Source organism: Phoca vitulina, unplaced genomic scaffold, assembly GCF_004348235.1.
Source record: "Phoca vitulina isolate PV1807 unplaced genomic scaffold, GSC_HSeal_1.0 scaffold8, whole genome shotgun sequence".
NCBI lineage: Eukaryota > Metazoa > Chordata > Mammalia > Carnivora > Phocidae > Phoca > Phoca vitulina.
Genome location: NW_022589711.1, coordinates 56709641 through 56780360, shown reverse-complemented (window position 1 = coordinate 56780360; position 70720 = coordinate 56709641). Strand labels below are relative to the sequence as shown.

The window sequence follows — 70720 nt, the reverse complement described above, 5'->3', positions numbered from 1 at the left end:
TTATAAAATAAAAAATAGAGATTGGCAAATTGACATTTCACCAACAATTTGTAGTTATAAAAAGGGAATGAAAAGACAAATGCCGGAGAGCCCTTTCATTTGTAAAATGTTTAATTATAAAGACACAGCTTCCTATTGAAAAGACTCTAAGAAATCCTTTTAGGGGCACCTGTCACACAGTAGTTTAAGCATCAGACTCTTGGTTTCGGCTCAGACTGTGGTCTCGGGGTCCTGAGATTGAGCCCCTGTTGGGCTCTGTTCTCAGGCACTCAGTGGGGAGTCTGCTTAAGATTCTCTCTTCCTCCCCCTCTAAAATAAATAGATCTTTAAGAAAAAGAAACCCTTTAACCACAATTTATAGGGTTTTCATGCTACTTTTAAAATATACGAATAAAAAGTAAATATAAGTCAAGTTTACGTGATACTGCTCAAATACTTTGATAAATCATTTTATATATTCTGGCTGTGAAAGGTAGCTATATATTTTGTCCTGGTTTTGCCATTTGAGAAATGAAAATTCAAACACATAATATGTAATTTCATGTGAGAAGTTTAGCATTTTACAAAATGCTAAATTAAAAGCAAGTTTCAAGATTCTAAACACTTGGCTTATAAAGTATTATTGATTTACACTAATATTTTAATGTATATAAACATAAATATGGGCATGCAACTGGATTTAGTTTTTACTTGAATAACAGGTGTCATTGGAAACCAGTCTCATAAACCTCAGACAACATTGCAACTTAGGAGAACCTGCAGAGTTCGTCCATTTACCCTGATGTGTAAACTTAGAAGAGGTGAGATCTCTGTGATAAAAGTTGAAACCCGGTATTATATTGAACTTTAATGCCAACTTAATATTTTTTAATCCATAATTGTCTTTGGAAACTTGAACTAATAGATGATTGAGATACTTAGTTAATAATCAACATTTACCTAGGGACTTTTAAAACTGTTAAATTTCAGAGTGCCAAGAACTGTGAATAATCTAACATTTTACTCTAGTTTCAAGCTAACAAGTTAGCCGCTCCCCGCCCCCCCAGTTTCATGATCCTGGCAGAAGATACAAGACACCTGAGTCCAAGACAACATTACACATGGCAATCCCAGCATTTCACAGGGTGACACAAAGGGGGTCAGCTCAGACCTGCACTGCGCACACAGTGGACTGCATAGCAGGAGAGGAACCCCAAGTTTTAAGAAAACAAATATTTTATAATGAGCAGTAAGCCTGCCTGAACTTTGGGCTGGAAGGAGACATTATCTTTTTTATAATGGACAGTAAATAAAATTGCCCTTTACTCAGGAAGGAGACACAATCTCTACTGCGAGGGCTGTTCATTGTACAAACATCCTTGAAAGATAGTCCAGAACAAAGTTAGCCATTACCTCTGCTCTTAAGATGTGCAGAATTATGAGAAACCCATGGAAGCTTGTCTCCCAATACAAAGAGAAATAAAAAATAAAATGTATAGTTCCTACACAACGCCGAAGCATGTTCTCATATATGTATTCTTATTTATGCATGAATACTTTTTTCCTTCAGAATACTCAATTGAGACAAAATAAATATAAACATCAAATTATGATAGACTTGATAAAGCTGTTTTAAAACCTAGAGTTTTAAAGCTTTAAGTATTGTCATTTAAATTTATATGACTATATAAGTATATATGGATGCATGTGTACATATCAGAGCTATATCAAGCTTAATGAAATTTTTTAAATTATATATAAAAGAGGAGAGATGGCTTGCAGTTTGGGAAAAGAAAATTAGTCTCTGGATATGTCCTCTGTTGTCAACGTAAAGCAGGTAAAAGTTCTTTGCCTAAATTATGTTCCGACATGGTGGGAAAAATTGTCACAGCTCTGGATGTATACTCGCACTTTTCACAAGTGTGCCAATATTTATCCTGATCCCTGTGATGTTTTTGAGTACTTCATGATTCTACACAAGTATAAAAACAGCAGAGGTTCTTCACTGCTAAAGGAATTTTTTTTTCCCACTGTTAACCTCTGTCTGGCTGTTATAAAATATCCATTTAAAATTTTTGGTCACCTTTTCTATTATTTTTATCAACTGTGCAGTCTCTTCAGGCTACTTTTTCCTATATTATCCATTTCTACAATTTGACACCAAATTCAGAAGCTTTGGGCACTTATAGGACATCCCACTCACTGGCCAAGGATCTTGGAAAAACTGGATTCAAATGGCCAGAAATACTCTTCTAGCAAAGAAGCAAGTAGGAGTGGTTACCTCTGGGGAGAGCAGCTGGAGGGGAAAGGGGTATGAGAAAGACTTCTTTTTAACCACTTACCCTTTTCCTTTACATTTTGTACAGTGTGTATTATTGCTTATCCAAAAGTGCATATAATAAAATAACCCTCTTCTAAATTACAATTTCACATACCTGACCCTTGAACTGCGCTTCTTATGGATATATCTGCACATGTGCAAATGATGATGGTACAAAGCTGTTTATGGCAATGTTGTGTGTAATAGCGAAAGATGGGAAATGTCTAAATGTCCATTGAAGGGGATCGGTGAAATGAACTGTGTAACCGTACTGTAGAATGCAATGCAGACCTAAGGATGGATCGAGATTATGTACTCATATGGAAATGATATCTCCAAATATATTAAGCAAAAAAAAAAAAAGGGAGAGAGAGAGAGATTCAGAAAAGTAAAGTATCTCTCATTTTCTGTAAATTAGACATGATTTCTTTGCTTATGCGTTAAAATATATATCTAAAGGATACAGAAGAAATTAATATCATTGGTTGAATCTGAAGAGAATAATTAGGTGACAGTGAGACAAGAGTGAGAAGGTGACTCTTCACTATATATACTCTTGTACCTTTTAAACTTTAAATCTTTTTTTAAAAGATTTTATTTATTTATTTAGAGACAGTGCACATGTGAGCAGGGGGAGGGGCAGAGGGAGAGAGAGAATTTCAAGTAGATTCCACGCTCAGCGTGGAACCCCACACAGGGCTCGATCTCATGACCCTGAGACCATGACCTGAGCCAAAATCAAGAGTCAGACGCTTAAGCAACTGAACCACCCAGGCACCCCTAAACTTTAAATCTTATAGATATGTTACCTATTTACAAAATAAAAATAAAAATTTTTAGAAGAGGAGGATAATCGTGAGATGTTACCGATTTCAAAAAACTTCAGCAGTATGCGTTTTCTACACCTCCCCCAAAGTTCAGTTGGCGTCCCAATAAAGTCCATTCATACTCTCAGAAAGTAGCCTAAGATTGTGTAAAGTAGAAAGAACGTGGCAACTGAACTATTCTGTAGAGACAAGTGAGGAAACCCAGGTAGTTTTTCATAGATACAAACTTTTTTTAATGTGTAAGTATCCATACATCAGAGTTCTCTTCTTCCAATGAGCTTTTCCAAACTTTTAAAATTGTGATCTGATTTTAGACTGACAGAAGAGTTACAAAAATAAAATGGTTCTTGTATACCACCTATCACTCAGCTTCCCCTAAGGTTAACATCTTATCTAATCACAGTACAATTATCGAAACTAAGAAGTTAACATTGTAAAGTATAATACAATAGTAGACATAATATACTCTAATACATAATATAATACTATTAACTACACTATCATATTAGTCTGATTTCCTGTGGGCTTTTAAATGATGTTTCAAAATCTACTTGATTCAAAAAGCAAGCCATTAGTAGGAACATGAACATATTGTTTCTTTCTGTTTACAGCAAAAGTTTGGTTTTTTTGTTTTTGTTTTTGTTTTTGTCTTCAGGTCTTAACTTTTTGTCACATATATTTTTGCAAATGTTCAAAATAGCTAGATTGTATCCTGAAGATTTTTAAATTTTCATATGTATGAAAAGGCACATTTGTATTTGTAATGGAAAAAGCAGGATGCTAGAGAATTGAGGATTTGTCTTAACGGGCTGCCTAAATTATGGCCTGAGGGAGCTGTTTATCTGTTTCATCACTTGACCACAATGTTTTACTAGTCAAATATTTTGTTAATTTTCCAGTTAATTGAAAAAATTTCAATTCCATTCCTGAGTCTACCATCAAAAGCAGTAGTTCTCGAAGTGTGGTCCTCAGACCAGCAAGTCAGCATTACCTGGGAACGTGTTAGAAAGGCAAATATCCAGCAATCCGTGTTTGAGCAAGCCGTGGGTGATGCTGAAGGTGAAACTTTAAGAATCTGGTTAAAAGAATTATTTTGATGACTAAAGGGAGAGAAGGGAGAGGAGGGAGGGAAAGAAGGAACTAATAGAGAAAATCCCAGTGGGACATTCAGCCTGACAGTTAACAGAAAGGTCTTGCCTCAAACGTGTTTCTCAGGAATTCGATTGTATGTACTTTGTTTCTTTCTCTCTCTCCCCCTCTTTTTAAGTCAAACTCTATTCTATTTTTTTAAGTAATCTCCATCCCCAGTGGAGGCTCGAGCTCATGACCCCGAGATCAAGAGTCCCATGCTCTACAGACTGAGCCAGCCAGGTGCCCTTGTACTTTGTCTTTCGTAAGTACTGACTCACCTTCCTGTGCACCAAGGTTGGACCTTAGCCACCTTTTGACCTGAGCGAACTGATTCCAAAGACTACAAAGTAATTAATGTAGAACTTCTATCTTGATAACCTCTTCTGCCAGAAACCGCTTTGATCATTTTCTGGACCCAAAATGAATACTGGCAATCCTTATGTGGCACGGTTCTGATATCCACAGATTTCGGTAGTTAAATGAAGACCAGTCCCCCAACAATGCAGTGCAAATTTCAGTTACCACAGTATATTACCTGTGAGTAATTACATAGTGCAAATTTCACGGTCCTGGAAACACTAGGGAGATAACAGATGTGCATCCTGATTAGTGGCCAATCACATCTCTTCTTACAAAGTGTGTTGATGAGTCGTCAGTGTGCGTCTGTTATTCAGTTCACACAGTCCGCCAGGCATGTAGATGCTATAGAGGATGTTTTTAGCCAACTAACTTGAACAATGGAAACCTGACTAAGGTAGAAGGGCCCACAGTGACCCCCAGCCCCCTGGCAGAATACAAACAGGCTGGCTAGGTGACCCACCGCAAAATAGCCATAAACCCTAGCTGACCAATGGGTTACTTACACCCAGACCAAAAAAGGAAAATTCCACACATTCCGACACCTCCTCGCCCTCCCCACTTAACTACATCACCCCCACCCCACCCTCACCTCTTCACAGACAGTCTCTCCTTTGCTCCCCAACCCCCCTCCGTTGCAGTGTATTCAAGAAATTTCTATCTCCTTTGTTCTGCCTTGGGTGAATCCTTTCACTGCCCCGCTGCTGACTTCCACCCGATCGGGTCGCCCCATCTTTGGTGGTCCCCATCCGATCTGGACACACCACAGTAGACACTGTGTCTCCCAGTAATAAACCCACAGGACATTTTACAAAAATGCGTGATGGAAAGAGAACTGTCCAAAAAGGTGACAGTGCAGCAACGAAAGGAGAAGTGATACCGCTAGAAGATAAATTGGATGTGTTTAGAAGTTTTTTGACAGGGAATGTCGATAAAGCTGCCAGACTCTAGACTCCAGGTACGCAGCCAAAGTAATTTGTGACAGCGACTTCACTGACACAAACCCAGACCTCAGTGGGACACAAAGGATGGAGATGTCCCAGTGGAAGTGACACCTGCAAGCCCTTCACTTCGGAGCACCTTCAGAGGTGCTTCAGAACACCGAATGCACGAGGGATCGAATTTGTAAGCAGACGGAAGTTGTCGAATTATATAGTCCCCTGAGACCTGGGACCTGTACAGATGCCCGGCGTGACTCCCGGGGAATTAGGGGCTGAACAACTGGATAGTGAGTTGGAACTACAGTAGTTCACAGAGAGACTATTGCCATGTCTTGTATAAGCTACTTTTAGCCTCTACGGTTTGATTTCTCGCTGGCTGTCATTCTTAGCAAGTTACCAGTCTGATAATAATATCTAAATGATTGTCCCTTTTTTTCTGAAAGATATAAATACCTGTGAATTTTCTTTATTAAGCTAGAAAAGGATTTTGGGCTCTTCTCCCGTTTTGATGGTGGTTAAAAGAAAGAAGGAGGGGAGGGGCACGAAGGGGAGACAAAGAACAAACACTAGAGAAAGGAAGAGGAGCTCTTGTCTCCTCCCACCTGGCCCCTTCTGAATTGCTCTCCTTCCCCGCCCAACCCCCCCGTCTCATTCTTTTCTTAGGGATTCAAGTCTTGTAGATCTTAGTCATTTCAAATGTTCTTATTTCAGGTTCTCATTTAAATAGCCTTTCTGTCATCTGGCATTCATGGCCACTGAATCCCACCGCTTGGTGTAAGGACTGACTCTCATGCGTGGTGCCTTGTTTCCATATGTGTCCATGTTTTGACTAGGAGCTCCTCTGGAGCCGTGCTTGCTTCTTGCCCAGAGAACCCATTGTGCCCTGGGTGAAAAAGAGTCCTGGCAGATCCATTCTCTGCTGATTCTGCCAGGAGTCTTGAGATGTCACCACACTGGGACACATTCTTATGTTAAGTTCTCACTTTGGGGTTTGGCAGACTTCATTAGTAAAAGAGATTCAAACTCCAAACCCCTCTGAGGAGCTGGACTCCAAGATGTTAACAATGAGGGAAACAGGGTGAGGGGCACGTACAGGAACTCTGTGTACTATCTTTGCAACTTCTCTGCAAACCCTAAATTATTCCAAAATAAAAAGGTAATGTTTTAAAAATGAACCCCCTGGTTCCTAAACAAGTTAAACCCTTAGGTAGCTGTGGAGTCAGCTTGTATGCTTACTGGTCCCATTTTCACCTCCTTCTTCATTGTGGGTATCTGCAATATCCCTTCTTCCTTGCAAGTTCATCTATGAGTTTAAAATAGTCTTTGTTATAATTTATCTAGCATTTCTGGGAGTTATCGTAGGGAGATTTTGAGATCCTGTCAGCTCACTACCTGTGGAATCTTAATTCCCCATCATCTCTTTAATCTATACAACTCAAACTCCTATCCCCACCGCTGAAACTTGCCCGGTCAACCTTACCAGTAGCACTCATCTTGCTAACCAGTGGTCAGTTCTGAATCATGGACTCGATCTTTCATTAGCGTTTGAACAGTTGCACATGACTTCCTTGAAACCCTGTATTCCCTTGGCTTGTCACTTACTTCACTGGCCTTTCCTCAGACTTCTTTGTGGACTCTGGCTCTTTTGCTGACCTTTCAATGTTGAGTGCCTCTGGACTCAGTCTGCCACCCAGTCTCTTATAATTTGACATCACTCCTTCACTGATTCTATTCAGTCCAGGGATTTTAAATGTCATATACATGCTAATGATTGTCAACTTGAGATCTTATGACCTGATTTCTTCTGCACCCACCCCTGGGTCCCCAGACTCATGTATACTATGTAACTGCCTAGTCAACATCCCTACTTGAATATCAAACTTAATATGACCCAAACTGAACTCTGGATTTGGCTCCAACAGTAACAGAATAGGTTGTCCTCCATATGCCTGTGGTAGACCTGGGCCAGGTCTGGTGATGTGGCAGCAAAGAGAACAGAGAAATAAATCCCGATGGCATAGCAAAACCCTCTCTGTGGGGTAATAGGTAGACTTTTCAGTATGAACTTGGCCCTTCCCCAAGTCTAACAGTACGAGACAGTAACACCACAGTTCTCTGCATTAACCACCAAATTTCTAGTGTACCTGCATGAGGACCCTCAATCCAGAAACACTACTTCAGTATATTTGGAGAATAAACGTCTAGACTAGTCAGCATGAAGGAGGGAAAGTTGCCTAACTATATGGGGTAGGGGAGGAATTCTTGAAGTCTTTTTCTTTTTTCTTTTGTCCTCATTTAATGTCACATTTATTCTCATTGCATTGGGCTAGGAAAGGAAAGAGATGGGATCCAGGTTCTAATTTTCTTTAAGTTCAGGATCTGAATCAGTCAGAAGAGGCTGACACCTGTTGGGAGCTGGGGCCTGCTAGGAGACAGGCAGGAAAGAGGAATGTACTTGACTTTGGAGTTTGCATGTCCCAGGGCTCGCATTCGGGTACCTGAGGACCCTCCAGGTAGATCACATGTGGAATACGAATGGTGCAGGCCTGGGGTTGGGCTCAAGAGGTGGGAGGTCAGCCGCATGTGCATAAGAAGGACCTGGGAAGCTGTTGTCCTCTAGTTTGTACCCCAGGATCCTGCGAAGGGCCTCTTCATAAGGACGGGACCAGATTTGCTCCTCGGCCTCTGGTTGGCCTCATGAATAGCAGAAAGTAAATCCTGCAAATTGATGAGCATCTGGAGACATTGTTGCCATTTTTATTCAGGCCCTTGTGCTTGAGACCCTGGCCAGTTGCTGTTGACCAGACATGATTCTCCTTCCTCCCTTCTTCACGTTCCAGGAGTTCCCATTCTTGTAGGAAACTCTGGATTTCCTAGTCCCTCTAAGGTTTCATTAATAGGCCCATGGGCTTTTCTGATCCCTAGGTTTCTTTACTTCCTGGAGGTTTCTAGTAATTTCATCCTGATGGGTCACTTTGTCCATTTCTACTCCTGAGTTTTCTCTGCAGCCCCAGGTTTCTAATCCAGGGCGGGCAGAGAGCTGGTCCTTGCCGGACCCCACTGCAGTCCGACTGTCTGGAGGCACCCCAGCGCAGAAATGTGCTTGCTCCTCTCTACGCTGGTGGTTTCTAACCGCTTTTGCAAAGGATTTTTCAACCCGTGTTTGTGTTTTAGTTTCACATCCCATGTCCAAAGGAACCTGATGCTTCCAATTCCTGAGGCTTTCAGCTGTTCTGCAGCATAACTGGGTTGCTCTTGGCTTCCCCCACTCCCCATTTAGGACTAAGCTTTCTCCCATCTGTTAATTTTGTCATCATTTCCCCTTTTGCTTTCCAATTTAAGAAGCTTTGTGGGCTGTTGTCTCGTTTCCAATTTTCTTGAGTGTTTAAGTCTTTTTAACCAGACTTTTTACCCTTATGTTAGTTAGCTCTTGGCATCTTCCAACTTGAACCCAAAATCAAGACTGTAATATATAGAGACAAAAAGCCCCTCTCAAAGACAGGGGTCAGGATGGAGCAAAGGTGGGGCTGTTAATGCCTCTAGGGACCTAAAACATCTAGCCAGATCCATGAACTGAATTATTCAGCATTCCCTGGGAAGCTTTGAGACCTCAGCTCATACTTGTTAACCTAAGGAATTGCCTGGGTAGCTCTCCTCATCTCCCTCCACTGAGCAGAGCATTCCTATGCAATCATTCAAGATAAATCATTTAATCTCTCTGTACCATCCAACCCCCTCCACGGTTTTTACCTCCAGGAATCAGGGTCCCTGCAAAGAAGGAAGGCCACCAAAGTTGGAAAATAGGCTCCCCAAAAGAAAATTTAGTCATTATGCTTCAATCTGTACCCCACTGAGAGTCTATCCCTCAGTGATTCTCACTGTCCCACAAGCATACCTCTGTCTTATCAGAAGGCTTCTGATCTGATTAATCTAAGCTCATATACAAATGCACTCCCTGCCTCTACTTTTTAACCTGGGAACCACATTTAGTTCATTTGATAGATGCTCCATTCATTTTCTACTTCAGTGAGTCCAACAGATTCAGCAACTCACCCCAAACGAGAGACAGGCAGGGAAGACATGAAGATTCCCGCCGAAGGCACCCGAAGGATCAGCGGGTTGCCTTTCACTTCTTTTGGTTTGTCAGGGGGTCCATCCGGAGCATCTCCTTTGCCTCTGGAGGCAGTTTTGCCAGCTGAGGTTACCACAGCCTCACCTGGTCCAGGGTCCGGGTTTTAGGGTATGTTTAGACGTACATTTATTAGAATCACTATTTTCTTTCACTTGCACAGCCAGCAAGAAGACAGCTAGACACAGGGTCTGAGGTTTCCTAATTGACTAACAGAAGAGACATCAGGTTATGTAGAAAGACTGATTATGTTAAATCAAAGCTATCAAAGTTCAACTCCAATTTAAGTGAATAAATTCCATTTTCTACTGCAAACATATTCTGTATATTAAAGAAAGTTGTATTTGCTTTGCAATAGACAGGATATCAAACTATGAATGAATGAAGGAAACATATGTGAGCAGCACTGGACATCCAGGAAAATTTTGGTATTTCTTACTGACCTTCAGAGACAGAGCCTTATACATTACAATTAAATAAGTCCTTTTCTCCACCCATCTGGTCCCCTTATTCCTGAGATTACCGGATTGCTGGATTGTACATATATACACATATGTACAATCTGGCTATATATATATATATATATTTTGGAGGCTATATATACATACATAATTTTTTTTTGAAGGAGGGGAGGTGCAGAGGCAGAGGGAGAGAGGGAATCTTAAGCAAGCTCCATATCCAGCACGAATCCAACGTGGGGCTCGGTTTCACACACTGAGATCATGACCTGAGCCAAAATCAAGAGTCGGACACTTAACCGACTGAACCACCCAGGTGCCCCTGGACTGTACATATTCTTGATCCCTGATTTCTTAACTTATTGTGGAGGATAAAGACCAGCCTAGTACTCTGAAAATTTCAAGTACTTGACATAATAGATCAATGTCATAACAGGTCATAATAGGTTGCTTGCCCCAGAGCTGCTTATTATTATTATTATTATTACTATTAACGTTTTTTTTATTTGTTTCAGTAATCTCTATACCCCATGTTGGGCTGGAACTCACAACCCCAAGATCAAGAGTCACATGCATGGGGCGCCTGGGTGTCTCAGTCTGTTAAGTTTCTGCCTTCGGCTCAGGTCATGATCCCAGAGTCCTGGGATGGAGTCCCTCATCGGGCTCCCTGCTCAGTGGGGGGCCTGCTTCTCCCTCTCCTTCCCCCGCTTGTGCTCTCTCTTGCTATCTCTGTCTCTCTCTCTCAAATAAATAAATAAAATAAGATAAAATAAAGAGTCACATGCTTTTCCAACTGAGCCAGCCAGGTGCCCACTCCAAAGCTTATTAAATGACATTATAACCTATGTGATTTTTAAAACTGAGATCAAGTGTAAGTATAAAATTTTAAAGTTACTTTTCCAAAAAATGTTAAAGGAAAATAAAAATTAAAGCCTTCAGCAAGGGGGTACTACCCTTTGACTATCTTCTCTCTTCAGGGAAGACTAGAAGACCTTCCCAAGGGGCACCTGGCTGGCTCAGTTGGTGGAGTGTGCAACTCTTGATCTCAGGGTTGTGGGTTTGAGCCCCACGTAGGGTGTAGAGATTACTTTAAAAAAAAGGAAGACCTTCCCAAACAGAGATAGTCTCAGAGAGCGCCAGCTAGTTATGTTTTGCCTCAGCCTTTAAATGGGAGTCAGGAAGATAGCAGAATGGCAGTTCTAGAAGGTTTTTGTTTTGTTTTGCTTTTTTTGCCTAAGTTTTATTGATATAATCAAAAATAATTTTCACCAAAAACAACTGACAATTGATATTTATCTGGCTAGTCACAGACTTCAGCGGGCTTCTCATTCAGAATTCAACTCTGGAAACCAAGATCTAACTGGCCTCTGCCGTAGTCCGGCCGAGGACTACAGACTTTGGTGGGCCTGAAGTCTGTCCGTAGCAGTGTATCCCCAGTCAGAAACCTTCACATGGACCATATTGACATGCATTTATTTTGATAGTTATGTAATTATTTTAATCAGTATTAGGAAAATGCAACAAATTAAACCTATGATTTCACTCCAATGAAGTAAATGCAAGTCAACTTGTAAAAATATCAGATAAATAATGGTACTCAGGTGGTACTCAAATATGGCAAAAATCATGAAACCTGAATAATTGAATGGCTGGATTTATACCAAGGCAACGAGATCTGTAAACGCCTTCCTGCTTCACTTCTACGTCTAGTGCACCCCAGATGCAGAGGTAAGGACTGGATCTGAAGAGGACCCCCCCCCAGGCTGTGCTCCAGACCCAGCCTCCACTTTGGGCAGATTCCCCATACAAATAACATTGACAGAAGTGAACGGACCACAGCAACCAACGGGGCACCAAACAGCTGGAAATGTTCTGCTGCACTAAGCTTTGTCCCCTAATGTAGTAGGCTGAGGAGAAATTTTACTTTTTAAATGTCCTTTATTGTTTTTAAAGTGTTAGTTGTGCCATTAAAAAGTAAGATTATGAAATTGCAGAGTAGAACTGCAATTTGTTTTACAGTCTAGACAGTTTAAAACAGCTCCTTGTTGAAAGCTTGTATGTAAATGTATTTACATAAATTTACATTTATGTAAATTATCACCATTTCAACAAGTAAATGAATATCCAGGGGATAAAAATTGGCATAGAAGCTGGAGGGAGCATCGGGGTGTGTCCTTTTTGAATGTGGATAGGACTCATTTGACCCTCTAAAAGAAATCAGAGTATCAACATTAAAAATCACTGTAGGAAATACATAATAGTCCTCCATCTATGAGTCCTACTATTCATTCCTCTAGTTATTCACTCATTCATTAAAAAAATAGTTGAGCGCTTACTATATGTGTAAGGAATTACTGCTAGCAATGAAAAATTCTTCTTCTAATCAGTTTGACCTACGAATCAAAGAAGCAAAAAAATCATTTTGCCATTTTTGAATCAAAATTCACAACTTCTTAGAAGCTTTTTTGGATCAACTCTATTCTATTCTAATGATTTGTTTACTGTCTCCCCTCAGTACTTATTTTATACACTATTCCACAAGTTGATTGGCTATGGTAGCAGGCAAAATAATGCCCCCTCCCCTCAAAGATGTCCACGTCTTAATCCCCAAACCAGACTGATGTGGCCAGGAGCCAAGGAAGGTGGGCAGCCTCTAAAGGCTGGAAAACACAAGGAACAGATTCTTCCCAGGGCCTCCCAAAGGAGCACAGCTCTGCTGACCCCTGGATTTTAGCCTTGTGAGACTTATTTCAGTTTCCTGAGTTCTGGAACTAAAAGATAATAAATTTTTTGTTGGTTTAAGCCCTTAAGTTCATAGTAATGAGTTACAAGAGCAGTAGAAACTAATGCAAGCAGCAAAGCATTGGGCTTCCTGTTGTGGGAGATGCAAAGATGAATAAGACACAGTCCCTCCTCTCAGGACGCTTACTGACTGGTTAGAAGAGATGAGACACATACACTACCTATAAGTTGGAACATGATGGCTGTCCTAAGGGGGGGGTACCGCGTACTGACTATGGGAGTCCAAGGAAGGAAATCACTTCATTTTAAGGGTAATCAGGAAGAGGAGGCTTTTGAGCTGACCCTAAGAGGATAAGTAAATTTTAAGAGATAAAAGGGATGGAGAAAGTGGCCCAACTCTGATAAATTAAATCACATAACAAATTATTTCTAAGCAAGCCTATTATTAGTTCGTTGGTAAAGGAAATGCCCTTCTATATTTTTTTAAAAAAATCATGCCCTACACATCTTTTATATTAAGCAAGACATGGCTGGGTCTTCTTGAACCCGAAGAATGACGTGCATCAGTCCGCTAGAGCTCCCACGGTCACATGCTACAGACCGGGCAGCTTAAACAACACAAACTTATTTGCCCACAGTTCAAGAGGCTGGATGTACAAGATCAAGGTGTCTACAGGTCTGGTTTCTCAGAGGCCTCTCTCCTTGTCTTGCAGACAGATGCCTTCTCTGTGTGTGCACATGGCCTTCCGTCTGTGCATGCACGCCCTCAGTGGCTTCCTCTTCTCACAAAGACACCAGTTCTTTCAGACAGGAGCCCCCCTTTATGACCTCATTTAATGTAATTACCTCTTTAAAGGCCCCATCTCCTAATCTAGTCACACTAGGGGTTAGGGCTTCAACATATGAACTTGGGGAAGCACAGGTCAGTCCATATCATATTGTAATTATTGTTTTAAAAATTATAGATGTAATATATGCCAATGGTACAAAAAATAAAGTGAACAACAGCATGTCAAGTAAAAAATAAAAATTTTCTTCTCTCTAATTTATGTACTTCCTCTAGAGGGAATCAGTTTCCTTCTGAGAAAGTTTTATTGAAATAATTATAGATAAGATGCCAGAGAGCTTGTTTCCTCTTTCTCTGCCCAAATGCACCTAGGGAAGGCCAAGTGAGGACCCAGTGAGAAGGCTGCCATCTGCCACCCAAGGAGAGAGCTCTCATTAGACATGGACCCTGCCGGCACCTTGATCTTGGACATCTAGTCTCCAGAACTGTGAGAAATAAATTTTTGTTGTCTAAGCCCCCCAGGTTATGGTACTTTGTTATGGCAGCCCAAATAGACTAAGATAGCATGGTTCTCTGCATAAAACTATGCATATATCTATCCATTTTTAACACAAATAGGATCTTGCTAAATATAATGTTCTTCAACGAGCCTTTTCCACTTACAGTACATTTTGAACATCTTTCGAAACTGGTACACACAGATCTAGTGACCTCATTTTGTTCTTTTCCACTGTCATTTTATCATATCAGTATCCAACCCAGAATACCAGGATACATTTAGCAATTATTCTCTTTATTTTTTAATTAAACTTTTAATTTTATTTTGAGATCATTGTAGATTCACATGCAGTTGTAAGAAATAACACATGTACTCTTGCCCCAGTTTCCCCCAATGGTAAGGAACATCTTGGAAAACTACAGAACAGTATCGCAACCAGCATGCTGACAATGATGCAGTAAAGATATGAATACTTCTGTCACCACAAGGATCTCTCCTGTGGCCCTTTCATAGCCACATCCACTTCTCTCCTGCCCACTCTTTACCCCTCTGCAACTACTAACCTACTCTCCATTTCTGTAATTTTCTCTGTTCAAGAATGTGATCTAAATGGAATCACGCAGGATGTAACCTTTTGACATTGGGTTTTTTCACTCAGTCCAATAGTCTAGAGATTCATACAGGTTGTGTGTATCGATGAACAGATCCTTCCTTTTTACAACTGAATAGTATTCCATGGCTAGATGTAGTGCAACTTAACTGTTCCCCAATTGAAAGACATGTGAATTGTTTCCAGCTTTTGACTATTGTAAATAAAGCTGCTATGATCATTCATGCACAAGACTTTGTGTAAACATAAGTCTTCATTTCTCTCTGGTACATGTCTAGGAGTAACAGTTGCTGCGTCATATGATAGTTACACATTTAGTTTTGTAAGAAACTGCCAAACTGTTTTCCAGAGGAGCTGTACCATTTTACATTCCCATCAGCAATGTAGGAGAGGTGAAGTTTCTCTGCATCCTTGCCAGAATTTGGTATTGTCACTGTTTTTTATTTTAGCCAATTCTATTAGATGTGTGTGATATCTCATTGTAGTTTGGTTTCTTTCTTTTTTTTAGAGGGGGCAGGTGCATGGGAGAGGAAGAGACAGAATCTTAAGCAGGCTCCACGCCCAGCATGGAGCCCAACATGGGGCTCCATCTCACGACCCTGAGATCATGACCTGAGCCAAAACCAAGAGTTGGATGCTTAACCGACTGAGCCACCCAAGCTTCCCTAGTACAGTTGACCTTTGAATAACGCAGGAGTTAGGGGCACTGATCCCCCATGCAGTCAAAAATCCATACATAAATTTCGACTGCCCCCAAACCTTAACTACTAATAGCCTACTGTGGACCAGAAGCCTTACCAATGACATGAAGAGTCCATTAACAGGGTATCTGGCTGGCTCAGTGAGAAGAGCATGTGATTCTTGATCTCGGGGTCATGAGTGTGAGGCCCACATTGGGTGTAGAGATTACTAAAAAAGAAATAATAATAAACTTTAAGAAATAGTCAACTTTAAAAACTTTAAAAAATAATAAACTTAAAAAAATAGTCAAAATAGTCAATTTTGTATGTTATATATATTATATACTGTGTTCTTATAAAGTAAGCTAGAAAAAAGAAAATGTTATTCAGAAAGTCATAAGGAGGGCGCCTGGGTGGCTCAGTCGGTTAAGCATCTGACTTCGGCTCAGGTCATGATCTTAGGGTCCTGGGTTAGAGCCCCATGGTGGACTCTGCACTCAGCATCTCCCTCTTCTTCTCCCTCTGCTCTTCCCCCTCTTCTTCTCCCTCTGCTCCTCCCTCTTCTTCTCCCTTTGTTCCTCCCCCCACTCATGCTCTCTCTCTCCCTCCCTCTCTCTCTCTCCCCCTCTCAAATAAATAAAATCTTAAAAAAAAAAAGAAAGTCATAGGGAAGTGAAAATACATTTTACAGTACTGTACTATATTTATTGAAAAAAATCTGCATATAAGTGGACTCATACAATTCAAACCCGTGTTGTTCAAGGGACAACTGTACTTTGTCAGATAGGTGGTTTGCAAATATTTTCTCCCATGCTGTAGCTTGTCTTTTCATCCCTTTAACAGAGTATTTCGGAGAGCCAAGGTTTTTCCTTGCATGAGGTTGAGCCTTGGCTGCTAGAGGGCTGTCCACGACGCCCTGGGGGCCAGTAGTCAGGGGGCTGGGCTTCCACCTGGGCCGGGGACCGTCCTCCCTGAACGCCTGCCCCGCTGCAGCCCCATCCCAAGTCTGGCGCTCAGTGAGAAAGCTGGGTGCCCAGCACCACGGCCACGTCCCGGAGTGCCCCCAGCTCTCCACTGCCACGGTCAGGGGGCTGCCCTATCCCATCCTGTAGTGGGGGAGCACACATGGCAGGAGATGGACAGGATGCTAGGACAGAAGACGAGGGAAGAGCAGGAGGAAAGGAAGAAAAAGGAGCTGCAGGAGAGAATGTTACCAGAGAAAACCAAGGAACGAATTCGAACGTTGCCAGAGAAGTGTTTGGCCTGCCAGGAAGAGAAGCACCAGCTTTTACTGCAGCTCAAGAAAAAGGAATTTTTCCATGAGGAAGGAAAATGGAGGCCAGAGGAGCAGAGCACACTGACGTCAGCTTTGTACCAGCAGAGCTTGACTGGTACACGACCACTCACCTCCTCAGCCTGGGAAGACACAATGACCCCGGCACCCTCAAGGTAGCCGACAGCCAAACAGGTGTTTGGACCCTAAGTACCTGTTTGCTGCCCAGAACCACGTGGGCCCAGCGGCTGCTTTTGTAGGGACCCCAGAGCTCAGGCAATTCCAGGGCCCAGGCAGTGCCTCGGGGACTGCTCAGCCCCCACCTGACTCAGGGCCCCGCAACCCGCCTAGGGTCCCGTGGGCAGCTCAGCACGTGTGCAGCATTTTGTGCGGTGCGGTGCAGTCCGGGTCTCAGCCACAGCCTCAGCCACAGCCTGAGGCCACGCGCGGCCACGTTCAAACCACCCAGACAAGGTAGTCAGAGCTTTTTTTGGTCTGTGTCTATTAGCTTTCCTGGGTTGCTGACTTCTTCAGTTCCATTCCGGGACATATGAGGCAAGAGCAAAACCCAAAGAACTCATAGGTCCATCTCACGGTTTCTAGCCAGCCTGCCTTCTCCTCTACCTCTCAGTCTTCTTGTGTCTACTTTATACATAATGTCCAGGGGTTTTAGTTGTACTTTGCAGGAGAAATAGGGCAAAGTGTGTCTATGCCATCTTCCTAGAAGTGAAAGTCATTGTTTTTAATGGCTAAGTAACATGCATGGCATATACTTTATTAATCAGCCTCTTTTTGATAGATATGAAGGTTGTTTTTAGGTTTTTTTTTTTTTTTTGCTGTTAAAATAATGACAAAAGGAATAGAAGTTCCTTTTTTTTTTTTTTTTAAATTTTATTTATTTATTTGAGAGAGAGAGAGTGAGCCAGAGAGCACAAGCAGAGGGAACTGCCGAGGCGGAGGGAGAAGCAGGATCCCCACTGAGCAGGGAGTAGACACGGGGCCCATTCCCAGGACCCCAGGAACATGACCTGAGCTGAAGGCAGAAGCTTAACCAATTGAGCCACCCAGGTGCCCAGGAATAGATGTTCTTGTTCTTTGAGGGTGTGGGGGTGGACAATGGGGAGAGAGGCAGAAGACAGGGAAGGGCAGAGTTCTGGGTTCTTGTGGTATTATATGCATAGGATAAATTTCCTAACTGGAATTGTTGGGTCAAAGAACATGTGCATTTTAATTCATCATATTGTCAAAATATACTCAAAAATGTTACACTAATTTAAACCCCCCACCAACAGAAGAATATGTGTTTTTCCATTGAGTATTGTCAGATTTTCTGATCTTTGATCACCTGATTGAGAAATGTTCTCATTTTTATGTGCTTCTTTTCCTTTCTCTATCAGATCCAAAGTGGGAATTGTGCCTTTTTCATTTTCTTGATGTCTGCAAGGACCCAGCACCATGCTACATACCATAATAGTTATCTGTTTATTGTTGATAGTTTTAGCACTCCCAATAAAGGATTAGAGCTGGTCATATAGAATTCTGGCAAAGTTTCATGACTTCAAATAAAACACACAGTTTCACAAGGTTTTACAAGCAGGTGTTCTTCAAAATGTTGTCTGTAGATTAACCTGAATCAGAATCACGTGGGGGTAATGGAAAATCTAACACCATGTGCCTCCTGATATGATGGCTTAAAGAGGATGCTTTGCCACCTAAATGTAATATTCTTGTCAAAAATGTTGACATTGGGGGCGCCTGGGTGGCTCAGTCGTTAAGCGTCTGCCTTCAGCTCAGGTCATGATCCCGGGGTCCTGGGATTGAGCCCCACATCGGGCTCCCTGCTCGGTGGGAAGCCTGCTTCTCCCTCTCCCACTCCCTCTGCTTGAGTTCCCTCTCTCGCTGTGTCCCTCTCTGTCAAATAAATAAATAAAATCTTAAAAAAAAAATGTTGACATTGAACCTAGTACTGAGGGAACAATCAGACAAATTCCAAGTGTGGGACATTCTAAAACAAAGAAATGAAACCAAACTGGTCTAGAATCTTCAAAAATGTGAATGTCCTAGAAGACAGGAAAAACAACCAAACCAGATTAATGAGATCGCAAGAAATGCAAGCACACACCGCATACACATAAACACATTATACATATATATGTAATAGACTTTCTAATGAGAAAATCCGTTCTCCAATGGGGGGTATTGTTCTAGATTAAAAGAGACTAAAGAGACAGCAGCCTCACTAAATATAATATGCAACCCTTGATTGGGTCCTAGACTTTATTTTTAAGGCTATAAAGTACATTATTGGGACATTTGAGAAATGTTGAATATGGATAGTTTTGAAGATATTATTTTAATAGTAAACTTGGGGGGATATAATGATAGTTCTGTGGTTCTATGGAAGGAGAATATCTTTATTTTTAGGATGTAGTGCCAAGTATTAGGAGTCAAGTACCACTCCTATGTCTGTGATTTGCAGAAAGCTCAGAAAAAAGTCATAAATCTGAGAAAGAACAAATGTACTAAACTGTTAACAATTGATAAGTGTGACAAAGATTTGGTGTTCATTACTTTCTTCTTGCAACTCTGGCATATACTTTATTAATCAGTCTCTTTTTCAAAATAAAGTTTTTCAAAATAAAAAGTGGGCCCACCTCAGATCCAATCTCCTGAATCTTGGTGGGAGGGCAGAGCCCACTTGTATCTGCATTTCTTTTCTTTCTTTTTTTTTTTTTTTAAGATTTTATTTATTTGACAGAGAGAGACAGCGAGAGAGGGAACACAAGCAGGGAGAGTGGGAGAGGGAGAAGCAGGCTTCCCGCTGAGCCAGGAGCCTGATGCAGGATTCGATCCCAGGACCCTGGGATCATGACCTGAGCCGAAGGCGGATGCTTAACGACTGAGCCACCCAGGTGCCCCTGTATCTGCATTTCAAATAGATCTTCCCATTGATTTGTATGCATACTACAGTGTTAGATGTACTGATTTGAAGTACAATAATGTATTTTTATTTTAGTCTTTATGCAGGTAGAGCTAAAAACAAAAACCAAAAAACAAAAACCCTCCATATCTTGGTTACATAATAGAATTTAAGAACATTGGGTTAACAGATTTAAACGCAGTCCTTATGTAGCTTCCACAGTCTCTTCTGTGGTCCTCCTCAATTTTCTCCATTTCCTTCAACTCTCTTAATCTTTTCTTATCTTTATGCAAATGGTTTTCAAAGTTATTGTGAAGAATGTGTCAGTGAGTGCTGCCCTTCACATTGCTTCAGTGGACACCGCCTACACTCAGGCAGAAGCTAGCCTCATATTTCCTCCAGCAACTGAATAAAGAGGTGAGTGGAACTACTGTCCCTATCCAGCTCAAGGCAATTCTTCTTAAACACTTATGACAGATGTAGGGACAAGCATGTATTATATTGTTTACTAAATAATAAATGACATTAATAAGTAATAAATGAGTTAAAGATCCAAAATACATACCTTAACAAACATTTGCATGTCAACAGCTTTTTAGACACTGCTTTAAACGCATAACTATCACTTAAGATCAATTGATGGACTTGAAATAATGTAAGAACCTCAAAAGAATACATGGTACTTTCTATAAGAAGCCATCACTATCAACATAAAGCCTACTGTTTTCAAAATTTTGTTGTTGTACTGATAAATTTGTACTAATTCCTTGATTCCTCTGGTGAACAATGGCTTACAATGCTAGCTGGGTTTAGAATTGTCAGCTGAGGCTATTGAAGAGTATAAACAGCCTCAGTGATCCAGGTTAGCAAAGAAGCAGTTGACTTTTAGAAGGTTCTAATTTTAGATCTCAGGAAAGTAGAAAGTTTATCTTAACCATAAAAGAACATGCTCTCTGTTAGCAAACTTTGTTAATATGTGTGGATCTTTAACTCATTTATTACCAAATAGTGTTTAGTAAGCACATGCAAATGTGGTAAACATAGCATTCATTAGAAATACATTGTAGAGGGGTGCCTGGGTGGCTCAGTCGGTTACATGTCTGCCTTCAGCTCAGGTCATGATCCCAGGGTCCTGGGATTGAGCCCTGCATTGGGCTCCCTGCACAGCGGGGAGTCTGCTTCTCCCTCTGCCTCTGCCCCTCCCCCTGCTTGTGCTCTCTCTCTGGCTCTCTCTCTACCTCTCTCTCAAAAAAAAAAAAAAAATTACATTGTAGGGTTGCAGGCGCTGTGGGTTTGGATTTTGACTCTGGATTTTTTATTAGGAAGCTTTTTTACCTTGAAACCCCTTCAGCAACTGTGACCTAAACAAGAATTTAGCCCTTGTTTATTTCCTTTTAAGAGATTCTGGAAATCCTCCACAGCATGTAACAGTAGTGCTAAACCTAAAAAAAGGTCAACAATTAGGTGTTAATTGTTGATTGATTTCACCCTGTGATTGATTGGTTTCACCCTAAAGACTCCAGTGAGACTAAATGGTTAGTCATTTTTCTGATTTAGTATTTCCTTCCGTTTCTCAGATCCCAGGAGAGTTGTTGTAGGTTTTAGATGAGACAATAAGGATCTTTGACCTCCATTCTCAGAAAATATCTGGCGTTATCTCAAATCTGAATTTGAACATTATTACAGGGGGATGGATAAGGAGCAGCATCCCTAAAATGAGACCCACGTCTACTTTGTCATCTTGGTATTAGTTTTTGTCAGACTTCCTGGCACAATAGTAATTTTCAAATACATTTTCTGAAGAAAATGTATTTAGAATCAACTATCATATACAGATTAAAAAATTATGTCAACTTTTAGGTGGCCGTCTGAATTAATGAGAAAATGTTTCCCTGATAATATCTTGCAGTGTGGGTAGTATTTTAAAGTTAAATGACTAAATGCATCGGGCCTAACCCAGGCCTGGGTCAGAGCTACAGTTGAAAACCTCTGGGGAGAATCGTGCCGTTTATTTAAGCAGCAAGGGTTATATTGCTCTCAATCTCCATTAAATCAACATGCATTAGGTATTAAGCAATTAAAGTTCAAAGGCTTTTGGAAAAAAATGAGCAGTATAGACCAGAATCACAATCTATCTAGTCCCAAAGGGGCATGGAGCTATATCTGCCGGAAGCGTCCATTTAAATTCCTGCATTACAAGGAAAATTACTCCTTAGCTGTTAACCGTTTGCAAAAGTTCACAACGATTTTATCGGGCATTCCCCACACGTAAAAATTATTAGTATTATTTTTTAAAAAGAGAGCGAGAATAGACCAGAGGCAACATGAGAACAGAGTTGGCTACGCCAGAGACATTTGCAAAGGACACTACACATTTTTTCCTCGCTTGGTACAACGTACTACGGTGCACCGGATTTCCTGGGACATGCTGGGTGGCCGACATTTTCCCTAGCAGGAAGTTTCACACTTTTAAGATCTGAATAGATGTTAAACGCTCAGCTAAAGGCCAGGCAGCTCTTTACCGTCGAATTAAACAGCGGTGGGAGCCGGCGGAATAACCCCATTGACTCCCCCAGTGCAGAGCGCGGCCGGGCCTCCACCGCGGCCCCCGAGCGCCGGCGGCGGACGGTGAGCTCGGCCCAACCGGCCCGCGGGGAAGGGCCGGCCGCCCAGCACGCAGCCGCCCCAGGCTTCCGCCTCCCGGTCCCGCTCGGCTCCCCCGGCCGCCTCTGCTTCAGGGACGCGGAAACCCCGTAGGAGCGGGGCGGGCGGGGAGCGCGGTTTGGCTACCGCTTGCTGCAATATTCTTCCGCCGCAAGGCAAAGAGTCCCAACCCTCCCCCAAGGCCCTGGGATTTCCAGCGGTCCTGTAAGATCGAGAAGTAACCAAATTTGGATTTTCCCACCCACTCGCTTAGGATATTTTCTGAGCTAAGGACCCCAGGATCACAATTTGGTGGATGACCAAAGAGCGACGAGAAAATTCCTCCGCAGAAAACGGGTTCCGGCCGCGAGCCTATAAAAAACGGGTGGCGCGGTACCGCTGTCTTTCCAGTCGGGCGCTGAGTGGTTTTTCGGATCATGTCTGGTGGCTCCGCGGATTATAACAGGTATGGCGCTTTCTCGGCGGTGGTGTTTTGTGGTGAGGGTCATATGGCACCGGCGGAGATGGTAATGGACGGCGTGGAGGCAGGGAGCTCTGGGTTCATAGGCTTTCCTTGGGGTTTAGCACCCCTCTGCCCTTCGAGAAGCTTCCATGATGGGTAGGGCCTGGATTGTGGGGAGGCAAGGCTACAAAAACGGAGTGGTTGGAGGGTGTCTTTTTTTTTTTCTCCCGAAGACGCTTTGAAATCCCGGCCGCTTCCCCTGCCCGTACGGAGCAGGTATAGTTAAAGCGGTGGCGCAGTCAGCAGTCGAGACAGTGCAACGGGGCCCGAAGCTTTATTTGCGGCGGAAGGCGCGAGTTGCAGTGCTCGACTTTAGGTGGGGTGGGGGGAGGGTGACAGCGGCGCCCGCTCGCCAAGGCCGCAAGGCGGATGGGACCGCGCCGGCAACGGGGTCCCTGCGAACCGTTGGCATCGCTCTCGCCAGGCCTCGGCCCGCGTCAATCACCGCGGCTTGCGCAGTGTAAGGGGCGGAGCTCAGCGCGTGGAGCTCTCGCGAGACGGTTTGCCGCCGAGACGGGAGCGCCTGGCGCTCCGGCCTGGGGGAAGGGCCGGCATCCGTGGGGCCTTTCCTGGGCGTCCCCTGTTGCCGGCCTTTGGGCAGGCGCGCACCGAACATTCCGTGCCCTGCACCCTCAGCTTCCTTGACTGCCTTGGGGGTGTACACGTGCAGGGGAGAGTGGCCAGACGAGACCGGCTATATAACACGGCTCTCCCCTAATGTGTAGTAAAGGATGGCTGGGGAAAGGGATGTTCTCTAACTGCAGTATTCTTGTCAGCAGAGAACATGGAGGCCCAGAGGGAATGGACCCTGATGGTGTCATCGAGGTAAGAAATGGTGGTTGATTTTGAGACGTTGGAAAGGTGAGCTTGTTCATCCCATTTATTCAGTCTCTCTTATATGTAATTTACAGAGCAACTGGAATGAGATTGTTGATAACTTTGACGATATGAATTTAAAGGAGTCTCTTCTTCGGGGCATCTATGCTTATGGTTTTGAGAAGCCTTCAGCTATTCAACAGAGAGCTATTATTCCTTGTATTAAAGGTAAAAGAACTAGTTAGCACTTTTTTAAAATGAATTAACTGTTTTAGAAAGACCTGGACCGTAAAAGGGAAAATAACTTCTGGGGGACTAGCACCTGTTTGTATTCCTTAAAGTGAAATGATGGCAATCATCTTTCGGGACTGACCTGAAATGAAGAGAATACTCATTGCTGATCACTTGATTATTTGGGCATAATTAATGTTCCAAACGGAATACATGGTGTGAACTAGAAGTGGCGGTTTGATGTGGGATCGGTAAATATGTATCCTACTTTTTTTAGGGTATGATGTGATTGCTCAAGCTCAGTCAGGTACTGGCAAGACAGCCACATTTGCTATTTCCATCCTGCAACAGTTGGAGATTGAGTTCAAGGAGACCCAAGCACTAGTATTGGCCCCCACCAGAGAACTGGCTCAACAGGTATTGATAGTGTAGTTCAAAAAAACTGCTTGCGTGTTGCATAGGTTTCAGGTTTCACAACTGTGAAGAATTTAAAACTTAGTGTAAATTGGTCCTATCAGTAAGAGCCCTCCTTTTTAATTGTCCATGCATGCAGGGAGTTTTTGTTGAAAGTTAAAAATAGGAACTGGGTGTGCAGGTACCGGTTTGCAGGGTTGTGTAACAGATTTGAGAAACCAAAGCTTTTCAGGGTGGACTAGATCTGTTCCCATTTTTAAGTTTGAATGCAGTTGTGCAACATGAAAACTGCAGTGACATGTTATCATTTGACTGTCTCAGTAGTTTGTGATGCATCTGTTGCATGCTATGTTTTCAAAGCTCACTGCTATATTGGCTTTGAAGTAAAACCTTGCTAATGAAACTAGGTTTTATTAAGGTCAAGAGGACATAAGGTCCAGTATTTTGGGAAAAACTAAAGTATCAACAAGTTGTCCTAGATGTAATTGCAGAGTTCCACTATTTACACGTTCCTACACAATGAAAAGCAATGTAGGAAATGATTTAACTAAAATCATTTAACTAACCTAGCTGGTATCTGGGGCAACAGGATCCCAAGTTTGACAAGGCACAAGGAAAACATGTTAAGGGCATTTTATCATGAAGCAGTTAGATCAGTCTGCATTTTAAGCTTGGAAATAGTTAAGTATTGTGCATGCATAGAAGCTCTTTGCAGACCAGATATTTGCCATATGCTTTGGAAGTTTAGGCACAGAGCCTGTATTCTACTGGATAATAATTAAGGGTTTTGGCTTTTAGATCCAAAAGGTAATTCTGGCACTTGGAGACTATATGGGAGCAACTTGTCATGCCTGCATTGGTGGAACCAATGTTCGGAATGAAATGCAAAAACTGCAGGCTGAAGCACCACACATTGTTGTTGGTACACCAGGGAGAGTATTTGATATGTTAAACAGAAGATACCTTTGTAAGTATTGCTGTCCAATGAGAGTATAATTTTTTGTTACTTAAATAGTATCCCTGCGCATCTAGAGCTGATAGTATGTATGGCTTTCTTTGTCAGCTCCAAAATGGATCAAAATGTTTGTTTTGGATGAAGCAGATGAAATGTTGAGCCGAGGGTTTAAGGATCAAATCTATGAGATTTTCCAAAAATTAAATACAAGTATTCAGGTGAGCTTTAATTTTACTCCCTGTCCTGTAGTAGGTTGGGGCTTAGGTTTAATGTAGGTGTACTGATGGATTTGTCCATCCCCCTGCTTAAAGCAATTGGTGCGTAACTATACACGATTTTGTAGTGAGGCAAAGACACTAGGTCTCAGTTTGAGTGTTGTGAAAGTTGTGCTGTTTGTGTGACCATATAATCATTGTCTTTTTAAGGTTGTGTTGCTTTCTGCCACAATGCCAACTGATGTGTTGGAAGTGACCAAAAAATTCATGAGAGATCCAATTCGAATTTTGGTGAAAAAGGAAGAATTGACCCTTGAAGGAATCAAACAGTTTTATATTAATGTTGAAAGAGAGGTAATTTGTCTAATTACTTAACATTAAGATGTTCATTTTTTAGCCTTCTTGTATAAGCACTGTGCTAAAATTGCAGAAACTAGGATTGCCTTAGTTTTTGTAATAATGCTAGCAGAGTACACACAAGAAGAAAAGTAACTGCACTAGATTGTGAAGACTGGGGTGGACCTCTTTCTTAATGTCCAGTGTCCTTTGTCTTAAGATTTGGTGCAATATGTCTTGGATAGGCCTAACAGAATGAATTTCTAACGAACATGAGTTGGAAACTAGATTTTAATAACTGTTAACTTTGAAAAATTGTAGGAATGGAAGTTGGATACACTTTGTGACTTGTACGAGACACTGACGATTACTCAGGCTGTTATTTTTCTCAATACAAGGCGCAAGGTGGACTGGCTCACTGAGAAAATGCATGCCAGGGACTTCACAGTTTCTGCTCTGGTAAGAGGTGTTCTAGTAGTGATAATTGTATTTTCATTAAAGCAGGATTTAGACTACAATATAGCTGTTAAGTGCTGTGTTGTCGTTCCCCCTGCTCAAAATAAAGTTGTTTCTTAACTATACCTGTCTGCTATACCCCTGTAGCAGCCAGGGACGCTTGGTCTCATACATGTCAATAAAATTAAATAGTTAATTTGACTGGTGATTCTTGAATTAAGGTTTGTTAATTTGCAGCATGGTGACATGGACCAGAAGGAAAGAGATGTTATCATGAGGGAATTCCGATCAGGGTCAAGCCGTGTTTTGATCACTACTGACTTGTTGGTAAGTCTCCCACTGTTCTTTTTAATCTACCAAAAGTTTGTTTTGGGGGGAAGGTTTTTTGATAACCTTTACCAGCTTGGGCTCTTTGGGAGAGTAAAGACAAGACCACACTCCACAGTGGGCTATACCACTTACCATAGTTCACTACTATTTTGTGGCCTACATTAATAGTTGTCTAGTTTTTTAAATTAGAATTTGAACACCATACCATTGTGTTTCAGGCTCGTGGGATTGATGTGCAACAAGTGTCATTGGTTATAAACTATGATCTACCTACCAATCGTGAAAACTATATTCACAGGTGAGTAGGTGGCATTTTGGCTGTTACTGTATTGGTAAAATGAATTCATGTGTGGCTTTTCTACGGATTGATTTGTTTGAAAGGTAACTTCGTATCAGGAAAGCAAAAAGACTTAGTAACTTGGTAAGATGTAACTAAAATTGTACTTGGGAAGATTGGTCATCTACAGTGGGAAAACAGTTGTAAATGTTGCCCAAATTGTGGACTTACTACATACAGATCAGGTGGTTTAGATCTGTTGGTCTTAGCTTACTTTTGAGTTTTTAGTGAAGTTCTTGTGTCCATGTGCTTTCTTGGTGATTCCTCTGTAGTTGGGATTTTCTTGGTGTTGTCTGGTAGCAATTTGAGCAGACCCTGGTTTAGTTATAGTGGCTTTATCCCTAAGTAAATTGAACTGTACTTTGTTATATGATGTAAAAAAAGACTTTTTAAAAAATACAGGAGTCGATAGCAGCAGTTGATGACGAGATGGCGCTCAGAAACGGCGTTGACGTAATTTAGGACGTGGAATCATAAGCGAAACAGCACACTGTTTGAATAAAGAGCGAGTCGGTATTTATATTTGTTTTTCTTTTGTCATGATTATTTGATATTTTTAAGTTGTTCCAGCCAAGGCATTTTTGTATGTTAGTCTTTTAGGCGGTTTGTGTTGTCTGGTTTCTATCAGGAAGGTAGAAAGCTGTTCTGGAGGTAAACACGTTTGAGTTAATTTTGAGTTACAACGTGTGAAACTGAGCAAAAAAGCAGTGATAAGTTTGGGTTACCATACCAAATACTTGTTTTCCCACTGGAAAAAGTTGTAAGTTTTAGACAATAGTTAACCTTGCAGCATTTGTATTTACAGTTTACAGTTCCAGAGGTGCGTCGAAATGGATTTACATAACTGTTCTTTTTGTTTTATCCCTGGTGTTTACATCTGTCCCAGGCTGACATCTGCTCTTGGCTGGCCCACTTTGGTATGGGCTTTAATTTCATTACCCCAAACACAATACTGTCATCTGCTTTAAAAGTAATGCTCAAGACACCTGATAAAATCTCATTTTGCAGCCAGACAAGCCTTGAATCCTTTTGGCACTAACTGCAAAGGAAGATTTTTTTCTCTAGATATTGATTAGCAGCTAGTGCGCTCCAATTAGAAGCACGAACTATAACCCTATTAAGTAAACAGCAGCTGATGGTTAACAAGTGGATCATCATGTTCAGTAGTTCATTCATACTCGAGAAGTAACATTCTAATTGCTCTGATTTCTTTTTCTTACACAGAATTGGCAGAGGGGGTCGATTTGGGAGGAAAGGTGTGGCTATAAACTTTGTTACTGAAGAAGACAAGAGGATTCTTCGTGACATTGAGACTTTCTACAATACTACAGTGGAGGAAATGCCAATGAATGTGGCTGACCTTATTTAATTCCTGGGATGAGATAGTTCTGAATGCAGTGCTCGCTGTTGCTGAATAGGCGATCACAACGTGCATTGTGCTTCTTTCTTTGGGAATATTTGAATCTTGTCTCAATGCTCATAACGGATCAGAAATACAGATTTTGATAGCAAAGCGACTTTAGTCGTGAGCTCTTGTGAGGAAAGGCATTGGCTTTATCCTCTTTAGAGTTAGACTGTTGGGGTTGGGTATAAAAGATGGGGTCTGTAAAATCTTTCTTTCTTAGAAATTTATTTCCTAGTTCTGTAGAAATGGTTGTATTAGATGTTCTCTATCATTTAATAATATACTTGTGGACTAAAAGATATAAGTGCTGTATAAAATCAGCCAATTATGTTAAACTAGCATATCTGCCTTTATTGTGTTTGTCATTAGCCTGAGTAGAAAGGCCTTTAAAATTGATTTTTTTTTTTTTTTTTAGAAAGCATTTGAATGCATTTTGTTTGGTATTGTATTTATTCAATAAAGTATTTAATTAGTGCTAAGTGTGAACTGGACCCTGTTGCTAAGCCCCAGCAAGCAATCATATCCTAGGTAGGGTTAAATCCCCAGTAAAATTGCCATATTGCACATGTCTTAATGAAGTTTGAATGTTAAATAAATTGTATATTCACTTTAAAGGTGCTTTGGTCATTTTATTTTTATCAGATCATACTTAAAAAACTTGAGTAGCTTACAAAATTGTATCTTAGAAAAATGATCCTTTCAGCAATTCTGAGTTAACTGCTGCATCACCGTCGCACAGAGGCTGATGAGTTGTAGATGTTCATCAGCACCATCTGCTAAGCATTTATCTACTTCCTGTAAGAAAACTAAAAGTTAGGAAAATTTGCCGTAGAGTTGTATTTAACACATTTTGCTGAAATGTGAAGTGCCTACTTACAGCAAGTTTTTCTGTGATAATGGATTTCTGTTTATCAGAAAGGTTATCATTTTCTACGACCACATCATGAAATTGATTTACAAGCTGAGTTGCTGCATGGCCCTCATCAATTAAGTCCTGCAACAGAAAGTTGAATTTAGTAGGATCATTATAATTTTTTCCTTCCCCAAAGTTACCTGTAAAGTGACTTACTTTTACCACAGCTTCTAGTTTATCAAAAGAGCCACTCTGACACGCAGCAAATATTCCATCAATTGTCCCAGCTGGTATTACCTAAAGTTTGGGAAGGCAAAGGAAGAACTTGGGAAGAACCTCATGCTCCTATCATGGAGCTCCAGAAAACTACTGAAATAAGTTTTTCAGGTAACCATAACCTAACCCTGATTAGGTAATAGCAATGCATTTTGCTTTTAAAAAAATTTTTAATGCCCCTGAAATACACAAAATTTTCTTTGCTTCTGATAGTTTCAGGCTTGGGCCCACGATGGGACAAGAACAGCTGAACTGCTCAGTGGGTGAGCAGCTAAAAATTCTCCCCAGTGGCTCAGACCCAAGTGGTTCTAACTGTTCCTCAGCAGTGGTTAACATCTATCAACTAGCTTAAAGGGAATTTAAAGGGAGATGCCCCCTTTCCTAGTAAAGATGCCACTAATGAGATTGCTTTCAGAAAGCTTATAATACCCAGAAAATTAAAGGGGACTAATGCTATCAATTTCATAACGGTATGAAAAATATCTTACGAGCTAAGTCTTAAAAGTAGTAGTTATACTAGTAGAGATGAACCCTGACAAATGATTTCTCCAAGTGGGATATTGCCCCTTTATATATGACCCTTTGTCAGATTTGTAAGAACAGGGATATCTGTTAAATCTCTCAACTGCCGTATCACTGAAGTGTTGTGATGCTTCAGGTTATTTCCGTGTAACACTTTCTAGCATAGTACTTGGCACATGCTATAGACTGTGTCCCTCAGGTTTCATGTTAAAAATCCCTACTGTGCTCCCTGCTCAGCAGGGAGTCTGCTTCTCCCTCTGACCCTCCCCCTTCTCGTGTTCTCTCTTTCATTCTCTCTCTCTCTCGCTCTCAAATAAATAAATAAAAAAATCTTTAAAAAAAAAAAAAAAAATTTAATAAAAAAAAAAAAAAATCCCTACTGTGATACTAAGAGGGTGAGAACTTTGGGAAGTTGATTAGGTATGAGAGCAGAATCCCCATGAAAGGGATTAGTGCCCTTATAAAAGGTCTTTCTGCCAGAAAGGATGCAGCTGAGTCCATGAACTAGGAGTCTATGTACTAAGAAGTTGGTGCTCACCAGATACTCAATACAGGTATCTTGATCTTGGACTGCCCAGCCTCCTGAACTGAAATTTGTTTATAAGCCACTCAGCTTACAGTATTTTGTTAAAGCTGCCTGAATGGATTAAACCAGCACATAATAAGCATTCTGAATACATTTGTTAGATGAAAATTTTCCAGGAGCCCCAAGCCCAACCAAAATTTTTAAAATTATCTCATGTTCTTACCCCAGCAATGTCTGTGATCACCTTCTCTGTGATCTTTCCACCTGTTAATCGGGTAGCACTTTGAAGAAATGTAATGGCTTTTCTTAAATCTCCTTCTGACACTTTAACAAGACAAGCTATTCCCTGAAAAGAGAAAAAAATTTTTTTAACCTACGATGGCCAATTAAGACTTTGACTTTAATAAAGAAAAGTGAAAAAATGCTGTTTTAGCCGAGAGTTGGAGAAAAATAAAACTTATTTTCGGTTTTAAGGGAATGACAAAATTCATGGAGATAGCATCAGTCCAGTGGAAGGCTAGAGATCTCTTGTCTTTGAAAGAAATTTGCAGAGACAAAGAAATGTTCCGTATTTCTAATCCTATTTTCTTGAATACATAAAGACGATTCAATTACGGTTAAATTCTGTTAAAATGAGTAAGGCCTACATACCCTCTTTCATCACCAAAATTTCATCACAAAATTCACTCCTCAAGTGAAATATTAGCTAGGACACTAAAATCTTATGCAGAGATTTGTTATCAGAGAATTTGCATCATGTGTATGAAATCTGCCCCAGTTCTGGCTCTCTGAAATATTGATAATAAACTTATAATAGTAACAAGAAGGCTGAACCTGTAATTCCTAGACATTCCAAATGTTGCTCTTTTAGCTTAACTTTGCCTGAAGGCATCAGAAATTAAAGCACCACATCTGATGCTTTTGGGACCTCTTATGAATCACCAAAGGAATTCGTAATAACAATATTGTAATAATTAGTAATTACCTCATTGCTAATTCTGACATGTTCTTTATCAGCAATGTCTAGTAATCGCTGCTGTTGAATTTTATCTGACAGTGGTTTGAATCGGAATTTAGAACATCTAGACGTCAGAGGTTCAATTATTCTGTAAAATATCGGGGAAAAAAAAAGTCAGTATCTAAAGATTTTCCCCCAAAGAACTCATTTTTATCAAGAACAAATCAAGACTTGATGGAGGAGAAATTACTGTAGCCTTGAAACATTTACATTTTTTCTCTCCCTAACTGGAGTTATCAAAACAAGGCTGCCTACCATCTATCTTCAGGGCAATATACATACCGACTGACATAGTTACAGATGAGACAGAATCGTGTGGTTTTAGACTCCTTCTCCATGGTACGTCGTAAAGCTGCCTGAGCAGCTGAGGTCATAGAATCTGCCTCATCCAGAATCACAATCTTAAAAGGAGGACATGGCTTCCCACTGATTCAGAGAAACAGGAGTTATAATTCATATATTGTCACCAAAATCTAATTTTAGAACACTCTCATCATCCCAAAAAGAAACCCCATGCCCATCACGCCTTCCAGTTCTCCCAGCGGTAGGCAATCATGAATCTCTACTTTCTGTCTCTACAGATCTGCCTATTCTGCACATTTCGTATAAATGGATTAATACATTGTCTTTTGTGATTGGTTTCTTTCACTTAGCATGCTTTCAAGGTTCATCCATGTTGTAGTATGTCATTACTTCATGTCATTACTCTCCACTACAAATAATACGGCAAAGGGATATACCACATTTTATTCGTTCATTCATAGGTTGATGGATAGTTGGGTTGTTTCCACGTTTTGACTACTATGACTAATACTGCTAACGAACATTTTTTAACATGTTTTGAATAGACCTATTTTTTCGTTTCTTGTGAGTATACACCTAGGATTGGAATTACTGGGTTATCTGGTAACTCTATGTTTAATTTTTAGATGACCTGCCAAACTATTTTCAAAATGTCTGTACCATTTTACATTCCAACCAGTGAAGTGTAAGGGTTCCAATTTCTCCACATTCTTGCCAATATGTTGTCTTTTTGCTAAGAGCTATCCTAGTATGCATAAAGTGGTATCTCATCATGGTTTTGATTTGCATTTCTCTATGGCTAATGATGTTGATGAGCATGTTTTCATGTCTTTATGGGCCTTTTGTATAGTAGTCCCCCCTTATCCACAGGGAATGTGTTCTAAGACCCCAGCAAATGCCTGAAGCCCTGGATAGTATCAAACAGTATATAAATATATATATGCCATCTTTTTCTTATACACACATACCTACGAAAAAGTTTGATTTATAAATCAGGCACACAGTAAGAGATTAACAATAACATCATCATTAACAATATAATAATGAAAGAAAACAATTTTAACAATATAGTGTAATAGAAATTATGCAACTGTGGTCTCTCTCAGAATATCTTATTGGACTGTACTCCCCCCTTCTTGTGATGTGAGATGGTAAAATGCCTATGTGATGAGACAAAGTGAAGTGTGACATAGGCACTGTGATGCTAGGTTACTTACTAATGACCTGATGATGATTATGTCAGAAGGTGAATCATTTGCTCTGGACTTCAGCTGAGTGTAGGCAAGTGAAACCATGGAAACTGACTGAAGCCGCAGATAAAGGGGGACTACTATATCTTCTTTGGTGTAAGGTCTATCAGTTCCTTTGCCTTTTAAATTGGGTTTTCTCTTGATTACTAAAATGTATGAGTTCTTTATATATTCTTGATCGAAGTCCCTTATCAAATATAGGATTTATATGCATTGTCAATCCAAGGTAGATATCAAAAATCAGTCATTCACTTTCTACAAATTCTGAAGTGTGCTCTGATATGAATTTAAATATATACCAGGTTCCAAAAAATTTAATCTTAGAACTGTGCCACATAAGGATTATAAGTAGCTGACTAAACATCCTTGTTTAACTCAGAGCAGTCCTATTTAAATTATTAATAATACTTCCTCTTTTACTCTAAAAGTGTCTCAGTTTGGACAATAACTTATATGGTCACCCTAATTAGGAAATATACACTGAAGCTTAAGATATCTGACAGAACTTTTTTTTCATAACACAATAACAAAAATCAGGTGTACCACCAAACTACCAAATTTGATTAATAAATACTCCTTAGACAGAACATAAGTTCAAAACCCTTGACAGCTAAACAATTTAAAATTAGGTATTATAATGGAAAGGTCATTTCTGGGTTTAAATAATTTAGATAAAGGGACACCTGGCTGGCTCAGTCAGTAGAGCAAGCAACTCTTAATCTTGGGGTTGTAAGTTCGAGCCCCATGTTGCTTGTAGAGATTCCTTAAAAAAATAAAATAAAAAAATATATGATCTAACATGAAAAAGGAGTTGGACATGTGGCAGAAACGTATTTTCAACAAATGCAATGACATGGTATGAAGAAGGAAAAGTGAGCTTTACTTACTCTGAACGACTTCCTGACACAGTTAATTGAGCAAAATTCTTCACTTTTTCTCTAACTACTTGTATTCCACGTTCATCGGATGCATTTAACTCAAGAACTCTTAATCGAAAAAGTTCAGGCCTATGTCAAAATGAAACAAATATGAAAAATAACAGAGCATATAAGTAACTGAGGTTTAAACCACATTTTAACAATTGCACATTCTGTAGTAGTTTAAAATCCACCTAGTAAGTACTAGATAGAAGGCATGCAATCACTTTTGTATTTTTTATTTTGTAGAGACATGCAGTTTAAAAAACAGGTAGATGATGAGGACCGCACGGAAAGGGGGAAGTCAGGTGGCCGCCGCCACCGCCACCGCGGTTTGTCGCCAGAAGGAAAATGGCGGATCTGGAGGAGCAGTTGTCTGATGAGGAGAAGGTGCGTATAGCAGCAAAATTCATTATTCATGCCCCTCCTGGAGAATTTAATGAGGTGTTTAATGATGTTCGGTTACTGCTTAATAATGATAATCTTCTCAGGGAAGGAGCAGCTCATGCATTTGCACAGTATAACTTGGACCAGTTTACTCCAGTAAAAATTGAAGGTTATGACGATCAGGTATTGATAACAGAACATGGCGACTTGGGAAATGGAAAGTTTTTGGATCCCAAAAACAGAATCTGTTTCAAATTTGATCACTTAAGAAAGGAAGCAACTGATCCAAGACCACATGAAGCAGAAAATGCAGTCGAATCATGGAGAACTTCAGTAGAAACTGCTCTCCGAGCTTATGTAAAAGAACATTATCCAAATGGGGTCTGCACTGTATATGGTAAAAAAATAGATGGACAGCAAACCATTATTGCATGCATAGAAAGCCATCAGTTCCAAGCAAAAAACTTTTGGAATAGTCGTTGGAGGTCAGAGTGGAAGTTTACAATCACCCCTTCAACCACTCAGGTGGTTGGCATCTTGAAAATTCAGGTTCATTATTATGAAGATGGTAATGTTCAGTTAGTGAGTCATAAAGATATACAAGATTCCCTAACAGTGTCTAATGAGGTGCAAACAGCAAAAGAATTTATAAAGATTGTAGAAGCTGCAGAAAATGAATACCAGACTGCCATCAGTGAGAATTATCAGACAATGTCGGACACTACTTTCAAAGCCTTACGTCGACAGTTGCCAGTTACACGCACGAAGATTGATTGGAACAAGATCCTTAGCTACAAGATTGGCAAAGAGATGCAGAATGCATAAGATGAACATTGCATGACCAGATCATTTTAATGTCTTTGCGTTTTAAAAAAAAAAAAAATCATTGCAAAAATATTCAGAACTGTCGAGCTACCCAGTCAGATGGGCTGTTGCCATTTAAAATCACTGTAATTAGTTTGGTTAGAGCACAAAGCTTAGCTAATCAACCATTATTTTTCATTTCTTTTGTTCAAAGGGGATTGAAAATCAGTTTAGTTTAAATGTCTTTTACTTTGTTATACCTTTCTTTCTTAAAATTAAGAGATGATTCCTCTAGTGTAATGTTAAAAGTTTTTGAAGTGTTTCAAAAATATTTTACTTACCGTAACCCTAAAATTGTTGTCTTTGGTTTATGAAGTGGGTAATTTTTGATATTTGCCCAGTTCTTTTTAATGGGGTCAATAATGGACATTCTAGTTTAAGGTGGTTGATGGATTTAGCCATATATGCTGCTAAAGAAATTGTCTACCTTTTCCCCCTCACCTCTTCCATTTATGTAAGATTGAGATTAGAGGGAAAGCATTTTCTATATCAGTTGTGTTTGAATCTTTCAAGACGGTTATTTAGCTAGCTTAGTGTTTAACTAAACTTTTTTAAAACAAGGCCAAGGTTTAATGCTGTTTGGAGATTCTGAAATTAAATGAAAATACTTATTTCAGAAATGCATTTAATGCTTTTTTCTTGTGACAGTTACGCAGATTAGCTTGAACTCCATATGTCCCTGAGTTATTTTTATCATAAAGCCACAAATGTATTATAACAAGGCAAATTGTAATATATATAATCCTGAACTCATGACCATGTCTCAGTTTATTTCTTTTCTTGGATTGAAAAGTACTAAAATTCAATGTGACATTAAAATGAAAATTTTCCTATTTATTTGAGTAGAATATCACTTATCAGTGAGTCATATACTATTTTAAAATACTTTCTTTGGATATTGTGATTCTTAACTGGTTGTAAATTAGAAAAGCTGGGAGTACATATGGTGTGCATTACAGTCTAAATTTTTCCATCTTCCTATGCATCATAAGCATGTTTGTAATATTTTAAAATACACATTTAATGATGCTACAGGAATTTCAAACCTGTGGTGAATGTTAGAATTTACTATAGAGAGTGGGGTGGGTTTATGGTTTCATTCAATCGAGTATTGCTTATTATACTCCAGTGGAATCCCTTCCTCACATACTCTTGCAGATGTCTGGGCCTGGAAGTGTTTTTTTAAAACACCACTTTTATTATGTACAATAAAATATTTCATTAGCTTGAAAAAAAAAAAAAAAAAACAGGTAGATGGTATCACATAATAAAATTTTAAATCAATTTTCCACTTAAGATTGTCTCATAAACATCTTGCCATGTCATCAGAACCACTGTAAATACCATTTTAATAACTATATGACATTCTATCCTATGATTGTACCATCATTTACTTAATTTATTCTTCTATTGTTAGATATTTAGATAGTTTTAAATATGGTACAATTTTAAATAATGCTGCAACACAGCATATTTTCAATTATTTCCATAAGGTAGCTTGCTATAAGGACTATTACTGGATTAAAACATGAACAGGTTTTTTTTTTTTTGAGTTTAAAAAAAAATTTATTAAAAATAGCTCACCATAGGGTCATCTGAGAAATCAAAAGAAAATTAAAATAACTGGCACACCCTGCCAAGTCTTTGTTTTTGAAAACTTTACTATACATGTATTTATTTTTTAATTAAAAAAACAAGAACTGGGACTTAGTTTTGTCTTTAGTTTTCCTAAACAGTATGATAACCTTCTAAGCATTTTTCTATAGGCACATTCATAAAGCTCTGTGCATATATTTTCCATTTTAAAACCACATATACTATGAAATGTGGAATTCATAATTAAATTTAGTTCTAAAGGACAAACATTATTTTTAACAGGATATTTTAAAAATTATATAATTTGGACTGACCTACTCTCAAAAAACTATTAATAAACTACTTGGGTTTCATTATGACTACATTGCTAAGGCTGGTTCATCAGGTTGGATCTGAGTTGTGGAATAATCAAAAAAGCTCTTTTATAATTTCCTTGAGAAACAAAAATTGCTGTCAAATAAAATATTAGATTCACAGCACCTTCCCCTTTTTTCTTCACATTTCAACATAACTAATTATCTGTACATATTTGGTGGTTTCAGAGGTATCTGATTATTTTCACATGTAACAGGATTTCATATGTACCCTTTCACCATATATATGCCTGATATAAAAGTTCTGGATAAATTCAAGATAGCCTTTGGTACACTTGATCTTAGCCAAAAGGCCGAGAAGTGATTAAGACAGACTTTGCTATTGGTGCATGTTTTAGGGATATCATACCTGGGCTGATATATATCTTTTAACTCTAGGTAAAAGGCTCCTCTACAATGGCTGATAAGCCAAGACAGTCAATCCTGAAGAAGAATCTAAGAAAGTGGCTCACAGAGGTCTTCTGGTGTACCTGGAATTCTGCATCAACTACTACATACTCTGCTCACACTCAAGATACTTGAGGTCAAGGAGCTGGCCTAGCCACTCCAGAGGCAGGGCCTGGAAAGGCCAGAGCAAGAAAGAACTCTAGAAGGAGTGGTGGGGTCATTAGCATGAGACACAGCAGATCCTATCACACAAGGACACAGATGTGTGAACACAACCACCATTAAGAGAGTGATGAAAGTATTGGCATGAATAAAGATAGGATGGGTCCCTTGGGCTTCAAAATCAAAATGAAAAAGTTAGTGATGACAAAAATCATAAGGCTTCCTATGTTGTAGTACATCAAATACTTGAATAAGGTTCAGAATGAAGATTACAAAAGATGTAGGCAAGCTTACTTATTGGAGGGGAGGAACTGGAAACAGGCCCACTGAATTAATAAAAAATACAGAAATAATAACCTTACAAAGAAACCAAATACAGATTTTTAGTTAAAGAAAAGCAGAGATTTTTGGTGTCAAGTCTTTAAAAAAAAGATTTCAACTTACCCAAAAAGCTCCCTAGCTGCTGCCAAAATGGTGGATGTTTTTCCAGTTCCAGGTGGCCCATAAAACAAGAGATTAGGGAGCTGTAGAAGTTAAATTTTATTTTTTTAAAGTTGTATTCTGGTACAAATAGATGAAAATGATGACTGAAAATGTCTATGGAAGAGTGCAACAACTTCCTTAATAGGGCACATATCTGAATACAAATATTTCTTAATATAACCAGTATCACACTATTAGTAGTTGTGAATCCTGCTTTTTCACATACTATACTTTCCCCCAAAATGTCTAATATCTTAAGCTGAATCAATATTTATGACTGTTTTATACCCAATATACCTAGGTGAGTTTTCAAAGCAGGCATTAGATACCTTTCTTTCTTTTTGAAAAAGATTTTATTTTTAAGTAATCTCTATAACCAACATGGGGCTTGAACTCATAACCCTGAGATCAAGAGTGCAAAGCTCCACCGATTAAGCCAGCCAGGCGCCTCGAAACCTCTTTTTTCTGAAGGGAATCTCAGGCTTCTGTCACAGTTCCCTATCCCACCCCTCTGCTCAGGATTGGGCAAGATTTTATATTTTGTAAGAAAGATTTTGTATTTTATAAAGATGTCCATTGCTTCAAGGGGGAAAGAGACCAAATGAGACCTTCAATTTGGCTAATACAGAGGAAAAAGGAATGAAAAAGACTTATCAGGGCTCTGGATGAGCTGATGTTCCTAGAGTAGTGGTGGGGAAAAAAGTTTACTAAGTGCCTGGCAGTACTCTACTCCATGATTATATACCCTGTAGGGATGCCCACATATATCAGGGAGAATTAATTAGAGGAAGAATGGGTAAGACTAAATCACTAATTATCTTCTTTTATACCTTAAATCTGACTGGCTTGGCTTCTATCAAGCAGGCAACTAATCTGTGGTACAGATTGATAAATGTACTAAATTCTAATGAGCTCTGTCATAAAACTACACTCTTCAGTATGTCCTTTCACGTACAGAAATCACTGCACATGGGAAACTAGGAAGCAGTTTATTTGCTTCCATTCTTGCCTAACCCTCAACCTTCCCATCCATTCTTCACCCAAATCAGATGCCCCTCTGCTTGCTACTTAAAACTATTCACTGGCTTCATACTCCACCTAGAAAAACAAAACCAGACGAACAAAAACCAACCTGTATTTATGAACGTCCATGATCTGCTCACCTTTCCAGGCTCCAATTTACAATGAATTCCAACAACTAAGCACTTATGGCCTATCCCGTCCCCCAGCTAGGGTCTGACTGCTTTTTTCCTGCTTCGCCAACTTCTACTACATTACAAGTCAGAAGCCTTCCCTGACCACCCAATCTAAAGTGGAACTCCTCTGTTACTCTCTCATCAGTCTTTGTTGCACTTAATTCAACTTGCAATTATTTATATACAACAATTTACAATTATTGTTCTTTATTTAGTGTTTTGGTTTAATTGTAAAATATGTCTACCTCACTAGATGGTAAGCTTAAGGTCAAGAACCTTATTTAGTCATATCTGTATTCTCAGCATCTTGTATAGTACTCAACATGTGTACAATAAGCCACTGTACAGATAAATATATTAACTGAAGACTATTACATTGGTAGCATACAGCTTAAGATATAGGCTATGAGTTTTGCTACTTAAAAACAAACACCAAAGAACCTCCTAAGCTTTTTGACTGGTTTTGGTATCAAGGTAATGTTGTCCTCATGGAATGAATTTGGAAGTTTTCCTTCCTCTTCTATTTTTTGGAATAGCTTGAGAAGAATAGTTATTAACTCTTCTTTAAATGTTTAGTTGAATTCACTTGTGAAGCCATCTGGTCCTGGGCTTTAGTCTGCTGGGAATTTTTTGATTACCGATTCAATTTCATTACTAGTAATCAGTCTATTCAAATTTTTCTGTTTCTTCCTGATTCGGTTTTGAAAGATTGTAAGTTTCTAGGAATATTTATCCATTTTTTCTAGGTTGTCCAATTTGTTGGTATATGCTTTTCCATAATATTCTCTTATAATTCTTTGTATTTCTGTGGTGTCATTTGCTATTTCTCTTCCTTCATTTCTGATTTTGAGTCCTCTCTTTTTCTTGAGGAGTCTGGCTAAAGGTCTATCAATTTTGTTTATCTTTTCAAATAACCAGCTTTTTTTTTTTTTTTTAATATTTTATTTATTTGAGAGAGCGAGCGAGAGAGAGAGAGCATGAGCGGGGAGGTGGAGAGGAGGAGAAGCAGGCTCCCCGCTGAGCCAGGAGCCCGATGCGGAGCCCGATGTGAAGCTCGATCCCAGGACCCAGGGATCATGACCTGAGCTGAAGGCAGACGGTTAACCAACTGAGCTTAACCACCTGAGCCACCCGGGCGCCCCTCAAAGAAGCAGCTCTTGGTTTCACTGATCTTTTCTATTATTTCTTCTTAGTCTCTATTTCACTTATTTCTACTCTAATCTTTATTATTTCCTTCCTTCTGGTAGCTTTGGGCTAGTCAATTTGGGTATGTGAATTATATTAAAATTCCTAGGTTTTTTCATCTTTAACTATTATTTTGATCCATGCATACCTCAATATTTGTAATAATTCATCCATGTAACTATCACATACAATAACTTAACTTCCTTAAAACACGGTAAAATTATTAAACCTTACATTACATAACAGTGATATATATGGTGTACACAAGAACTGTATGCAGAATATTAGTTCTTAAAACTGATTTCTGAAAATCATCTATTGTAATTCTACTTTAAAACCTGTAATTCTACTTTAAAATCTTTTAATGTAAATGAAGGAGTGCTCACTTTGGCAGCACATATACCAGAGTAAATGAAAGAATGAATGATTTTTCTTTACTCTGTAGAATTTAAAAAATTCCTTCATCTTTAAGTTTTACAAAACTTAGTCTGAAAAGAAACATAAGATATTAAATAAGTGTTTTAAAAGAGGAAGTTCTTAATTCAGCCTTGTAAGATAGATGGTATAGAATCAAGAACTGGGTCATAATCCCATACATTTGCCTCAAGAGTTGAGAATACGGCCAATTAAAATATATCTTGTCCTGCAATCTGTGTAATTATTACTATACAATTAAAACTGTGTATTATAAAATTAAAAGGTAAAGGTATTTGGATCAAATCAAAACAAAAATTGGCAGAGAAAAAGATTTTAAATAGTTTGATAAATATAACTTCTTTTTTTTTTTTTTCTGAAAACAAGTTTTATTTAAATAAGGGTTTAAATACATTACATAACATTAAAACTGAAGGAAAAAATAAACCAAAACCAGTCTGTTACTTCACATGGCATTGGGCAGCTGTTGCTAGGAAGTTGCAAGCTCTACAGCTAGCTACATGACTGATACATCAGTGTGAAGTTTGTTCCCTTGTCAAAAGTTTAACTCCTATGAAGGCTGGCCTCACATTCTGGTGTTTGGACATCGATTAGCTAGGACAGGTCTGGTCAAAAAGACCTTGGTGGCAAGTCAGATGTCCTATCACGCCTCACTAGAGGGAAGATGGCCGCTTGAAGCTCCACCCACCTGGTCAGGTTGGAGACACCAGGGATCTTTCTTTGACTACCAGTGACTCCCTGTAGCAGCACAGCTGCGGTTGTGGTCTTACCCCATCCTGTCCTCTCAGCTTCACCGTGGGCTGTTCAGGTGGTGACATTCTCTTAGGGCAGGGAACTCTGAAGAGGGAGAGCCGAGGAGCTTCTGGCCAGACATAGCCATCTGTGATCTTGGGGCTCTGTGCTGGACCGAAACATCACATTACTGCTTGGTTTCAGGCCGGACACTGCCAGGCACCTACTGCTTGACCTCTGTTTAAATGAGGGACTTCAAGACTAGACAGCATGGCTCTTTTCAGTTTATTGCATGAAGGAGTTACACTAGTCCAAGTTAAAAGCAGACCCCAAATGGTTACATTATACAAGCTGTGAGGTTTTTAAACTTGTGACAAGGGACAGAAGGGAAATTCTACTCATTGCAAGGAAATCCTCACTTAAGCTTCAGTGAGCCAAAAGCACTTAAAACCCATGAACCTTCAGCTGGTCGTCCTTAGCCAGTCCAACCTCTACCAGGAACTGGCATATGTTCTTGCGCTGGTCACCCTGTAGCTGAATTGCTTCTCCATATTCTGGATGCTCAATCACAGTACCATTGCAGGCAAATTTCTTCTTAAACGCCTTCACTAGTTTCTTTTTATCGTAATCATCAGCGATCCCTTGGACAGTAGTAAGGGTCTTCCTGCCGTTTCTCTGTTGAATTCTTAAATGGATATAATCCTCAGTGCCAGCAGGAAGCAGATCATCACCCTTACTTGCATCAGCAAAGGGGTCGAAAGAGTGGAGGTTCTGGATAGCGGACATACGATACGATTCCTTTTTCTCGGTGGAAACGGCCTGCGGAAGGCGGCGGCGGGAGAAGGCGGGCGGGGGGAACGGAGCGTCGGGAAGCGAGGGGGCTCAAGGGGGAGGCTGCTGAGTCCTCGGCGGCGGCTCAGTGACTGGGCAATATAACTTCTTTCAAAATATATACTATTATAGTGTAATTCCAGGAAGTGAATAATGGCAGCAAAAGCCAAAAGAAACTCTAATTCAAAGTAGCCAGGTTGAAAGGAAGGAAGCAAATCTTCCTGGGGAATAAAGCAAAAATCCACTTTCATCTCCAACTTTTCCCCTTCTTTCACTGAGCTCTTAAAGCACTTCATCATACACAATTTTAAACTGCTAATTCTTCTTATGGGGTTATCTTGTCTCTGAATCATCTAAAATGCAAGTCATTGAAGAATTTTTTTTATCCCACATATGGACAGAAGACACAATGCTATAAGCAGAATTAAATACTCATTTTTTGTATTGTAGTTCAAACCAAATCCTAACATTAGGTGAGCAATTATACTTTCAAAGAATCTCTGACTCTTCTTTATAGTGCATATTATTATCTATTATTCTCTTATTTATTTGGCTTCCATGATTATTCTCTGTGTCTCCCCACCAAAATCAAAGCTCATGAGGAAAGGGACCCAGTACGTCTTGTTCAGTGGTCTCTACTTAAGTACTACGTAACAATGCCATAAGATAGGAGATGCTCAATAAATATTTGAACTAATATACAGCTAGTATTTAAGGGGGGCAGGAGGTTATGAAAGGAAGGAAAAGAATGAAAACAATTAAATCTTAATTAAAAAAAATTTAAATCTTAAATCTCCCAATGACATGAAATATCATCTGCTACTCACATCAGCACCTTCTAAAGACTTTTTCAGCACTGCAACTACTTCTTCCTGGAAAGCAACTTCATCCACACATTTTGGGCGACTGGAAAAGAACCCAAAGAGATTATTTAGTATATTACAGTAGCCACAGAAATGTCTTAAGTGTTCCTTTTGCTAAAATATCAATGATAATACTCAAATATTGGTAATAAAATGGGAAACTTTCATAATTGGAAGTAGGTGGAAACCTCACTTGTATTTACCTTAAGCTAATACATACTGAAGGAGTGAAGTCATTTTTCCCTTTATAGATGCAGTTTACATCTATAATGCTTACAAAAATCAAGCAAAAAGATCTTATTACACCACAAATGTCAACTGGTTAAAAATTTAAAGTGAACACTTGCCCACAAAGTAATATATTTTGACAAGATCATGCACTTAAGCTGAAAAGGAAGAACTATTTAATAACCTCAGGACAGACAACTATTTTGGTTAATATAGTTAATTGACTAATACCAATTTCATCCATCACCTAACTGCACAAAAAACGCCTAACCAGTCACTTGATTGAGAGCTAACTAAATAACAAGTTTAACCAAGATGAAGTATAGTAACATATAATTTTCATCTTACATCATTAACTGGTGATTTTAAGAGAAGCTGGAACAAAGTTATACTCCTAACCCTAAGATTAGGCATTGTGCTTAATTAGCTAGCCCTTCTTTGATTTATACATTTCTAATTAATAAGGTCAATGCCAGGTAGGAATTTTAGGTCAGATAATGTTTTCTAGGGAAACCAGCATAAGTTATAAGCTAGAGTTTCATATTCAAATACCTGCAGGGGCCAGGGAGAAAACAAGAGTAAAAGAAGGCAGAGTATAAGGCAAGAGAAAACAGAAGGAACTACGGTGAAATGAGGAACATATGACCTTTCCAGAATGAGAAGCAGTACTCAAGTCCAACTAACTATTGTCAAATGAGAACCTGCATCTAGTTCTGCCTATTCTCTTGAGAAGCTGAAAAGCTAGATTTTTTTTCCCTTTGTATAATTTATTTAATTAAAAATCCAGATTTTTATGTGAAATTTCCCATTTTAAAAATCACTGTTAGTGCCAAACAAAACATATGAGTGTCTTATTTGACCTGTAAGTAATCCGCAAGCTTTTGATAATAATTGAGCCTACACCAGGGGTTACAACTACTTGTCATAATATCACTTAGCTGATTGAAATTGAAGTGCCACTTCAAGTGTTGTTTTTGCCAAAAACGTATAAGCAAAAACTCAACAATTTCCACCTATCCGTAATGAAAGGTTCGGGAACAGATTATTTGGATTTATGTAGAACTCCTGACCAAGAGCTTATGGCCACATTCTAGAAATTCTGTTTTCTCTTGCTGTATCTCAATCCCTAAAACCATAGACCTGAGTTATAGGTAAGACCTTAGTTCATCTATAAAGCAATTAAACTAGATCATCTGAAGGTACCTTCGGTTGCAAGGTTCTAGGACTTACATATTTGGGTGATTTTCAAGGACATCTAAACAAAGCAAATCATCCCCCTCTTAAGTAACAACAACAACAACAACAATAACAACAACAAAAAAGTGACTAAAACTGGTTAGAGAAGTAATTTATTAACTATGTCAAGAAAAATATAAGCATTCTTACTATTTTTCCACCCATGGAACAGGTTTGGTTTTCTTGTTCTCTCCACTGCTTCCAGCTGTGGCAGCTACTCCTCGATCCTTCAGTGACGGTTTAGTACTGACAGATGTGCCTTTTAGAAAAGCCTGCATGGTTACTTCACCCTGACCAGATGCAAAACAGAAAAGTTCTTTTGAAATTACGAGAAAGTGGGAAAGCACACCTAGCACACTTAACCTTGTGCAAAATACTCCAATAATTACTTACTAAATAAAGGACATCACCTCACGACCTAGCATCCCCTAAATGTATTGTACTGAGAGCTACAGGGACAATTAAAGAGGCCAAAGTGCTTAAGGAACTTAGAATCTATTTATAGTGAGAGTTACAGATCAAAGATAAATCTTATGACTGAAAAAATTTTAAGAGTTCCTCACTTTTTGACAAATATGATGTCATTAGTGGCCAAACTGTGCATGGGCATCTACAGTCTCTTCCATTCCAGTCATGGACCTAGCTCTAGCTCAGACCCTGGAATGGACTTAGCAATGAGGAGTGCTGGGACCACAAATGAGAACTTTCATTTCTTTTCCTGGGCCTAGAGCTCCATTCAAGGGCCTGTTTCACTGGTAGAGCCAATGACTGCCTTCAGAGCCTATTTTGTGGGGAGGGTTGGGCCAGGGACTGTGTTGTTAAAATGGAAACCACTCTTTTGCTAATAACATGCTCATCTGAAGAAACCAAAACAAAGCAGAAAAGTATGAGTTGTTTTAAAAAGTCATACAAAATCTTACCCAGAAGGTAACGACTATTAACATTCAGGTAAACTTTCTTCTAGGCAGCAGAAGGCTGTTTTAAGGATAGAAAAGTATCATTAGCTTGCCTGAAAATCCCCAGCATCAGTGGCAATTCTCCTTTTCCCCTGCTTTTGCCCAGTGCCTAAAGCAGTAACTGGTGCACAACAGATGTTCCATAATATTTGGTGACTGAATTACCATTTATAAGACTCAGCCTCCCCTACTATAAAAGGAGTTAAGGCCTATTCAGTAAGGCAGTTAATAAAAGAATAAATAAATAAAAGTTAAATAAAAGAATTGTGAAAGCCCACATGCTCTGTTGGTGGGAATGTAAACTGATGCAGACAGTATGATAACAGTTTCCTCAAAATGGAGTTTCCTCAAAATATTAAAAATAGAGCTACTGTATGATCCAGCAATTCCAGTATTGGGTATCCATCTGGAAAAAAAAAAAAAACCAACAACCTAAAATCACTAATTCAAAAAGATATATACACCCCTATGTTCAATGCAGCACTATTTGCAACACCCAAGTTATGGAAACAATCTAAGTGTTCATCAATGGATGAATGGATAAAGATGTGATACACACATGTAATGTTACTCAGCCATAAAAAAGAATAAAATCTTGCCACTTGTGGCAACATGGATGGACCTTGCAAGTATTATACTAATATAGGCAAGTCAGAAAGACAAACACTGCATGATTTCACTTACATGTGGAATCTAAAAAACAAAGCAAACAAAAACCCAGACTCATAGATACATAGAACAGACTAGTGCTTGTCAGAAGGGAGGGGGCAAAAAGGAGGAAGGGGGTTAAGAAGTACCAACTTCCAGTTATAAAATAAATAAGTCATGGGATGTAATGTACAGCATAGGCTATATACTCAATAATTTCACAAACGTCTAATCACTGTTGTACACCTGAAATTAATACTGTATGTCAATTAGACCTCACTTTAATTAAAAAAAAAAAAAGAACACAGAGAAAAAGCATACTTCTGTGTCACGTACTTCCGTGCTTGGCATTTGGATACTCAGTAAATAAATGGCTAATAACTGTAAACAGCCAAGCTTTTTAACGTTACTGGATTACTCCATCCCTGCCAGATGCAGTAATTACTAAACAGTACTACAGCTCAAAGCAGGGCTCTGAAAGATGCTGTACGGAGCTACCACTGCGCGAACCAGTGCGGAAGGGGAAGACATAGCAGGGGCATTTAGGGCGCAGGAGCTGAGGAAAACGAAGGCTACCCTCACAATTTCTCGGGCTGGTCACCTGTTATCCCCAGCTCCCCGTACTCCCGGGCACTGCCTGGGCCTTTCAGCCTCTCGTCTCCGGAGGGTGGACGCCGCCGGTTCGCCCCCGGGGCTTCCGGGATAGGGAAAGGGCGAGGTGGTCGCAAAGTCCTAGCTCCGTTCCCAGGTGTGAGACTATCAGGCCTAAGAAGCCCCGAGCCGCCACACCGGGTGACACACTCACCGCCGTCAGCACGGTCGCCCCAGTTCCCGCCACCGAGCGGCAGGCGAAGGGCAGGGCGGGAATACGCGGGCACGGCGCGCGTCACTTCCGGCTCGTCGCGCGCGCTCCTGGTCCACGGAGCCGCTAACTCGTGCGCCGTTTTATTTGCACAGGTGAGACGGGCTTTAGGGACACCTCGACTGGAGCGAGAATGACTAAGGAGGTGTAAATAGAGTTCCACCTGTTGTCGTGCATTCCTCCGACTGGAGGCCGCGGGACAAGGAAGATTGAGCGCGACAAACGCGGAGGAGCGGCTGGGGCGGTGGACCCGGCATGCTCAGCGAACGTGGGCGGGGCGGGGTCTGCGGCTGCTTCCATACGTGGGGGGGCGTGCTCTTCTGTACCCGCTGTCCCCGGAGGGCTTCAGGAGGCTGGCTCTCTTTTTAGGCACGAGTGTGCAGACACTGTACCGTACTGTGGACGTCATTGGTGGCCCTGGGGCGTCTCACAGACTTTTCTGCGGCGACACAGTTCGGCTAAAAACCTGCTTCACCCCAAAGAAAGATGGGGAATGGAGAGGGTGGAGTCGGCCCCTCGCCAGAAGAGGGCACCCTGATTGTCCTGTCCTCTTCTTCCAGCTTCGTCGTCGCAGGGCAAACTGTGCTTTAAAGCTAGAGACGTCTGAAGACGATGTTTTTGCCCTTTTGAACGCATATGGCTTATACCTCTATTACTAACTGGCCGTTGGTGAGAGGGAGCACCTCGGCATGCGAGTAATAGTCATTTTCTAATCCCAGAACTCTGCCCAGAAATCTGGTGGTGCAGACCACTCAAGACAAATTAAAAGATTGATAATAATGTTTAACCCCACCATGATACATGCCCTGTGGGCTCCAGGCAAGTCTGAGGACTCCCTTTTTATCTTTACCCATTTCTTATCTTGGTTCTGAAATTTTCTTAAGTCTAACTGAAATCTGACCCTTTTTAAATGCTACCTTTGCTGGGGCATCTGTCTTCGCTCTGGTCATGATCCCGGGGTCCTGGGATGGAGCCCCTGCATGGGGCTTCTTGCTCAGCGGGGAGCCTGCTTCTCCCTCTCCCTCTGCCTGTAGCCCCCCCCCCCCGCTTGTGCACTCTCTCTCTGTCAAATAAATAAATAAAATCTTAAAAAATACTAATAAATGCTGCCTTTGCTGCACGCCTTTCCCCTAGCCCATAAGGGTGAGCTGGGTCTTCTCCAAATGAATGGCTATAAATTTTGTTTGGTATAATCTCAACATGATATTCATTGTTAATTTTACATGTTTATTCATTTCTCTTTTAACAAAGCTTATGACACCAAGGTCAAGGTCCTCATTGGAAAAAAAATGGGATGCTGAGACTTGAAATAGGGTCATCTGGGTTGATGCATTTGAAAATCTTAAATTTCCATACTTCTTTAAATGCTGTTGATAACAGAAGTAGCCCATTCTTCCCTGTTAAAGGCTGATGCTTTTCTCTTGTGGATATATGTATAAGCTTGATGATGCAGAGGTTTCTGCCTTCTAACACAACACATATATCTCCTTACCCCTCAACGGTGTACCCCACTCTCCACTCCTGACCACCAGAGCTACAGTGAGGATGAAGAAACGCTGGGTTGGCTAGTGGTAGAAAAGGACTACATGCTGAAGGAGCTGCAGGACTGGTTAACACAAACTGACTGACAAGTAGGAGAGCATATATGGTACTGTGCTGGATGGAAAAGGGAGAAAAACCTGTGATGTGGGATATAATATACTGGCAAAGCGTTCAGGTGATAGTATTTGGTTGTCCCTTGGAAACTTGGAGAAAGCAGTGACCCACACTAAGTAGAAATGCCCTGCAGTGGCAAGCACTGGGGGGAAGAAATCAGACACTTGACTGGGATATACTATGTAAGGCCAAAAAGCTACTACCCTCCTCTGTTCTTAGGATACTGTGTTCTTGTCCAAAGTGACAAGGGATGTGCTAATGAGGGGGGCTCCAGTATTGTTAAGAAGCAGTGGAGGGCTGCCCTCCATAGGCCAAGGCCACTGGTAGGAGATGTTAGGATGGAGCAGGGTTTTTTGATGGGGACAACAGAATTCCAAAACAGAAGCCAGACAGCAATACTTAACTCTCAAAAGTAAGCCAGGTATAATTGTTATCATGAGTGGCAATGTCAGAGGCAGTCAGGGAGGTCTGACTCACAGAGAGCTAGGGAGGTGATTAATACAGCATAGCATCCTGAGAGACATGATAGATGAACAGCAAATGAGAGTATTGCTCAATCTACAGAACCAAAATAAATCCAAGATGGATGATCAGGAGGCTGACCTGCCACGACAATACAGCCACAACAATAAAAAGTCTTGATCACTCTCTCCGTTTCCAGACCTGAACTGGTTTTCCAACCCAAATCCCATTGACTGACAGAGAAGCTCACAAAAAAGAACCCTGCAAACACCATGGCAAAAAAAAAAAAAAAAAAGAGGTAATGTTTTCCTTAGTCCTTCTCCAAAGACTTTTACTCGTATAACTATACACTGAAGGAAGAGGAATACAAAACCTTTCAAGGACTGTTGGATACATGGTCTGAGTTGAGATATCTAGGGGCCCAAAGCATCTTCATAACTCCCCTCTTGGGAGTGGGGTGGATAAAGGATAGGATAAATGGAGTTCTGACTCAGGTCTGGCTCATGGTAGGTTCACCTATTCCACATGCTCATCTGCTGGTAATTTCCCTCGTTCCCAAAGGAATAATGGAATGGGCATGCTTAGGTATTGGCAGAACCCACATTGGTTCCTTGGCCTGTGGGATAAGGGCTATCATAGTGGAGAATGCCAAGTTGAATCCACCTGAAACCATTCTACCCTTCCCAGCCAAGATAGTAAATCAAAAACAATACCATATGAAGGGATATGGCAGATATTAGTGCTACCCTGAAACAGCTGAAGTAGGCAGGAATGCTGGTCCTCATCATAGGCCCATTCCATTAACACAGTATGTCCCCTACAAACACTAAGTGTATCCTGGAGGATAACAGTGGGTTACCATGAACTCAACCAAGTAGTAGCCTCCCAACTGCAGCTATGAGCCAGATACGGTATCTTTGCTAGATCACATTAAAATGGCTTTGGACACAGAGTATACGGCCATCAATCTCATAAATGTATTCTTCTCAATCCTCATTAGGAAGGATGATCAGCGTAGTTCACATTCACATGGGACAGGACAAGTATACATTCACAATGTTGCCTTTGAGCTATGTTAAATCTGCCCTTTCCTAGAATATAGTCTTAAGGACCTGGACCATCTGGACATTCTGCAAAAAAACACATTCATGTATTATATTAATGATCAGGTGAGCAAGAAGTGGCAAATATACTGGAGGACTGGGTAAGACATGCAAGCCAGAGGACAGAAAAGAGGCTAAATGGTGATTCAGGGGACCATCACATCAGGGAAGTTCTTAGGGATCCAGTGGTTTGGTGTAAGCTGGGACGTATTCTCCCATTCCCACCAAATTAGGACAAATTATTATCTCACACAACTAAGAAGAAAGCACAATGCCTGGCAGTCCTTTTGGTTTCTGGAGGCAGCATATTCCATATTTAGAAGTACTGCTCTCACTTAGTACTTAGTGACAAGGAAAACTGCCAGCAGATCCAGGCTGACGTGCAAGCATCACTGCTGCTTGGGCAGTGCAATCAGTGGGCAGTACAACCAGGTAGACTCTCTGGTATTAGAGTTATCTGTGGTGAGAAAAGATGCCGTGTGGAAAAGAGTAGAAGCACAACATAAAGCCCTGGGGTCTTGATGCAGATCTATGCCATCTGCAGCAGAGAATCATTTGGAAAAGAGATCCCCATGTGCTACTGAGCCCTGGTGAATAGATTAAGCATCTAACTAGGGGACATTAAGTGACCAGATGTCCAGATTTACCCACCAGGAGCTGGGTTCTGTCAAATTCACCAAGGTTGGGAGGAACCAGCAGCATTCCATCACAAAATGGAAGTGGTAACCCTGGGAACAGCAGTGCACGGGGACCTGCATGAGCAAGTGGCCCAAGCTCCCATGTCGCCTACCATTCTGTACCAGTGCCTCTCTCAGCTGACATTTCTGGCTTTGTATTAGTTTTCTACTGCTGCATAACAATATTACTACAAATTTAGCAGCTTAAAACAACACATATTTATTATTTCACAGTTTTTGTGGGTCAGCACTTGGGGCATAGCTTAGATGGGTCCTTTTCCTTGGGTTTTCACAAAGCTGTAATCAAGGCATTGATACTGTCTGAGCATTGTAATCAAGGCTGTGATATTATCTGAGCATCAACTGGGGAGAGATTCACTTCCAGCCTCATGTGATTATTATCAGAAGCCACTTCCTTGCAGACTGCCACACTGAGGGGTTTAGCTTCTTGTTGGCTGTTAGCCAGAGATCCCCTTCAGCTCCTTGTCACATGTCCCTTTCCACGTGGTAGCTTGTAACATGGCCACTTGCTTCTTTACAGCAAACAGGCACAGGGAGTGTCCTTGCAAGATGGGTGTTACAATCTTATATAGTGTATCAAGTACACCTACTCATGTGCACCCCATCATCTTTGCCATACTCCACTGATAGAAGCAAGTCACAGGACTTGCCTACACTGAAGGGAAGGGGATTACCCAAGACAGTGAACACCTGGAGGTAGGGATCATGGGGCCATCCTGGAGTCAGCCCTCCACAGATGACATGGAGGGCTCCTATAACTAACTGACAGGAGGAAAAAGGCTGTTTGGTTCATGGACAGGTCAGTTGGTATGTAGGTGCGAGACAAAAATGAACAGTTACTGTAGTGTAGCCTCAATTAGGGGACCCTCAGGGATTGCAGTGAAGAGTATCCTCCTAAGGATAGAATCAGGCAGTACATCGAGTCATCTCCTTTGTGAAAAAAGAGTAATGGCCCAAGGCAAGGATGCACAGAGGCTTGTGGGCATTGGTGAATAGCTTGGCCAGCTGCTCAGGGACATGAAAAGAAAACATTGGAAGATTGGGGATGAAGTTATGTGGGAAAGACGCATGTGACTAGTGGACCAAGATAGTGGGCATGGAGTGTGAACATCTTTGTAACCTACGTTAATGCCCAGCAGAAAGCATCTCCCATAGAATAGGCATTAATCAACTAATCAAACAGCATGACTCTTCCAGTTATCCTCAGCCAGTCTTGGCCCTTGGCCACCCTCGTGTTGGCACAATAAGGTCATGAACGGAGTAGCTATGGAGGCTATGTGCGAGTCCAGCAGCGTGGGCCGTTCCAGCTCCCGCACTGCCGGAGGTTCAACCTGCCACAGACAGAAACCAGTGGTGGGCACTCCTCTGCCTTCCAGGCTCCATCTCTCAAGGACACCCCCCAGTCTTTCTCCACAAAGAAAGAAAACATCACTTGTTGCCACCAGAAACAAATTTTTACTCTCTGCATTGTCCTAAAAATCCTTACTTCTTAATGTTTCTCAAAGGGTGACTCAGGACTATAGCTTCAGAATCACTTGAGGGGCTTGTTACAGATTTCCACCTGACCTGTGGAGTCAGAATCTCTAGGTTTGGTGCCTGGGAATCTGCATTTGTAGAATATGGAGGTTTCGGTCCCTGGCCTTTGGCTACACTTTAATATTCTAACTAAATTTCTGCCAGGAAATAATCCAGTTGCTATGAGATGGGGAAAGAAAATATAAACTTAGGAGTGTCCAGAGTGAAATATATAAAGAACTGATAAAACTCAACACCCCCAAAACAAATGATCCAATAAAAAGCGGGCAGAAGACATGAACAGACGTTTCTCTAAAGAAGACATACAGATGGCCAACAGACACATGAAAAGATGCTTAACATCACTCATTAGGGAAATGCAAATCAAAACTACAAAATATCACCTTACCCCTGTCAGAATGACTAAAATCAAAAACACAAGAAACAAGTGTTGGCAAGGATGTGGAGAGAAAGGAACCCTCGTGCGTTGTTGGTGGGAATGCAAACTGGAAAACGGGATGGATGTTCCTCAAAAAATCAAAAATAGAACTACCCTACAATCCAGTAATTGTACTACTGGGTATTTATCCAATAAATTCAAAAACACTAATTCAAAGGGTACACGCATCCCTATGTTTATTGCAACATTATTTATGATAGCCAAACCTGGAAACAGCCCAAGTATCCATCATAGGTGAATGGATAAAGAAGACGTGGTATATGTATATACAATGGAATATTATTCAGCTGTAAAAATGAATGAAATCTTGCCATTTGCAACAACATGGATAGAGCTAGAGAGTATAATGCCAAGGGAAGTAAGTCAGAAGAAGACAAATACCATATGATTTCACTCATATGTGGAATTTAAGAAACAAAACAAACAAGCAAAGAAAAAAAAAGAGACAAACCAAGAAACAGACTCTTAACTATAGAGTGCAAATCTATGGTTACCAGAGGGGAGGTGGGTGGGGGGATGGGTGAAATAGATGATGGGATTAAAGACTACACTTATGACGAAAACAATAAAATAAAATAATGAAAAAATAAAAATAAACTTAAGGAAAAAAAAAGTGAAAAATCACTTTACCATACCAGTAAGACAAACCTGTTATTCAGTTACCAATCCAGAAATACATTTATAGGGTCTCTGTGTGCCTAGCACTATGCTCTAAGTTGTGATGGGAATTAAAAGCATAAAGTTTAGGGACACCTGGGTCAGTTAGTTAAGCATCTGACTCTTGATTTTGGCTCAGGCCATGATCTCAGGGTTGTGAGATTGAGCCCTGTATTGGGCCCCGCACTGGGCATGGAACCTGCCTAAGGTTCTCTCTCTCCCTCTCCCTTACCTGTCCTCCTCCCTCTCTCTCTCTCTCCCTCCCTCTCTTAAAAAAAAAAAAAAGAGGCAAAACATAAAGTTTAGATAAGAAGGAAAAAGTCTACACACATAAAATCTCAGAACTGAAAGGCCCAGAGGCCTTGTCTAGCCCCTTCCTTTTACAGACTGGCAAACGGGGTCAATATCATACAACTTTTCAGCAGCAGAATCAGGTTTTCTGGGTCTGGCTCACCAAGGAGGGTCTGATGAGCTGTCACTGAGAGCAATGCCAACAGCGAGGGCTCTAGGAATTCGTAGGGGCCTCGATGCACCGTGTGAGTAGTAGCAGGGCCTTGGGCTGGTCCCTGAGAGGAGATGAGACTTCCAGGACAGAATGTAGACTCAGAAGCATCAGGCAACGGGGAAGGGAGATTTCAGAATCAGGAATATCGGGACCTTATGTCTGTCTAGCATTTTACAAAGTTCTGACACATACCAGATTACCATTCCAGTTCATTCCTATACCACCTTTAACCCTTGGGATTGCTGAGCATAACTCTCTACACTCTGCGCAAGGCATACAAGGATCTGATGACAAGAAGGACACTGGAAGCCTCTGAGGGATGTGGAGACAGGGCCTCTGGAGACAGGTGGAAGGGGCCTTGTGCCAGAGGGAGTCACAGATGTAGATTGGGTTTGGGCAGGGAAGAGTAGAGTGTAGTCTGATGGGAGGAACACAGTAACATGATAAATCAAGGAGGGAGGCAGGTGCTGTGGTTTGGGACAACTTCATTTGCAGCCTGACCACTTATGACTTGGGAGGTTTCAGGAGACTGGGGGAAAGCTCAGGCCCAGGGAGAAGGGCTCTGGTGGCAGGCAGCTTCATAGGGGCTGCATGGTGTGCAGGATACAAGGCAAAGACCCAATTTTGGCAAACATCAGAGCATGGGGCCAGGAAGTGAAGGCTGCAGGCCCCTTGTAGCAACTGTAACAACTCGTGCTAGTTGCATGGATAATTAAGAGTAGACCAATTAACCTTTGAAAAATCACTGAACTTCTTCTAAATGAGCATTTTCAGTGGTGATCTGGAGCCTTGTTTGAGAGGTTCATGGGTGGACTGGAAGGCAATGAGAATGAGAGGGAGGGAGGTCGCCTCAAATATCAGGCTGAGGAGTTTGGCTTTTATGCTGGTGTGGGCAGTGGGGAGCCACTGGAGGTTGGGACCTGGTGTTATTCTCAAAGCTGAACAAATAAGGTTCTGGAGATGTGTGTTCCCCCACCAACTTACATAGTTTGGGCTCATTTCTATTCTCTTGGTGCACCCGTGGAAGAATGGGGAATGTTGGGCTCACTGATATTGCTAACGTCCATATTAAAGAGCTAGCTGTCACAACTGGGATGGATCCAGAATCAAGGCACACAGGGAACATAGCATGGTAGGTGGATAAGTGGGAGAGGATGCCAGGGCCAAATAAGCCAGGACTACAGAAACATTTTCTGAATATATGAGAAAAGAAAAAGATCAAAACATACATTTATATACACTTAAGTAGATACAGTGTTTTATGTGTGTGGTGGCTTTACTCCTTTAATAGTAGCTTACTTAAATGTGTGTGTTAAAATAAATTAAAATTGGCTTCATTTTGAGTGATTTTTTTCTTTCAGCCCGAAATAAGCTTTTTCATGAAGCATGCAAAAATTGCATGCACAGGTAAATATTATTTTTTCTTTAAAAGAAATATCAAATATTTTGAGACTTCATGTTGATTATCGATTTTCTTAGTTTTTTTTATTTTTATAAAAAAGATACCAATTCTCTCTTGATGTTTATTAGTAACTCTGATTCCTCTTTGTCTTAGATTGGTTCAAGAAGGAAAAACACACTTCAGAGCTATACTAGTCTGAGTGTACAAGTTTAAACTCTAGTTCACAGAGTAAAACTTCGCAAAAGGTCCTGAGTCAGCCTAACAACCTAGACTAATCCTGAGACTCTCCTTTTTTTTGACATCTAGGTTGCTAGTGGGGCAGATGAGGCAGGAATTAGCCCTGTGGTTTAATACCCACCAGACAACAGCATCACGTGGGTGGCCACAGCACCATGGTTTAAGCACAAGTGCCGGAGGTCCTAGGGTTCCAGGTTCAAACTCAGCTCTGTCCCTCTGGATGAAGTTACCTACCCTCAATGTGACTTAAGTTCCTAATCTTGTTTTTTACAAAATGGAGGTGACCCCCTTATATAAGGTCTCTCTGTGAAGACTGAGATGGAGCTCAGGTACTTTCATTCATGTTAGCACAATGGTACTGCCCATTGTTCCTCCAAAGGGACGGGAGAAAGCTCGTGGCTCAGGCCCTCAGGCAAGGAATAAGAAACTTCTTTAAGGCAGCTCCAGCTCCGCAGTCAAAATAACTCTGTTTATATGCTAGAGATTGTCCTAAAGTTTTCACAAAGTTTACCTTTCTTTGTCTTGAGATGAGAATGAAATCTGGAAGGAACCAAAACAAAAATAGAGTTTGACCATTTAAAATTTGTGCAGGAAGAGATGCCAAGGAATTAGGAGGATCCAGGGTGGTCCCAATCTGCCATCTAGTGGACAAGAAGGGAAAGGAGAAATTTAGAGCAAAATAATTGATCTTAAGATTTTGTCAATGTCTGGAGTTCACCAAAAAAGTATAAACTTTAGTTTATACCTTAGTATAAACTCTGTACTGAATTTTCTTATTAATAGATTCATTTAACTTTTGTAAAGTGAAATAACCCAGTATTCTAAACATTAAGCACTAACACTAAATTCCCTATAACGTTTATCTTTACAAATTGTGAGTTTTGAAGATTGTTGGAAGGAAGAGAGAATGCTCTTGAGTTCATATCATCATGACTTCTTCTGGTCCACCTTTCCCATTTATATTATCCATTTCTCTACAGTACTCTTTGCATTTATTTTGGCACATAGGCTAGAAGTAGCTAGAGCCTGTTAGTGTTATGTCTTCCCCAAAACACTGACTGTAATCACTGGGGAAATAAAACGATTCCATTAATTTTTCAAAAATGTATACCAACTTAAAGTGCTGCTATAGCCAAGATGAACATTTGTTAAGGTCTACGTGCTTGAATTATTTTTTTGCTGATTTATGCATGCACATATTTCCTGTTTTTATTTCTAAGGTCATTTCCTTATGTGTCTATGAGGATTTCCATTTTGTCTAGGATGAAGACACTGGCAGCCAAATTTCCCCAAAAAGTTAGTGACAGAAGCATACCTGAAGTGGCCAGTGCTGTTCGGAGACTATTTTTTTACTCTTATTACTACTAACAATAATATTAGCAGGTGCTATTTATTGAGTTTCTGTGATGTGCCAGCACGTATATGTTCTTGATGTACATACTACCATACTACTAATCCTCTCACTAACTCTCTAAAATAAATATTGTTATCTTCACTTTAGAAGAAAAACTGATGCTTGTGACCCACTGGGCAAATCCTGACTGTGCCAAATAATCACTGACTGTTTGACCCCTTTGAGGACCAAGGCCTATTCTCTAAGGATGTGCCCGATTTAAGAACTCCTCTGCTGGGAGCTGTGGGGCTTCCCGGGTGAAAAAGATTTTGTCCTTGCCACCACATAGCCTGGGGTCTTATGGAAAAGATAGCCCTAAGGGCACAGAGTGGGATGGTAGTGGATGTTAGAGCAGATGCCCTGGAAGGGACATCATGGCAGGCACCTGTGTGACCTCCCACAGAACACCTTTCTGCACTCTCTCCTTGTCTTCTTTTTCAGTTCTACCTTTCCTATATCCCTACCATTTTCCTTCTGCTTCTCTCTTTTCTTTCTCCCTTTGCCCTGTCCTAGAATGGTGCTTTTTTAACTGTGGGTTTTAATCCATTAGTACGTCAAAAAGTCAGTTCAGTGGGTGTAGACCAGCATTAAAAAAATGAAATTACACAATCGAACTATTGAAGGGCATCACTCATACTGAGGGTAATGTCTTTTTAAATTTAAATTTAGTTTAATTTTTAAAATTTTAATTCCAGTGTAGTTAACATGGGATGCTTTATCAGTCTCAGGTGTACACTACAGTAATTTAACAGTGCCAGACATTATTCAGTGCTCATCAAGACAAGCTCACTCCTATCTCTCAGGGTAATGTTTTGTGTAAAACTTGTTTTAATATGTGTATCTATGTTTGCATAGACACTGGGTCAAGATGTAAACTTTCTATCTTATTTTAAGACATTAGGAAAACACTGCCCTAAAGTGGGGCCCCCCTCCCTTACCTGTGGAATTGCCAGCAAGGCCACAGGCACTGACAATCCCCAGTGTCACCCGGGTCCTGGAGCGCTGGGAAGATCATCTCTTCCCAGGCTCAGGCAGATCCTCCCTGAAGGCAGGGAAAGACCCAGATGACCTTGAAATAATGCAGTCAACCTGTGGCCAAGTGTGTGCGAGGTCCTGTGTGGCAGCCCTGTGCCGGGCTGAGGGTCCCCTCCCCCTCCGGCTGGGCCCACAGGAGAGGAGCAAGCCGCCACCGGTGCCTGGTCATCATTTTATCCCCGGTGCCACTTCCCTGCGGAGCGGCCGCAACTGGCTGTCAGGTCTCTCAGTTCCTGCACTGCCCCCCAGCCCTGCCGCCCCCGGGCCCGGAGGGCTCCTTGGCTGTCAGAGGCCTCAGAGCCAGGCCCCACCCCTGGCCTCCCAGCAGGTGGCTCTGGAACCCCTGCCCCCCTCCCCCGCTTTGTCTGGGCCACTGAGGCCATGGCCCCTGGACACGAAGCCTTCCGTTCACGGGTGGCGATGAGGACCTGTGAGTGTGAAAGAGGAAAGAACAGTGAGCGAATTGGTTAGCCATTGCTCCCCTGACTCTTCTTGGAATTTCAGGACAACAAACAAAACTAACCCAGTGTGCACCGGCTTGCTCGCCCCGGGGGGGAGACGACTAATCTGCGGGCAAAAGCAGTGCGGGCGAGGGAAGGATGCCGGAGGACCCTCTTCCCCAGAGAACTGACACTGGTTCCAGACCGCAGAGGCTCCCGGCTCGGTAGAGCCTCCCCAGGCCGCCTTCGTTCCGGGCACAGGCTGCGGCGGGCGCTGGGGGCCGGGCCCACACTTAAATAGAACGGGGCCAAGGGGCCTCGGACCCTCCGAATCTGCCACCCTGGCGCGGGGGGAAGGGCCAGGACCACCTTCCAGAAGCCTGAAGGAGGGTCCATGACCTGCCGGCGGAGCCCATCCTCCCGGGGCCGGCGGCGGCGACGAACCTGGGAGCTGCTCCCCACGCGCCTGCGCGAGCTCCGCGCATTGGGAGCCGACGTCCGCCACCTCCTGGGCGGCTCCACACGCGCCTGCGCCAGCGCCGGGACTTGCAGACGCCCGGGACCCCTCGGAGCTGTTCACGCGCTTGCGCGAGCGCTAGGACTGCGTACTGAGGCCGCGGAGGCCACGCCCCGGAGGGCTCTACCGAGCCCGGCAGAAGCCGGAGTCCGCCTGGGGCAGCGGCGTGTTGCGCGGGCTGTCTGCTCGAACCCGCCGCAGTGTCCTTAGCGCCGAGGCTGCTCAGTTTCAGCGAGGATTGGGTCCACGTTGACTTCTGAGAAATTTACGTTTAGATTTTTTAGTTTTAGAATTAATTTTAGAGTAACTTTCTAGTTTTATTAGTTAATAATTTTCATTAATGTTGAGCTAGTTTTCCAGTTATTTAACTTTGTAGTTTTTATTTTCCAAAGTTCGTTTTCAGTTACTTATCTTCAGTTATTTTTGAATTCGCATTTAGAATTATTTACTTAACACTTAGCTTTAGACTCAGTGTTTGGGTTATTTTTTATAGTTACTCTTTTCAGTTATTGTAATTTTGAGTTATTTTGACTTATTTTCAGTGTAATTTTTTTTTTAGCTGTTGTCGTTTTTAGCTATATATTTTTACATTCATTTAGTTTCTGAATTAATTTTTAGTTATTCTTTGAATTTTCAGACTAATTTTTTGTTTTTTATTTTCTGAAAATTTTGTCATAGGTTTTCACCTAGTTTTGAGTTATCTTCCAAGCTATCTATTGTCAATTGTTTTCTTCCTTTTAATTAATTTTTTCCTGTTCCTTATTTTTACTTATTTCGTTTTAAAGTTTATTTATTTTGAAAATGGCTTAGTTTTAGAATCACTGTCAGGGTCCAATCACTGATGGAAACACCATACTGATTATAATGGAAAGAATTCAATATAAAGAATCAGCTCAGCTATTAGAGAACTAAGTTTAGGCAAAACAAACAAAAAGATATTGGAGTATCATGGAGATTTTGTTTGTTTGTTTTATTATGTTATGTTAGTCACCATACAGTACATGGAGATGTTAACTGCAAGACGCAGCTACCAGCCCAAGGGCTGAGGGAGCAAAGGGAAGAGGTTGGAGGTGGCCCCTTAGAGCTGGGCTTAGCCCTCTGAGGAGGAAGTGCTGCTTCATAGGACAGGTGTCCTAAGAGCTGGAAGTTGGTCTGGGAGTTGCCACCTTGGTGCTGCTATCTTTGAAGCAGGGGGGTGGGGGTGGGGGTGATGAGGCTGGTTATGGAAGTGTTGGGAAAATGGCCAACTGCAGCTACTGGAATCAGCTGTTGCTCTCAGGGTGCAGACCAGTTGCTAGGAGGATGCTGACAGGAACTCAGGCACACAGAGGTCCCCCTCTCCCCTCTTATATCTTCTGGTCAGTCTGCTCTATTGGCCAAGCCTGACAGACAGTAGTTGGCAAAGGAGGTGAGTGGCCCCAGGCCCCAGGCCCCAAAGCAGAAATTAGAAGGGTGGGCTGAAAGCTGAGAAATCATGGCTAATAACCAGCACACTGACCTCTGGAATTACTTAGTTTTAGTTCTGGATTTAGTTTTGGAATTGTTAGGGTTGATTTGATTTTAACTTTTTACCCAGTATAGAATCTGGCTGAATCTTCAGGCCTCTGATTTGTTTCTGTAATGGAATGGGTCAACAAACATCGGAGGAGTGTCTCCCGTAAAACTCAAGAAAATCACTTCAGAATCAAGAAAACAAAAATAAGTGTCTCACTTTGTTCATAAGGAAGCCCTTTGACTACATGGCCAAAACCGGGCAGAAACTAAGAACAGACAGTCAGGGAGGGGTTCTTTGGCACTTTGGCACAATTGTCCAGCAGAGTATTCTTTGAAATTTTTTAGAAAGTTATACTTTCTCCCACCCCCTTTCTTAATGACAAAATAGCTTTATTCTTAGGTACCTAAATACTTAGGTATTTCAAAATTTTTCAGAAAGTTAGTGTCTGAGGTTGCCTGGTGGAGGACAGGACCAACTCCCCCCCAACCCCTTGAAAAAAAAAAATTGGTTCTGATATCCAGACTGATGATGATGCCACACATGAATCAAGAGGATATGAAAAGGTCTGTTACTCACATGATGAGGCTTTATGGGAAGAGCAGGGGCAAGTATCCAAGCTAGTCTGAGATGACTTGAGTGAAGGGAAAAGTGAGTGGCTTTGGTTTTTATTGTGGTTGGGGTGGGGCCAGAGAAAGGTTTCCATGTACAGGCTGGGATTTGTGTGGTTTGAACTTCCCGTCCAGTACCAAGGGAAGGGAAGGAGTGTACACACTTTCTTATCAGCTTGCCCAGATGTGAAGCAAAAGGGAAAGAGAAAGGTAGAGTTTGAAAGTTGTCAGTGGTCAAATGTCAAAAATGGAGCCAGACTCTCTATTACAGTTAAGCTGTGTTGTGTGGCTACATTCTTCTTGCCCATTCCCTGTCCAAATGACAAAATATCTTTCTTGGGAGATGGAGTATGTTTCAAATTGGTAGACTACAATGATTTTTATTTGCACAACAAAATAAAGATCTTCCCAAATTCATAGGGAGTCTTATTTCCTTCTACCACGTTATTTTCTAACCTACATTTTTCCATTTGGACCATAAGAACATTTCTTTATTTATGTATGTATTTGTTCATTTCAATAAACACCTATTTCCTGAGCACCCCTGTCCTCAGGAAGGTGCTGGCATCAGGAAGGACCAGGAAGGTATGAAGATGAGTCAGAAGCTCCCAGTACAGTTGGGGGAGACAGATGAGGAAACAGATCATCACAACATAGTGTGACAAATACTATGGGGGCACGGAACCTGCCACTGACTTCCTGATGTCATCAGGGATGGCATGACATCTGGGCTGGGTCTCCTGGAGCAGGCGTTTTCTCCAGGTGGAGAAGGAGAAGGACATCCTGGTAGTGCACAGGCACAGAAACGTGGAGGAGCTATGCATGGCAGGGAGGATGTGTTGACAGAGGCCACTGTGCCACAGGGTTCCTAAAGGCACTAGCGTTAGGGCTGGCCAAGCGCTGGCCCTGGTGCTTGACAGATAGGACCTCATTTGGTCCTCACAGCCAGTCTGCAAGAGAGTAGGAAGCAACCTCAAGAGTCAATGCTCTTCCTGGTCTTACTGTTCCAATTACAGCCTAGAAGTTCCTCTGACTTGTCATTTCTGGAATTCTTCAGCTCATTTCAGGCTTTATCCTTGGTCCATTCACTCCTCCCCACCTACCCTTGGAGGTGAGTCCCTCCCTCCTCTATCTTTTGATTCCTGTTTCTTAAACATCCGTGGGGAAGGAGGAGGGTTGAGACCAGCCAGCTGTGGGGTGCAGGTGAGGCCAGCTGCAGAGGAGGCAGACAAGAGCAGAGGAGAGCCCCTGGGGGGGGTCTCTTCAGGGAGTTCTGCAGACCAGCATGGTGGGAACTGAGCTCTTGGTGAACCAATCATAACCTGCAACTGCAAACAACACCCCTTGAAAGTTTGTGGGGATGCCTTCCCAAAGTGGGGAACCTGCTTTAGATCCAGCTCAGGCTTGTGAATCAACAGATCGGGATTTTTAAAAGCACACAGAGACCTTTGCTGCATTAACAGCACTGGACATGTCTACCCAGAAATTATAGTCCTTCATAATCTATGATGACATATTTTCACACTTTTTTTATAGAATACATTTCGTTCAATCAGTCTTGAATATGTTTGTCAGCATACTTCTCTGCTTTGGTCTCTCTGGTCATCTTAAAATCACCATATACATTTCTCAATGAGAATATGTAAGAACCGGAGCTGGACAGAAGAATCTCTGGATTCTGACTATTAGAATTGTCAGAAAACACATCACTTGGGTCCTCTTAAACACTCTGACCGTTGACTAGCCATGTGTCCACTACAGAAACAGCCCAAAGCTTTCTTAATCTTTTGGACGTCAGTCATTTTCTGAAACTACAAAACCAGCCACACTCGTGGTGCTGACAGAGTGCAAAGTGCCCAACACGCCCCCAGGCCTCACGTGAGGAACGTCTCCACAAATCTTGCATCACAGGTGGGTGACCTGAGAAACCATTTCAGGACCAGTCATCGTTGCTGATACTCCTGAAGTGCTGAGCCCATGTCCATTCTGAACGTCCACTCTGGCCAGTGGACACTGCATTTTCTTCTCTGGGGTTGTGCACCCAGTAGCCACTCAGGAAATAGTTCTTGAATGACTTGTGATTGAAGTACATTTTTAAAGCCTTTTTAAAGAAAAAAAAAATGACTCTTCTCTGGGTAAAACTTTTGTCATCTTTCCATTTGTTTAAATGAGAAAGAATACAGCACAATGAGATAAAAACGTCCTATATCTTTGGGAGAATTATTCTCTATGGTTTTGTAATATTGCCTCTTGTCCCCTCGAGATAACACACTCTGACTAAAGTGGTGAGACTAAAGGCAGCCTTGATTCTGTAAAGTTGGGTCGTGTTCCGAATGCATATGAAACACTCGCTGTGCATTAAACAATATTTAGAGAAAACAGAAATCATCGAAATCAGCATTTTTTCAGATGTGTTTTTCAGAATCAGGAAGACAGTAACAAGAGATCAGCAATTTTCTCCCTCAAGTTGCAATATAGGAAAAAAGAAAACATGTAGCCAGGTTCAGAGAATTCTTATAGGAAGGAAACCTGCAGACTTTTATTAGCCCCTTCATTTCTCAAACTATTTGACTGCAAAACTCTTGTCTTTGTGGAATGCCATGTGCCATGTGGGTTAGTAAGTTGCTGCGACAGGGAGCCCCAACAATACAGTGAATCAAACAATACATTTATTTCTGTCTCATGGAATAGTGTGTGGTAGCTAGGAAGCCTGCTCTGCTCCACACAGTCATTCAGGATTCCCAGGCTTCTTCCACGTGCGTTTCACACCATCCCCTACAGCATCATTTTTGGCTGTATGATCAAAACTGGGTCACAGGCCTATCGTTAATAACATGTATTGTATACTTGGAAGTTGCTGAGAATAGATCTTAAGCGTCTTGCCACATACACACACACACACAAAAAAAAAAAAGAAAAGAAAAATTATGCCAGGTGATGGAAGTATTAATTAATTTGATCTTGGCAATCATTTCACAAAGTGTATGTATACCAAATCCCAGCATTGTACACTTTAAATATATGCAATTATATTTGTCAGTCCTCAATAAGCTTGGAATAAGAAAGAAACATGTAGTTCTATGAAAAACAACCAATCCCCAAGCCCTCCCCTCAGAAAACTGAGTCTCAGGCATATCTGCATTCCAGTTCATAGGTAGAGAAGAAATTGAAGGATCACACATGCAATATTTTAAGACTCAGCCTGAAAATAGCACACATCAGCTTCTCTCATATTCTGTATTTTCCATATTGTCATGTGGTAACTCCTAGCTTCAAGGAGGGGTCCAGTCCATTAGTATGTATCATGGTCCCCCAACCAGCCTACAGGGAAACAGGGACCAGAGTCCAGGTCTTCTAACTCTTGGTCCACAGTTCTCATTGCCACACCAGATTTCTGTACTCAGCCCACATTTATGGAGCCCTCCAGTATGCCAGGCTCCACGTCAGAGTACAAGGATGGAAAGTTTTATAAAACACAGTCTCCTAATTATATATTTAGTCTGGTATCAGGCTTTATAAATGAATAAACTTTCAGGTATGACTTTAATAGTCATATCTTATAGCTTTGCATCATGCTGCTTTCAGTAGTCAAGAGGATACACATTCCTGATTAATAAATACATACAATAAGCAGAGTAGAGATTCCTGAAATAGACCCCCAATGCATATGAAAAGTGAATGTATGAAAAAGGCATTTAAAATTAGAATTGAAAAAATAAATGTGCATTTAGATAGGTATTGGGTTCACCAAGAATATATATAAAAAAAGAACATATAAAACCTGTGAGACTCTAAAGCTGAGGACCATATTTTCTTCTGGTTGAAGCAGGAAAGCCCAGATGACCCTTTCCAGCCTGGAGAGCCTCCACTTATGTACCAGTTGGCAGTGGACCAATCAAAGACTGACAAGTGCATTTGAAAGCCAAACATAACACTCTCCTCACTTCCAAAAATCCCACCCTACAAGAACCAGAGAACTCCACCTTAAGACATTCTTACCAAAGACTGTTTTAAGAGTTCCTCCTTTTGGTATATAAAGCTCACTGTCCTTTTAACCGCCTTCCAGTCGCTACTGGAATAAAAGGTGATAGTAGTGACTCCCTTAGAATCATAAACTTTGACTAAACAGCCTCTGATTAGAAGTTGCTGAGACTAGATCTTAAGTGTTCTTAAGTGTATATAGGTGGTCTTTGTTCATTTGACAAAATAATTACAGGTTGGTCAAATAGTGAATTAAAAGAAAAAGAAATCATGAACATTCTAGCAAAACAACAACAACAACAACAACATATATTAAAGGATAACTTTGAAATGGGAGGAATCTTTAGGCAAAACACAAATCCGGAAACCAAAAGGAAAATGTTAAAAATTAGGTTAAACAGGAAGCAAAAAAATTTGTATAACATATTTTTTTAAAGGCAAAAGATAAAGACATTTTCAAAACATATAACAAAGGACTAATTTCCTTGATACACAAAAAACTTTTAAAAGTTAATAAAAATAACTCAGTAGGAAAGAATGGACAAAGGAAATAAACACATGAATAGAACACAACACAAATAATATGCAGTAAAAGAAATATAAATAACCAATAAATATATAAAAATACATCCTCATACATAATCAAAGAGATACAAATTAAAACATCTATTAGAGTGTCAAATATTTATTTATTTATTTAGAATGTCAAATATTTATTTTTTTTATGTTTTAGAGAGGGAGAGAGAATGAGACAGAGAGAGAATATTTTTTTTTGAGTGTTTCTTTTTTTTTAAGATTTTATTTATTTATTTATTTGAGAGTGAGAGAGAGAGCATGAGCAGGGGCAGGGGAGAGGGAGAAGCAGGCTCCCTCCTGAGCAGGGAGCCCAAGTCAGGGCTTAATCCCAGAACCCTGAGATATGACCTGAGATCATGACCTGAGCCAAAGGCAGATGCTTAACCGACTGAGCCACCCAGGTGCCCCGAGAGAGAGAATATCTTAAGCAGTCTTCGTGCCTTGTGAAGAGCCGGACATGGGGCTTGATCTCACAACCCTGAGATCATCACCTGAGCCAAAATCGAGAGTTAAACGCTTAACTGACTGAGCCATTCAGGCACCCCTGGAATATCAAATATTTAAATGTTTGACAGTATCCGATATTGGTGAGGGTATAGGGAAACAGGTACTCTTATACCATGTTGGGAGTATAAATCAGTATTGAATTTTTGGATCTGAAGTTAAGATGTGCATACAACTTGATCCTGCAATTCCACATCTACACATTTATCCTATTTACTCACACAAATAAGTGTGATGTATACATGTGTACATGTATATGTATAAGGATATTCAAGTTTTTATGTATAGGTATTTTGGGGGGATGAATGCACAGGAGTGTGACTGCTGCTTAATTTCTTAAGAAACTGCTAAACTACTTTCCAGAGTGGCCGTACCATTTTCCATTTCTACTGGCAGATTATGAGTGATCTATTTTCCTCATGTCCTTTTCCAAATTTAGTATTCTCACTATTTTTTGATCTTAAAAAAATTTTGTGCTCTTTATTTTTCCCACCTTTAAAAAAAATCATCCAAAGTTCATGGTTTATATCAGAGTTCACTCTTTGTGTTGTACATTCTATGGGTTTTGACAAATGCATAATATCTATCCACCATTATAATATTTCTTACTATTTTTAATTTTAGCCATCCTAGTTGGTATGTAGTGATACCTCATTGGTGGTTTCAATTTGCTTTTCCCTAATGGCTAATAATGTTGAACATCTTTACATGTGCTTATTTACCATCTATATATCTTATTTTTTTTTAAATTTTATTATGTTATGTTAGTCACCATACAATACATCATTGGTTTTTGATGTGGTGATCCATGATCCATTGTTTTCGTATAACCCCCAGTGCTCCATGCAGTACGTGCCCTCTTTAATACCCATCACTGGGCTAACCAATCCCCCCTCCCCCCTCCCCTCTAAAACCCTGTTTGTTTCTCAGAGTCCATAGTCTCTCATGGTTCATCTCTCCCTCCAATTCCCCCCACCCCTCATTTTTCCCTTCCTTCTCCTAGTGTCCTCCATGCTATTCCTTATGTTCCACAAATAAGTGAAACCATATGATAATTGACTTTCTCTGCTTGACTTATTTCACTTAGCATAATCTCCTCCAGTCCCATCCATGTTGATGTAAAGGTTGGGTATTCATCCTTTCTGACGGCTAAGTAATATTCCATTGTATATATGGACCACATCTTCTTTCTCCATTCATCTGTTGAAGGGCATCTCGGCTCTTTCCACAGTTTGACTATTGCGGACATTGCTGCTATGAACATTGGGGTACATATGGCCCTTCTTTTCACTACATCTGTGTCTTCAGGGTAAATACCCAGGAGTGCAATTGCTGGGTCATAGGGTAGCTCTATTTTTAAATTTTTGAGGAGCCTTCACACTGTTTTCCAAAGCGGCTGTACCAACTTGCATTCCCACCAACAGTGTAAGAGGGTTCCCCTTTCTCCACAACCTCTCCAACATTTGTTGTTTCTTTCCCTGTCCATTTTTGCCATTCTAACTGGTGGAAGGTGGTATCTCAATGTGGTTTGATTTGGATTTCCCTGATGGCTAATGATGATGAACATTTTTTCATGTGTCTGTTAGCCATTTGTATGTCTTCTTCAGAGAAGTGTCTTTTCATCTCTTCTGCCCACTTTTTGACTTGATTATTTGTTTTTTGGGTGTCGAGTTTGAGAAGTTCTTTATAGATCTTGGATACCAGCCCTTTATCTGTAGTGTCATTTGCAAATATCTTCTCCCATTCTGTGGGTTGCCTCTTTGTTTTGTTGACTGTTTCCTTTGCTGTGCAGAAGCTTTTTATCTTGATGAAGTCCCAAAAGTTCATTTTTGCTTTTTTTCACTAGCTTTTGGAGATGTATCTTGAAAGAAGTTGCTGTGGCCAATGTCAAAGAGGTTACTGCCTATGTTCTCCTCTAGGATTTTGATGGATTCCTGTCTCACATTGAGGTCTTTCATCCACTTTGAGTTTATCTTTGTGAATGGTGTTAGAGAATGGTCGAGTTTCATTCTTCTGCATGTGGCTGTCCAATTTTCCCAGCACCATTTATTGAAGCGACTGTCTTTTTTCCATTGCATGTTTTTTCCTGCTTTGTCAAAGATTATTTGACCACAGAGTTGAGGGTCCATATCTGGGTTCTCTATTCTGTTCCATTGGTCTATATGTCTGTTTTTGTGCCAGTACCATGCTGTCTTGGTGATCACAGCTTTGTAATATAGCTTGAAATCAGGCAACGTGATACCCCCAGCTTCGTTTTTCTTTTTCAACATTTCCTTGGCGATTCAGGGTCTTTTCTGATTCCATACAAGTTTTAGGATTGTTTGTTCCGGGACTTTGAAAAATGTCATTGGAATTTTGATCGGGATGGCATTGAAGGTATAGATTGCTCTGGGTAGCATAGACATTTTAACAATGTTTATTCTTCCGATCCATGAGCATGGAATATTTTTCCATCTTTTTGTGTCTTCTTCAATTTCTTTCATGAGTGTTTTGTAGTTCCTAGAGTATAGATCCTTTACGTCTTTGGTTAGGTTTATTCCAAGGTATCTTATGGTTTTTGGTGCTATTGTAAATGGAATCGTTTCTCTAATTTCTCTTTCTACAGTTGCTTTGTTAGTGTATAAGAAAGCAACTGATTTCTGTGCATTGATTTTGTATCCTGCCACATTACTGAATTGCTGTATGAGTTCTAGTAATTTGGGGGTGGAGTCTTTTGGGTTTTCCACATAAAGTATCATGTCGTCTGCAGAAAGAGAGAGTTTGACTTCTTCTTTGCCAATTTGAATACCTTTTGTTTCTTTTTGTTGTCTGATTGCTGTTGCTAGGACTTCTAGTACTATGTTGAACAATAGTGGTGAGAGTGGGCATCCTTGACGTGTTCCTGATCTTAAAGGAAAGGCTCTCAGCTTTTCCCCATTGAGGATCATATTCGCTGTGGGTTTTTCATAGATGGACTTTATGAACTTGAGGAATGTTCCCTCTATCCCTATACTCTGAAGAGTTTTAATCAGGAAAGGATGTTGTATTTTGTCAAATGCTTTTTCTGCATCAATTGAGAGGACCATATGGTTCTTCTCCCTCCTCTTATTAATGTGTTCTATCACATTGATTGATTTGCGAATGTTGAACCACCCTTGCATGCCGGGGATAAATCCCACTTGGTCGTGGTGGATGATCCTTTTAATGTATTGTTGGATCCTATTAAGTAGGATTTTATTGAGGATTTTGGAATCCATATTCATCAGGGATATCGGTCTGAAATTCTCCTTTTTGATGGGGTCTTTGCCTGGTTTGGGGATTAAGGTAATGCTGGCCTCATAGAATGAGTTTGGAAGTTTTCCTTCTGTTTCTATTTTTTGAAACAGCTTCAGTAGAGTAGATATTATTTCTTCTTTGAATGTTTGGTAGAATTCCCCCGGGAATCCATCAGGCCCTGGACTCTTGTTTTTTGGGAGGTTTTTGATCACTGCTTCAATCTTGTTACTGGTTATTGGCCTAGTCAGGTTGTCAATTTCTTCCTGTTTCAGTCTTGGCAGCTTATAGGTTTCCAGGAAGGCCTCCATTTCATCCAGATTGCTCAGTTTATTGGCATATAGTTGTTGATAATAATTTCTAATAATTGTTTCTATTTCCTTGGTGTTAGTCGTGATCACTCCCCTTTCATTCATAATTTTATTAATTTGGGTCCTTTCTCTTTTCTTTTGGATAAGTCTGGCCAGTGGTTTATCGATCTTATTAATTCTTTCAAAGAACCAACTTCTAGTTTCGTTGATCTGATCTACTGTGTTTCTGGTTTCTAATTCATTGATCTCTGCTTTAATTTTAATTATTTCTCTTCTGATGCATGACTTAGGCATCGTTTGTTGCTTTTTCTCTAGTTCTTTAAGGTGTAGAGTTAGTTGGTGAATTCAGGATTTTTCTATTTTTTTGAGTGAGGCTTGGATGGCTATGTATTTCCCCCTTAGGACTGCCTTTGTAGTATCCCATAGGTTTTGGACTGATGTGTTTTCATTCTCATTGATTTCTGTGAATTGTTTAAGTTCTTCTTTGATTTCCTGGTTAACCCAAACAT

The 70720-nt window shown here is 40.8% G+C and overlaps 4 protein-coding genes and 4 non-coding genes across 11 annotated transcripts; 6 read left to right on the top strand and 2 right to left on the bottom strand.

The window, feature by feature from the left end:
• Positions 1 to 22520: 22520 nt before the first annotated feature.
• On the top strand, positions 22521 to 28928 carry EIF4A2 (eukaryotic translation initiation factor 4A2). Of its 2 annotated transcripts, none has more exons than XM_032406947.1 (11): positions 22521 to 22762; positions 23599 to 23644; positions 23731 to 23863; positions 24144 to 24283; positions 25079 to 25247; positions 25344 to 25453; positions 25661 to 25804; positions 26108 to 26245; positions 26480 to 26569; positions 26791 to 26870; positions 28134 to 28928. In XM_032406947.1, exons 1-11 carry the CDS (start codon positions 22734 to 22736, stop codon positions 28276 to 28278), a joined length of 1224 nt encoding a protein of 407 aa, XP_032262838.1. In that variant the 5' UTR covers positions 22521 to 22733; the 3' UTR covers positions 28279 to 28928. The 2 variants fall into 2 exon arrangements, with proteins under 2 accessions (XP_032262838.1, XP_032262837.1); XM_032406946.1 differs by having other exon boundaries at positions 22658 to 22762; positions 23596 to 23644.
• On the top strand, positions 23974 to 24042 carry LOC116634205. The gene has a single exon (XR_004299907.1). It is a non-coding gene; the product is annotated as a small nucleolar RNA SNORD2 (small nucleolar RNA).
• Positions 25847 to 26022, top strand: LOC116634201. The gene has a single exon (XR_004299903.1). It is a non-coding gene; the product is annotated as a small nucleolar RNA SNORA81 (small nucleolar RNA).
• Positions 26285 to 26416, top strand: LOC116634178. Its single transcript, XR_004299886.1, has one exon. It is a non-coding gene; the product is annotated as a small nucleolar RNA SNORA63 (small nucleolar RNA).
• Positions 26596 to 26735, top strand: LOC116634186. Its single transcript, XR_004299891.1, has one exon. It is a non-coding gene; the product is annotated as a small nucleolar RNA SNORA4 (small nucleolar RNA).
• Positions 28711 to 47423, bottom strand: RFC4 (replication factor C subunit 4). 3 transcript variants are annotated; one of them, XM_032406948.1, is made up of 12 exons: positions 47348 to 47423; positions 45859 to 45913; positions 45089 to 45228; positions 43439 to 43517; positions 38194 to 38273; positions 33950 to 34069; positions 31792 to 31935; positions 31477 to 31597; positions 30715 to 30837; positions 29384 to 29464; positions 29192 to 29308; positions 28711 to 29109 (listed from the first exon to the last, which is right to left on the bottom strand). In XM_032406948.1, exons 2-12 carry the CDS (start codon positions 45880 to 45882, stop codon positions 29014 to 29016), a joined length of 1125 nt encoding a protein of 374 aa, XP_032262839.1. In that variant the 5' UTR covers positions 45883 to 45913; positions 47348 to 47423; the 3' UTR covers positions 28711 to 29013. The 3 variants fall into 3 exon arrangements, with proteins under 3 accessions (XP_032262839.1, XP_032262840.1, XP_032262841.1); XM_032406949.1 differs by lacking the exon at positions 47348 to 47423 and adding an exon at positions 47144 to 47340; XM_032406950.1 differs by lacking the exon at positions 45859 to 45913 and having other exon boundaries at positions 47348 to 47388.
• On the top strand, positions 34176 to 36063 carry LOC116633970 (F-actin-capping protein subunit alpha-2-like). Its single transcript, XM_032406951.1, has one exon. It carries the CDS (start codon positions 34331 to 34333, stop codon positions 35189 to 35191), a length of 861 nt encoding a protein of 286 aa, XP_032262842.1. The 5' UTR covers positions 34176 to 34330; the 3' UTR covers positions 35192 to 36063.
• On the bottom strand, positions 41390 to 42703 carry LOC116633971 (eukaryotic translation initiation factor 1-like). Its single transcript, XM_032406952.1, has one exon. It carries the CDS (start codon positions 42564 to 42566, stop codon positions 42225 to 42227), a length of 342 nt encoding a protein of 113 aa, XP_032262843.1. The 5' UTR covers positions 42567 to 42703; the 3' UTR covers positions 41390 to 42224.
• Positions 47424 to 70720: the final 23297 nt, after the last annotated feature.

What these genes read in the sequence shown, in the direction of transcription:
- EIF4A2 (XM_032406946.1), top strand. Translation starts at nt 22,734, where the DNA reads ATGTCTGGTGGCTCCGCGGATTATAACAG. An exon ending in AATTAAATACAAGTATTCAG is followed by an intron (nt 25,454 to 25,660) that starts GTGAGCTTTAAT and finishes TGTCTTTTTAAG; the next exon opens with GTTGTGTTGCTTTCTGCCAC. An exon ending in CGTGAAAACTATATTCACAG is followed by an intron (nt 26,871 to 28,133) that starts GTGAGTAGGTGG and finishes TTTCTTACACAG; the next exon opens with AATTGGCAGAGGGGGTCGAT.
- LOC116633970 (XM_032406951.1), top strand. Translation starts at nt 34,331, where the DNA reads ATGGCGGATCTGGAGGAGCAGTTGTCTGATGAGGAGAAGGTGCGTATA.
- LOC116633971 (XM_032406952.1), bottom strand. Translation starts at nt 42,566, where the DNA reads ATGTCCGCTATCCAGAACCTCCACTCTTTCGACCCCTTTGCTGATGCA.
- RFC4 (XM_032406948.1), bottom strand. Translation starts at nt 45,882, where the DNA reads ATGTTAATAGTCGTTACCTTCTGG. An exon ending in TGATCACAGACATTGCTGGG is followed by an intron (nt 29,465 to 30,714) that starts GTAAGAACATGA and finishes CCCAAACTTTAG; the next exon opens with GTAATACCAGCTGGGACAAT. An exon ending in AACTAGAAGCTGTGGTAAAA is followed by an intron (nt 29,309 to 29,383) that starts GTAAGTCACTTT and finishes TTTCTGTTGCAG; the next exon opens with GACTTAATTGATGAGGGCCA.